Genomic DNA, 65,203 nt, shown 5'->3' with positions numbered 1-65,203 from the left:
CACTTCTTGAATATTTAATCTTATCCTTGTCATGTCCAAGAAGCGGGGCTGATCAGGTTGTCTCGTGTCTATGTTGTCTCGTGATTTCCTGTTTTATTTTGAAAAATAACCTTCCTCTCGTTTCAGGCTCCTTCCCCTGTGTTCCGGTCCGATTGTCTGCCCTGCCTCTGATTGTTTCCACCTGTGCCCTTCCCCTGTGTGTATATATTGTCTGTGTGTCCCTTTGTCCTGTGCCAGTTCGTCTTGTCCCTTGTTGAAAAATAACTTACTATAGTTTTTTGTACTTTGTTTAGTATAGTTTTTGTCTTCCTCTTATGAGAGCGACTTTGAGTTTTTGCCTTTTGTAAATTAACTTTGATTTTGAGCCTTGCCCAGGAGTCCTCCATTTGGGTTCAGGGCCATTGTCCAGTTGTGATGATGCTGCTTTAACCGTTCCACTTCACTACATTCCTGATGGAGTATTTTCATTTTTAATTTCACTGGTGTTATTAGTTACTGTTTGCTTATTAAGAATTTGAGTTTGACAATGTTATGCGATATGATGCCTTACAGAATGACAACCCACTTTTAAGAATCCATGGGCCATAAAGAGACACAAACCAACCAGGAAGAGATTAAAAACGACAAAGAGACCTGAACAACAAAAAGAGACACAAAGAGACACTGAGCTGCTACAAAGAGACGCATTAACGGGCATGGAGAAACATACGACATCTAGACAGAGAAACGTAACAACTATGAAAAGATTAAAAAAGGACAACAAAAAGAAAACTGCTCAAATTATACTTAAACGGATCCAGGAAACACATATTACAGTGCTGTAACTATCTGTTGGTGATAGTAAACAGTTGCAGTATTGCAATAATAGCAATGGTATTATTTAGATGTGATGTAGTAGTGTTATTGGTGGTACTCACAGTACACGTTCATCAATAATATCATAATATCAATGATACCTATAGCAGCAGCAGTAACACAGGAAATATTAATTACAGATGTGGCAGCAGTAAAACTACAGCAACAAGTTGGTTCAACCCACACATTCAAGCATCCACCTGAGTTCTCCATCTTTGGAGTGCTGCATCATTGAGCTGGTCTGCGCACAGCTACAGGGACATCTAGTGGCGGATGTTAAACTAACGCGGGCCGGCTTCAAGTACAAGTGTTATATAGCTGTGGTTTTGGGGTCTTACCAACTCTTGAGAAATACTGTATATCTGTCTCTTTATCAGAATATGTTCTGGGGGTGGGCATCCAACAGTGTGCTTCTGGTGATTCAGCCAACCACATACGCATGGGTGTCTTAAAAAGATTAACCAAGTTAATAGCTACGCCATTTGATTAATATAAACACTCTAAAATGGAAAAATCATCCCGATCATTTTACTTTTTTGGGAAATTTCTCTGTAGCAATCTATAATACAAATATATGCACTTTCTATGTATACAATAAAAACTATTAATAGACAAAGGAAAAACATTGTTTTTCTTTGCCTTTATTTGTATATACCGACCTGAAACGGTGATTGCTGGGTAAAATGTTAAATAATACTGTCAAATGTCAAGCACATATTTGATCACATAACAATAATAAGTTCTGGCGCAAAATCTGTCAAGATTAGCGAGATGAGCGATCTCCAAGCCGAGAGGTCAGTCGTACCTTTCAACACAAGAAGTAAGAAGAAAGAAACGAGATCTTTATAACAAGTAACTAACGAGCAGACATACCTTAAGCAACTGGAATGCTTTCTGAATTGCAAAATCAATCAGAACTTAATCTTCTACTCATCAATCGGTCCGGTTAATGGATGGGGGATTTACTTTTAAACACCATCCCCAAAGCCTTGATACCGGCAGGACCAGTGACTTGTATTTAACACTCCACTAAGTGCCTTCATAATCAAATTTAGAAAATGAAAAGTATTAACCTGCTAATGTGCTGTGGGGTCGGCTGTTACAGAGATGGACTGTGAGGTTTATTAAATATCGTCCATGAATTATTCAGACGGGCAGCCTTTGGAGCAGGAACTCATTTGAATCTGCTGCTCTGGCATTGACCCCAGACAGCAGAGCTTTTCCCAAGGACTCAACATGGTAGTACCTTAAAACCTACTTTTTTTCAGTTTTTCAGTCAGAATCAAACTCCAATCGCATTCAAACTAAGGTCTACTTCCCTCATTTTGGTCAATAGGGTCATGTTTAAACTGGGCCCTGAATCCTCAATTCATGTGTGGGTGCCGCTCAAGCCCCTGGCCCTCCCATCTCAAATGAGAGCCCAAATCTGAGGGACCAACGTCCCATCTGAGTCGTAGTGTAGCTGCTGACTACGGAGTCCGGCTCTATACAGTCAGGCTCCATCCCCTTAACTCTGAGCCTTGTTCCAGAGGGGGCTTTGCTAGGGGGATTTTGGGCCCACGATCACGTCCAACCATGTGCTCCAAGGTCCTACATGTGTGAGTCAGAATCATTGTTATGTCAACAGGAAGTCCCAAATTCTTGTCAGTTCAGGTCCAAGTCTCCAGACTGACTTCAATAAATGCCCACACAATGCAACACATGTAAACCCACAAAAACAAAAGAGCCCATACTGAAAGATAGATATGTTGGCTGCAGTATGATCTGTACACATGGACTGAAATGAGAACAGTAGAAATTATAATTAGCACAGTTACTACCAGCTTGGCAGAGTAGCGATTTTAAATGCAGTCATCTCGAGGGGCGCTGACTCGGTTGTTGGAAGCGCTAAAGAACATAACAAAAGCATGGATGTACAATAGGAAATAGTATGATCAAATATCTCCAGAGTGAAGAGAAAACAAGCTCATTCCTCTATAGCTAATGTATCAAACTTATCAAAGTGTGTGGGGAGATTAATGAGTTTGGACATCACTATAACAAATGGACCCTGGAGGCAGGCTCAGACTCAAGAGCAGAGATCTCAGCGTTTCTTGAGGACGACAGGTAACAGTCGAATCCAGGGACAAATCAATACGGGAAATCCAGGGACAGGCAGTAGTTCGGAGACACAGGAGGCAAAAGAGGGATCTGGTCCAGGGGATAGGCAGGTTCGTAGTCGGGAGAAGGCGGAAGGTCGATGCACGGCGATTCACTGGTTCTACGGGAATTCGGGGGCAGGGAAACCAAGGGTTCAGTGAAACACCGGGTTCAGCAGAGAAGCACACTTGCTCACAACTCGCCCGCTGCGTCGGGCTGTTCTTATAGGGTTCTCTCTCTCTCTCGCAGGTGTTCTGAATTCTAGTGATTGGCTCCGGAGGACGCGTCCTTCGGCGCCCCCTTGCGGCCTCCTGCCATCACGCTGGGGTTGAGGCCTCACAATAACTACACAGTTGCCTCATTATATGATAAATATTGATTTAAATATAAAGATACCTGCACCAGTCCATCAAGCTCTTGAAGGCCCAGCAGAGTTTGGTCTTCCTGAGGCAGCTGAAGAAATTCAACCTGCCACAGACGATGATGGTGCACTTCTACACGGGCATCATCGAGTCCATCCTCTGCTCCTCCATCACCGTGTGGTACGCTGCAGCCACAGCCAAGGACAAGGGCAGGCTGCAGCGTGTCATCCGCTCTGCAGAGAGGGTGATTGGCTGCAATCTGCCGTCTCTCCAGGACTCTGAAGCAAGCTAGAAAGTTTGTTGCCAACCCCTCTCACCCCGGACATAAACTAATTGTGCCCCTTCCATCTGATGACCATCAGGACCAAGACCTCCTGCCACACTAACAATTTCTTCCCGTCGGCAGTCGGGTCCCCCACTGAATGACTCTCACTCCCTTTACACTTCACATGCACGTACACCTGTCACTTGTCACGTTCACATACACTCACAAAACAGTGGAGTAGAGTATGTTTGTCTGTTCGCTGGTGCACTTTATGGTGTTAGTTATTTTTAACTTTTTATTTTTAACTTTAATTTTAAATTTAAATTTAAATTGAACATGCCATTTTCTTGCACTATGTTGTCTAATCTGTCCATTGTCTTACTGTCTGATGTAATGCACCAACCGCCAAGTCAAATTCCTTGTATGTCTAACATATTCTGGTAATAAATGTGTCCTCATTCCTGATCCTGATCTTATGCAGTACTAGCGTACATCCCAAAATATCTCAGTTCTTCTCCTCTTTCCGTATGCAGAGATGTCAAACCCAATGAATGACTTTGTGAGGCATTAACTCCGTTTGACGGTCAGACGTCTCTCTTGCTGTGTCAGTGTGCAGTGTTGTTTTTCATCCAACACAAACGACACAAAGTGTGACTCGTTGGCGTTGGTGCTATCGCTATTGCTAAGATGTTAAATGTTCACAATAACTTGATAGAAAATACCAATTTTCTTGCCAATGGTCTTGTCTTGATTTTGTACGTCAGGGGTGTGAAACTCATTTTAGCTAAGGGGCCACATACTGCCCACTTTAAACTCCTGTGGGTCAGACTAGTAAAATCATAGGCGGTGGTCAGGCCAAGTCATGGTGATATACCCCCCCCCCCCATCCACATCACTATTGAGCACGACCAAGTTTTCCGTTAGTTCCTGCGGTCGACCACACATGCGTCGAGACCTGACCTTTTTCTTTTTCCGATAGCATGCTCTCACTCAGAGTGGACCCCCAGTGGACTGATTAGAAATAGCAAATTCTTCTATAGAAGTGCAATTTATGTCTTTCTCACCCCCTGGTGGACATTACAGAGGCAGCAGTAGTAAATTTAGACTTTACGAGGTGTAGGCAGACACAATACCAGCGGCCTGACAAACCATATGCTGAGAGAGGCTAGAAGCTCTGAGGGGAACTGTAGAGTAGGCAAAAATAATCACAGCTAGCACAATCATTTGGCACATTGTTATTTGATTCAATGTCAATATTCAAATATTTTAAATAGCAGAATTAATAAATATTTAAAAATGAGAATGTGACAGATGACTTTCATATAGCAAGAGTTTTTATTCCTGGCAGGAAGTTCCCACTCCCGCTGTGATACACTGTGATACAGCTCGAAAAGGGCAGACGTTTTCATGTTGGATCCTGTTTGTTCCACTATGTCAATGTGTGTCTGCGTGTTTATGTTCATTCTACACTGGCTTCTCCAAATGTTAGTTTGGCCTCCTCCTCCTGCCCGACACGCTGCTGTAATCACATTATGAATAAAAAACAATATCAGCTCTGATCAATTCCCTCTCTACAGTAGTTCAGGTTTAAAGTTTGGGTGGGTGGTTGTGTTTTAGGCGAGATTTTAGCTTAGTTGTGTGGCCTCTTTTCGGATCCAGTAGAGCAGCTATGAAAAGTACTGAGTAAAAATAGGGCTTCTGCGACTTCTTTTTTTAAACATTGACTTATACGATTTACACGTCTCTTAATGATACTTTTAATTGTATGTACATTTTTAGCATTAACATTATAATAATCGAGTACCATCAGAATTGTACTTTAGTACAGTATTAGTTTAGTTTTTTCCATCCCGGTGTGTGGGACGATTTGAATCAAATCCGTTTAGGTGGATATTGTATTCTATCATTATCCTGACAACATTGGCCATTCATGAAACAACGTCCTGCTTGCAGGCAGCAGTACACTCCACCTAACACAGACACAAGAAGCACTGCGTAACAAAGGAACATTTCCTGCTTTTGAGTCTGACTCCACTAACGATCACATGGTTTTCTATCCTCTGGGCCCTCTTCTGATGGAACCTGGGCAGCAGGTCACAGGTCAGGCTCAGCAGGACGACATAGGGCAGTCAGAGGCAGCGCGGTAAGCCGGCGCTCTTTAGCCCCTCCAAGGGGCCACCGACCACCTGGGCCTGACCAGGAGGGTGAGGTAGGGAGTGGAGATCCTCACTGGGCGGCCTGGAGAGAGGGATGGTGTCTGCTCATACTCATACAGGGCCTTTGTGGAATGCCATGTGCTGGCTGACCTGCTGAGGCATTGCTCTCTATCTCCGGGTATGCCCAGGTAATGAGGCCTGTCTCAACTCCTCCCAGTCTCTATTATCTTAGAGGTGGCGTAGGCCATCGAGCTGGGATTGTTTTTGCACACCACACCTTTTTTGATTTGTTACCTTCCCCTTTTCAACCTCCAGCAATTTTTCTAAGAGTCCCGAACATCATTTTTCCGCAATAGGAACCCCCTGATGTTGTTTTTGTTAAAACTGGAAACCCCCATCTGTGTGAACGAAAGTAAAAAAACATGATCAAAAATTGGAAGCCCGGTTGGGGACGTCTGGAAGAATTCAGTCAAACGACTTCTCTCGTTCTGGTAGATTTATTTGTCAGATCACAGGTCAAGTAACAGCGCTGCGTTTGCAAAGACAGGACAACAACAACTGACTAAAATCAGGAAGAACAACTGACTAACATCTGCAAGAACAACTGACTAACACCAGGAAGAACATTATGTTTTAGAATTCTTGTTAGATACAAAAGGAAAGATTTCTATTGGCCCTAAACTGGCGCTGAGGAGGAACAGGTCCTCCTGCTGAAACACAAGATCCAATCACATACAATATGTGGTCTCCTAACATTCATGCAAACATAACAAAGCATGAGTGTTGTATGCTGCCTGGTGCGTCTCTAACACATCCTTATCAGATCAGTGTCTGCCTGCTTGGCACTTTCTGCTTTGCCCTCTGACCTTGCACTCTTCAACCAGGACAAGACAGTGACTCCCTCAATGAGCACTATGAAAGAGCTTTTGATTATCATGTGGGCGGTGAGAAGAGGACGGGAGAGGACAGGAGTCAGGAGAAGAAATGGTGGAGAGGAAAGGACAATTAATCCATTAATATGGTAATCATGTGAGTCTCATTGTCCGGATTATCGGCAACAGTTAGCGGGGGTCCTCTTCCACTCAGGGAGGCTGGATGCATGCGGAGGAAACTCATCGCCAGAGAAGCTATGAGTCGGACAGCTCAGTAAAGACTCCGCTCATCTGTGTGAAAACATTAAGGCACCTGTTCACATTGTCCTATGATAAGGTCATAAGAGAAATACAAATTACTTAGTGGTAGTTAACTTTAACACATCACTGACGTCATAGTGGATTAATATATACGAATGCAGGCTGCACTTTTAAGTGTGTTGCCCTCTGCAGACTGCTGTTGTTTTGAGACGTGTGTGCGATGGCATGTCCACGTTGCTTTGTTGCTGATTTATTGCTTTGTGGCTGAACAGCATTAGCATGTATATTGAAAATGAGCACCATGCATACAATGCGTTACTTATACAGCTCCTTCTGGTGTAACAAGTTTCTAACGCTGAAAATGAGGGTAAAGCGTGAATGTTGAATGAATGTTTGTGATCCGTTTTCTAAAAATAACTCACGTCATTGATTGAGTAAATTACTCAAATAAACTTTCAGTGGATATTTTATTGTTCTATGAGGCACTTCAGAAGGTAGACGAGGTGCATTCCAGTGCAGCCACGAATGTAGGAATTATAAGATATATACAGATAGACCTAAAAACAAGGATCTGTTCGTAAACAATTAACACGTTCTGAATGTACCAATTATTTTGTTTTTAAGTGTACTGATACTTTATTTGGCTTTCAATTTCCTTGATTGCAAAAAAACTAACCCAGTCACAAATAAATTTGTTTCTACTGCTGAGTTCACTTTCAACCTCCTAGGTAGGAGCTTGCAAGAGGTCCGCGAACGCGGCACGGTACTCTACCGGCGAGCAGCGGTAGCGCAGCCACGGTTACGCGCTGGGACTGGTCCCTTCGCAGCCATTTTCTGTCCAACCAAACAGCCGTCTCAGGAAGGTAACCAACCAGGGCTTCATTGCAGGTTTGTGCCTGGCTCCGGCCAATGATTGCTAACCGATTTCTCGTTAGCTCGAATGGAAATGTCCGTCTCTGTCTGATTTTTTATTTGTTGTCGGAGTGAATGAGGGCTGCTCATCAGGAAGTATCCAGCGGTGAAACTTAATAAACGACTATTTGACTTTTGGGCCTGGCCACGTCTCGCTCAGATCTGTACGACAAAGAACAGGCCAACAGGCGCGATTTGCAGTGGGCGTACAATGAAAACGTTTTCAATGGGCGCTATGTACCGGACTAGGTTAACTACACCAGGTAGAGAGCCTTTCTTCATTTTCATTCAAACCTCAAACCAGCTAGCGTTACCTGTCTTAAGAGCGGGAAACTGGCTAGTTTAATTCGCCTGGTAGTAGCAAACGTTAGCTAACGACGCGAGGCAGACACCGGGCTAGTTAGCACACGAAAGCTAAACACAGACCTGGATATGTAGCGTTAGCGTGTTACACACGTAAACTAACCTCACTGCGTGTTACGGCCGTGCCCTCGCACGGTTCCCCGTATAAGCAACGCAAACGACGGTAACGTTAACCTAGGGTCCCGATGTCGTGCCAATTTAATTTCACAATTTACTCACACGAGCCGGCAAACACATTTCATCATTTTACAATAGCGCGTAACGTGAAGGGGGAGGGGCGGAGCTACAGCAACCTCCTTTCGACATCTAAGACCACATCTGTCCTTTAAAACGAATCGGTTACACGTCAAACGTTAGTCGTAGCCTTTAAAATGAAAGGGCATAACGTTAACCTGAATGTAACATCTGGCATTATTCCAGACAAGTGAGCGAGTTGTGAATATGCGATCATCTGCGAGGGTTCACTCCGAGACAAAGCCACGCGCCGAGACAAAGCGAAACACGCATTGGGGGATTTTTCATGCATGGCTTTCACGATGTGTTCGATATATAAGAACTATTGTCTGTTTCATGTCGTATTGGTCTTACTATAAATAATCAATTAACCTAGAGCAAACATACAAAGATAAATGCAGTGCATGTCTCATGCACTCTGTGCCTTTAGTAACTGCAAACCTATAAACCAATGAAACATTAAGATATATTAAAGTCATTGTGTGAATATGAAAGAAAATACTCACATTTGATGCTAAACACTAATGAGAACAGGATACTGCATAAACAACAAGATGCATCGCCAAATTAAACTCGCCGTTGCATTTTGTTTTTGTGGTGTTTTATCTGTGCAGGAATAATTGTTCCCCACATCTGGGTTGTTACTTTCAGCATTTTATTAAGTTCTTTCACTTTGCACAGTGTTCAATCCTCAGCGCAGCTACAGAGCAAAACCTTTAATAAAAGAGCAGATCATCTGCGCTTTGATGACTTAGCATTGGTGCCGTGGAGATAATTATATGGGCATCGCTCCTAATGTGACCTTTCTGTTTGTGCCACAGATGGACGGAGACAGCTCGACCACCGACGCCTCCCAGCTGGGCATCAGCGGAGAGTTTGTGACATCCGGTCAATACGTCTTCCAGTCCCAAGACGGTGAGGAGCCGGCACAGAGTGTGGCCCGCCAGAGAGCTGGGGTCACAGGCGGCTCATTCTAACCCCCGTGTTGTGTTTGTTTCGCCCCAGATGACGGAGAGGAGAATCTGAATGACCACGACGATGGTGGCATCAAGGAAAACTTCAGGGAGCAGGACATCTATCTCCCCATTGCCAACGTGGCTCGCATCATGAAGAACGCTGTTCCTCAAACCGGAAAGGTGTGTGTGTGTGTGTGGGGGGGGGGGGGGGGGGCGATAAATATGAAAACATCAGCCTCTCAAATGAGTAGCAAAGGTAGTGTAAAAGAAGTATGTAGAAATTAACGCTGGGCGGTATGGCCAAAAATTTATTACACTTGTATGTTTCTGGCGGTATTACTAAATATCACAGTATTTTATATTTTGGAGTAAACACGTTGGCCAACTTTCTCTCCCCTTACTGCGAGTTAGCACGTTAGCTGCTGTGGCTCATAGTGTTGCCACCAGAGGCAATACCAGCTGCTCGACAAACTTGCAATAAATTGTTATGTTGGATTTTTCAAACCCACACAGCACACAGCTCCTCTCTTGGGCACAAGTTGTGTTGGTGCACCTCTGGTCTCTTGTTGTTTCTCCTGTGCCCTTAGTGATAAGCAGTGAACAGTATATTTTGCTGCCTGCCGAAGAGTGACAACAAATTTAAAACTGGCATAACCGGTACACCGTCCATAGAACTCCTATAAGAAGAGCATTATGACAAAGAAATAGGGAAAATAACAGTTAGTCACTGATGATTATCAAGTCTGTTTTGTGCAGCTAATGTGAGCACTTCTCAGAACACAGCTGGCCTCGTTGAGTCCCTATCAGGCTTAATGTGGTCCGTCAGTGTAGCTCTTCGGGCGCCTGAAGTGGTCGTGTTTCCACGGAGACTCAGACCCATGTCAGGTGTGATTAAAGACCACAAATTGGCAATTTGAAGACGTATTCAATCTACCACTCAAGCGCACACTTACTTACTTACTGAGAGGTTAAGTTTGTTTTGGCAAAATGGAAGCACTCCGTACAAGCACCAGACACTGCAGGGAAACTGACTGTATTACTAACAAATCCTTTATTGACAAAGGCCCGATCTGTTCTTCCTGAGTGACAGAAGTTGGTCCTCAGTTTGAAGAAAATGTTTTAAACTGTGTTCCCGTTTCCCACAGATTGCGAAAGATGCCAAGGAGTGCGTGCAGGAGTGCGTGAGCGAGTTCATCAGCTTCATCACGTCGGAGGCGAGTGAGCGATGCCACCAGGAGAAGAGGAAGACCATCAACGGGGAGGACATCCTGTTCGCCATGTCCACGCTGGGCTTCGACATGTACGTGGAGCCGCTGAAACTCTACCTGCAAAAGTTCAGAGAGGTAAGACACAAAGAGAGAAGAATCCGGCCCGTGTGCACTGCCATGGTCCAACCAGTGACCTTATGTTGTCTCGAGCGCTTCGGTAGCGTAGCTAGGGTTGGGTATCCGAGGATCGATTGGAATCGGAACTAGCTTTGCGATTTACCCGGTATTGTTCAAAAGTTTAAAATTCGATTCCTAGTTTCGATTCTCAGTCCGCCGGCGCCGACCGGAAATAGAAACCGCTGAACACCAACGAAGAAGCGTCCACCGGAAGTGTTGGCGCAACAGCGCGATCGAACATGTATAGCTGTGTCGGCGGTCCAAAGTGTGGTTACACAGCTGAAAACAGCCCTGTTAGAAATTCATAGTAAAGTTAATAAAAAGTTCATAGAATTAACATTGATGATTTAAAATATCTCAAACTTTTTGGACCCTGCCTCTTAAAAGAATCGGAATCGAGAATCACTGGGAACCGGAATTGAAACAAGGAATCGGAATCGTTCAAATTCAAACGATACCCAACCCTAAGCGTAGCTGAATCCGCGCTCATGCTAGTGAGCGAAGAGCAGGATCGGCAATACAAGCAGCACAAATGAGCCGTCTCCAGGTTGCTAGAGAGAGGGACGTCTGGAAAATCTAATCTAATGCCTGCCTGGCAGCAGGCAGGCATTAGATGAAGCTGTTATTCTCTTTACTTATTGAACCGTTTGTGTTCTGGTTCACGGCTCAGGTTATCTACTCCACATTGTGACAGAATCACTACCATCAATCAGATTGTTCCCAGTAGGATTAAACACATCGTTTCTGGTTCTGGTCTAATAAATGCTCAAAACGCCCCCGTTTTGAAACCAAATCTTAAGAGAAAATGATTACATGAAATGAACTAATAATATAAATCTAGACAAGCACAACTGTTCCATCTACACACTAATTTTCTTTTCCCATTGTGAATAAAAGCAGCCCAGCTGCTAACAGACAAAGCACCGAGCAGCTGGGTTGCCACATGTGTCACATCTTGTGTTGAACTGTCTAGAATACAATCCGTTGGATTATCTTGAATCAGACGAGGACATTGAAAGCTTTGACTCATCATAACACACCGTTTGGAATTTCCTGTATTTTATCATTACCGTTTTTTACCTTTTTCCTTTTGAAAGTTCCTACATGGGACCGCAGCAGCCTGAAATTGGAATCGGCTCATTTATTTGTCCAAACAATGCTCTTGTTTGGTTCCAGATGTCGCCGTGCTCACATCTGTAATGTCTTCTGCTTCTCTTGCGTTTGTTCCAGGCCATGAAGGGGGAGAAGGGGATTGCAGGAGTGCCGGGGGGAGATGGCCTGGGAGATGAGCTCACGGACGATAACTTCAGTAAGGTTATTTCATAATTTATCTCCACGTTGGACTTTCTTTAATCTCCTGACATGAATTTCTTTCCTCAAGTTATTAGATTGGAGTAAACAATAATAGCCGTGTCATAAGAGAACTGGCCCCCATGTTGTTATATACCAGGCATTAAGTACGAGCTTGTTTAAGTATTTTGGCGTGATCTCACATGAAAGATTTCACGTAATCTCTCATTCAATGTTATAAATTAAACGCAATGTATCTAAATCCATTTTTTTTAGTCTTTAGTCGAAAAATGTCATTTAAATTGAATATATAAGTAAACCTGAAGTGTTTTTAATACTTTCTCATAGACCAATCCCATTTCATAATACCACTCAGTATTCAGATGAGTCCTAAAGAATCACCTGCATCAAAGGGCAAAATCTAACAGATAAACTATTTAGAGACATTATCAATAATCCATATGGCCCAGTCCTAGTGTGTCCTGTTCTTCATGTCCTAAAGTCCCCTCTTCAAAGTACACCTTTCTGCCCTCATCAGCAAACCCACTGCCAGCTGGCATCATCACAGCGGATGGTCAGCAGCAGAACGTCATGGTGTACACCACCGCATATCAACAGGTACAGCCCACCCACACGCTGATCCAAACCAGGTGATCATTTTTGCTCCAATGCCCACCTAAACATTTGCGTCTGTGTTTCAGATCCCCACCGTGCAGCAGATCCAGTTTTCATGACGAGGCCTTACCCCTTAACACGGCCAGATGACCTACGACCTCGCCACAAGGCAATGGTCATCAGAGGGACAGAGAGGAAGGGGGGAGGAGGGGGGAGTCACAGAAACCCCCATGTACAGAAACATCAGAAAGTGTAGTTCCTAGTTGTGAGATACCAAATGTTTTGGAGTGCATCCAAACCAACTTGGAAGAATCAAGGCTTTATTTTAAAGGCTAGTCTTATTAGTGGTCAAATAGGTTGTTATTTTTCTGTGCGTGTGTTGATGTGTTTGCTTTTATGCATTTCTTTCTTTTGGGGTAGGGGGGTAGTAATGGGAAGTGTTGTACTGGATGTTTATTTTGGAACACACTCTGTTTTGAACGGAGAGCAGACCCATTGCTGTCAGATCATGCAGCTCTTTTGTAAGTTAACACAATGTACCATGTGCTTTAATGTTATGTAAATCCTTTGAATAAAAATTCAACAGTGATGTTTAAAATGTCCCATTTACACTCACCGGCCACTTTAATAGGTACACCTTGCTAGTCAATTTCTTATTCTCACTTCTACAAGACCAGGGGAGTGGCCCACTACGGGTCAGACGAGTGAATTGTAGGGAAGTAAAACCTCTGCATTGCCTTCACTTTCAGAAGGAAGAGTGGGTCTCTTTTTCAATTCAATATAGGTCAACACTGCACGTGACATAAAAACGGCCCGCAGCTGACTTCTTTAATGACTAAAGAGAAGATTGGATTCTTCTTCCTATCCGTGGCACTGTTCAGTGGAAAGCAGGTTGTTTTGTTGCCCACTCTGACCCTGCAGCAGCCCACCAGCCTCACAGGGGTCATCCACCTCTCCACATAACACCACGCCGCCTCACAGCACATTGCGCTCTCCAATCACATCATTAGTCGGTCAAACTCTGGTTTTGGAAAGCTGAAATAAAGTGTGTTCTGTCATTAACACAAATACACACAAGATGTAGAATCTGTCTGGTATGCTTTGAAAACTGGTTTGGACTTGCGGAATAATATTTTCGTCTGGCAATTGTTTATGCTTATTGCAGTCAGTCGGTCTTGACATGTACATGTAATGCAAATGTAAAATGGCACATTTCCTGAGGGTGCCCCCACCTTGGGGCCCCCGAGCTAGAAATAGTTTCCGTCGGGCCCACGCCCACGCTGCTCATTTCCTCCTATAGAATCCCTACGCCTTTTTCCCCGGGAAGCTCCCTTTCCTCCTCCTGGCTGTTTCCTGAGACGCCCCCCCCCCCCCCCCCCCCCCAATGAATAAACCGCCGCACTCCTGTGTCCCACGTCCCTCGGCGGGACAGGCGCAGACGCCCGCTCTCCCATCAGACTGGAAGTAGATCGATCTGCATTGCGGCCTCCTCCCTGTCCCTTTCCTCCCGGTCTACGTTCATACCCATTTGTCTGTTCATTGTTCACCCCCCCCATGCAGCCCTCGTAGGACTGAAACTTAAGCTGTTGTCAGAGAACCAAAAGTCTCAGTCATATTGATACATTTGGTGTTAAAGTCTGAAGTTTGTCTTGCAAGTAAAAAGACCTTCAGCATGGCTTCATTTTTCAGACATAGAGCATGGTGAGAGGGCCGTTGTCAGTATTTGAGCCTCACGCTTCACGTCAAAGAAGGCTCATTGCTTTATTTAGCAAAAGTAACAGATGTGACCCTGATCGGACGAGTTACAGGGAGAAAGTTCCTCGGACAAAAGTCAATTCACCTGTTCAAAAGCAAGCGTCGCTGACGTTGGCCAGAGAAAAGGGTTGGAGGGGACCTCGGAGAGGTCACGTTTGTCGGCTGGGCATCTGCGGTGGATCTCTCTGACAGTTTGCGCTGTCAGTCAGAGATGAAGCCACATAGCAGCGCCTGCAGATAAGTCCGTGCTCGCTGGGTCCTATCCCTGGCAGATAATGCTGTCTGTGCCTGGCCGACCCCTGCTGTCGCCGACTGCCCACAGGTTTCAATATCTCTTTGCGTCTGGAGAATGTTCCTCTAGGGCACACACACGCACCCACACACACACACACACACAATCCACCATCCTTCCACTCCTTTCTTGGGCCATCCCACTTCAGCTCCTTCTTCCCTTTTGACCTTTGACCCTCGTCCTCCCCGTCCATCGCGGTGCATGTCAGCCCGAAGGAAACCTTTGACAGTCAAAGCAGAGGAAAGAGCAGCACCTCCTCACAAAAACACACACTCACATACTGTTCGCCAGATGCAGTTCCACTTGGTACCAGGCTTCTGATAATAAGGTGTGGAGTGTTCTGCGTCCTATCGTTACTCTCATGTCAGGCCTCTCCTCCCACACTGGAGAGTGGAGCGCATCAGTAGACCCTTCTTCTGATGAGGGATTTGAAGTTCTCACTTCAGCCGTTGGCCTGTTAGCAGTCGCACAGAGCAGCAGGGAGACAAGCGTGGGCCAAGCGCTCTGTGTTCACACAACAAGGGAGACCCACTATGCTTATTAGTCATTAAAAGCCTTGGTGGATTGCAACCTGTCTGCACGTCTCAGCTGGGCTGGGGCCGCCCCCAAAAGAGGCAGGTCTAAGAAGCAGCTCAGCCAATTACTGATTAAAGATGAATGAGGGACATATAATTTCAGGGCTGGCCCCATGCTGGGCTTGTCCCACGAGAGGCACCGTAGTAACAACATGGCAATGGCGTAGCCTTCCAAGAAGATCCAACCCAACAAGTTAATATCACATTTGATATATACTGTTACATATATATGTATATATATACATATATAATGGATAAATATTTATTTATTTATTTTGACCAAACCAGACCTGGTGAGTGACCGGGTTTGGTAAGGGGGCTTAAAGTAAGTTGTACGGCGCAATCGATTGAATATTTTGTCAATGTTCTGTATATGTAGTAATTTACAGTATACCTCTTTTTAATCATTTCAGTGGCAAGAATACACTTGTGATCTGTGGAGGAGAAATGCTCTCTGGACTCAAAAGTCTTTCACTCATGTGCCAGACCGTCAACCACAGTAACTCCACTCTGAGCTGATAAAAAGAAATGCACTAAATAATGGGGGGGGGGGGGATAGAATCTTATCTCTGTGTGATTGGTACCACGTCTCAAGGGAATTTCAGAAAGATGAGATGGTCTGGGAGAGAAGCAGAAAGGAGCCCCGAGGTGGGAGGTTTGAGCCTGGAGGGGAACCACATGGGGGAGAGACATGAGATGTGTGAGGGAATGCCATGTGGAGGAGTGTCTGTGACGGGGTTCCTGGAGACCAAGAAGGTGCCAAGGAGGTTACCAGTGAGGAGTTGGGGGGGGTACAAGGAAGAATGCACTCTCACATTCTTGTAATGCCCGCCTCATTGTGGAGGGCTAATGAGGCAGGGGGGGGGAGTAATGGCGGCCGCGGGCCACAGACTGGACAAAACCACCAAGCTGAGCTCGGGGGGAGAGGAATTCCTAACGCCAGACATGAGAGGGCCTGGCTCGGTGCCAACAAAAAAGGTATGAAAATATACATATTTATAGTGAGGGGCATCAAGTCAACATCAAAGGAGAAAAAGAGCATCCTTTCTAAGAACAATGACAAAGAAACAAATACCCTCACATTCAGGAAGCGCCGTGGCACATCCATCCTGCCCCCCCCCCCCCCACACACACACACACACACACACACACCAGACACGCTCCCTGTCTGTCACTATCTCACTGATCTTGTACTTAACTGGCCTGATGAGTCGTCCAGGCCACACAGAAGTAATGGAGGGTGAAATCTAGAGTCCTCCTGCTCTGTAAGGCGCTAGAGCATGTGTGTTCATCACTGTGAGTGCAAACTGTGCACAATCAGGCAACTTCAGTTCTTGCGCTCATAAAAAGAAAGTGATGGTGATACACAGAAATAAAGGGTTGGAGTAGGTGAGGGCACCAACACCTTTAACTTGTCTTGTTTGTCGGCCGGTCGCAGCTTTAAACATGTGGAGTGGATTCAAACACTAGTTTAGGTTAGGCTGGTTTCCAATGTGTTTGCTTATTATCAAGTTACGTATCCAAGTTGACTTCACCCTGTTCTCACACACTGCTTTTAGCAGAAGGAAGTAATACACTAACATACGTCTGCTAGCAAGTGCTGGAGGTCCCCGCTCACATGTCCGAGTATTGAACTATTCCTATTCATTTGCCATTTAAAGTTATACTCTGTCATGTCGGCCATACGCAGTATTACATGAGCAAAAAAACTCACACAATCCATGCACACACTCGTACTCATACTTATCATGAACAATCCTAATCAACGTGTACACACACAGTTCACAGCAACAACCCTTAGAGCTGTTTTCGGAGATCTACTGATGTCTCTAAAGCAAGTTATTAATGACTCCCAACTTTTCCAGTGGCAGGAAACACCAGAGAAAACCTCCACACCCCTGATCGTATCTTTATTTATTTCCCAGACTTCCCATCAGCATTTTACCGGAGCTTGCATGACGTCCCCAAGCTCTCACTGGGTTTCTCCTAAAAAAATTGTTTGTTTTTGGTTCCTTTACCATTCAGAGAATCCACCCCGTCAATCAGTGGAGATCTGGAGCAAAATGAAAGGAGGCTAAGTAGAAGAGCCCTGAAAAGCCATTCCTGGGACGTTTGTGAATATCCGTTGTCATGGCTACAAGCAACTGAGTCAACTCTGTGGTTCCTGCAGCGCAGCAATCTGAACGGAGGTCCGGACTTTAATCCAAAAGTAACAGACAGTGCCAGCTGGAGCAGTGTGCCCATTTCTGAAGTAAATTAAACTGTCATTGTGGGTTAATGGAGAAGAAATACATTGTTATTCATGCCAGCAACAGAGGAGGGACAACTTGGAATGGTTCTGTTAACGTATCCATTGCATCCCTTTTTGAATAAGGAAAACTTCACCCCTAGAATCACCACGTCACTATGAATTATTCTGGTTCTTTGACGCATGGCTCCCTGGTGAAAGAAGATCAAATAAATCTTGATTAATTGAAATAAATGGAGGCAAGTGTTCTACACAATTAATCATTTCTTCACGAGACCTACACTCTCGTCCAGTATTTTTGTTGTCCAATAAAAATAATATATATATATATATATGTTTATGAGGGCCTCAAGCAGACATCCTCTTATCTGCAACCATTCCTCCACACTAAAACACATCTGGAAAAAAAAACACCACTGGACCACGGCTACATCTTTTCTTTCTGGTCCTTGTGCTTGTGAGATTACTACATGTCATGATGAGCCTGTGAGGGCCCACGGGACGTAAACACCATCATTAGAGGGGTTCCTCCTACTGGAAATGTGACCGCTGAGGCCCAACCCTCAACAGGAGGCTTTGAAGTCCATTTGGCGTAGTGGCCAAATGGAGGAAGCAAATCCTACGGATCCTTCATTTGATGCTGTTGGGCCCAAAAATACTTTCCCCCATAGACTTACATTGGGAAAGAGGCGTCTGTATGTCAGCGGATACATTTCTTTCTTTTAATCAATTTTCCCTCTCAAACAATGTAATCACCCTTGTTTAAATCATTAGAACAAATGCACTTTATTACAATTATACTGTATCTCTTAATGCACATCATAATCCAGTGGAATGCGAGGTTAAAGGTTACGCTAGTGCCTCCTCGCTATGGGCCCATAGATGTGAATCATCCAAGTTATATTTATTTCAGAAAACAAACTTCATAGCTCACACAATTATATACTTAAGCAAGTTTTTCTCCTATCATCCGTGTTCTGGACTCATCCGCCCGCCTGTGTTTGGAGCAACGCATCCTCCACGTCAGCACGAATAGAACCACTGTGCATGCATACGAGTATAGCTGAGGGTTTACTTTGTGTTTTTCATTGTGACAGAAGTCCAACCTCGGGGTTTTAGGTCTGAAGACATATGTCGCACTGTAACCTGTGGGGAACAAGTTCAGGCGGAGACACGCTGACTCTGTGAATGTCAGCAGGCCTTTTTACCGAGATCAAACAACATTAGTGCCGATGGTGACTTCACCCCCGTGTCCTTGAGTCATGGACCGTTTTAGAAAATGAATCAAAACCAAGGAGGGCGGGGGGGGGGGGGGGGGGGGCGGCATTGTCTCGCGGCTTCCTTTGTTATTCAAAAATGTCCTGGCTGCAGCGAGTCCTGGGCTCTGGGATTGGACCGGACTGGCTCTGCCCCTGGTTCCTCATGATAAGGGGAGGCAGGGCTCCGGGGGCCGCTGCCTACTGCTAACAGCAGAACACTTTGGCTGAGCACAGCACAGCATCAAGGCACTGTGGGAGACAAGACAGAGCGAGAGAGAGAGAGAGAGAGAGAGATAGAGGGACACTGAGCTCCAACACTAAAGCCAAGGAGACCGCGGAAACACTCCCCCCCGCCCCATCACTCCCCCCCACCCCAAATCCTCAAAGTGCACAGCGAGGAAAGAAAGAAGCAGCGGAGACAAACAAAAGCATTCTTGGCTTTCAGTTTAAGAGAAGAAGCAGGAAGGAAAAAAAGTGAATAATAAGTTGGGCGAGCTGGTTAACTTGACAGAAAGAGAAGGAGAAAAGGCGTGACGGGACGGACTCAAGCTCATCATCACTGTCTGCCTCCAGATACCAAGGAACCGGTGGTTGTGCGCTGCATGAAGGATCAGAAGCAGGACCAAACAGGATGAGAGCGACTCAGAGGATCACATCGTTGCTGCTGTCAGTCAGTGAGTACAATTGGACTTAAATCTACAGCTGGGATGGATGGTTCTGTGGCTGCTACGACGAACCTGAACCCGTACCTGTGTCTCTGTGATAGTAAAGTGTGTGAGAAGCAGTGGCAGCATGGTTTACACGCTGCAGAGCGATGCAGGGAGTTTAAAACAAGTCAACAGGGACCAATGACTGAATGAGATAAAGTATGGCGTATTAATGTGGAATCAGTCCAAAATCTAAACTCAAGGAACTAATAGTTAACATAAAAAGACATCATAATATCTTTGCCTACTATTTGAAGTTAAAATTCCATTCTGTACACCTTTCATACACAATGTGTGTAAAAAGTACCTTTCTAATGTAGTAGAAGTATTAAGCTATTAAGCATAACATGGAAATAGTCAAGTAAAGTACACGCATGAAAAGCAGAATTAAAGCGCATTTAAAGTGTTTTACAACTCAACTACGCAAACCATTTTGTTGCCCTTTATTACCTCAGCAGCACTGATTGAATGTACAATATAGGGTTATATTTTACTCCCCTATAAACAACATTATTCTTTTTTTTTAACATGTAGCCCTTTTGATACCAAAGATGAAATTGTGTATCAAAATGTAGACTTTGACATGAAGCATTTACCACATAAAGGTTAGTATGTGTTACTTCACATCATATGAGGGGAACACTGCTAGCGGCGTGAGACAGCCTCCACCCTTTGAACGGTTTGTGGACGCGTTCGGTCTCTAAGAAGCAAAGAACACAGAATCCTATTGGCGTAACACTGAAACACGGCCAAACTTGCTGCAAACCAGGGTTGTTGCCAATAACGCGCCTTTTTGTCTTGGTTTTCTTTGTGGCTTCATTTGTGCACAAATTGAGCTGCATTGAACAGCAGACCCTTTACTTTTTTCCCTCCCCTGCGCTACGTCGTTCTGTTCGGGAAGCAGACTATTGCTGGACTGTATGGAATCTGAAGAAAAGTGGTAATCACACGTTAGGAGTCCGAAACATCTGCCCCTCCATCTCCCACCGTCCCATCGTTAAGGGCTCCCATCGGAGCCCCCCTCCCTCCTTCCACCACACACACACAATCAAAAGAAGTCCTCAAATAGCTGTGGACACAAGGAGCCTGAATAATGAAGCGCACCCCTGACCTCCCTCCCTGACTGGGAGGCCTGGAAAGTGTTTTTCTTTAATTACAGACCCTGCTTCTCCCGCCAATACAGTAGGTGGGTTCAGATGGGAGGCCGTTGGTTTATTTATATATTTTCTTAAGTGTGAAGTCACATGCGCAGAAATCTAAAGGCTTGTCAGCACCTTTTTCAACAAAAAAAAAAGCCTGACATGTTTTTCTTTACATGTTAACGCGCATCTGGGTCTGTGTGTTTAACGTCCTGTGATCACAAGAAGTGCTTGAAATACTGGACATACACTCAGTTGTTCACCATGTTTTAGGAAAAGAGAAACTTTGTAATTGAAGGTTGGCTGAGCAGTGCTCCCTTACAATGGAGCTCTCACTGTACCCAACTAATTCATTCACTAGAAGTACCTGACAAAGGTTTCTAGGACTGGCGTTTGAAGGACATGTCCAGAAGGAAAACAGTTAACAAATATAAAGATAGAAGCTAGAGCTGCAGATTACAGTTTCAGAGAGAACCACCATGTGACCTTGTGACAATGAGATTCAGGAATACTGTTCCTTTGAATGGTCATTTAACAAATACCGTGTATCCACTGTACACAGTACTGTCCTCATCAGTTCATTGTCCCTGTGCAGGAGGAAATTAATCAATGACCTAAAAATGGTGATTACATAAAAAACTAAAACAGATGAAGAGCTGATGAGGCAGCAAGTAGAGTGTGATTAAGAAATGAATAAATGAAACCATAATGGTCTAAACAAAATCCCAAACCAAGGGTCATTCCGTGATGATTTTTCACCAAGCACACTATCATTCAGAAATGAATCCCACCTTTTAGAACGCCAAAAAGCAGCTGAAGTGACTCCAGAAGCCTCCATCTTTGAAGGTGCCATGTCCAGCTCTCCTAATTAGGGCCCTCAATGTGGCCGACTCCTTCTCGGCTGGGTGTAGTTACTTCCTGAAGGTTCAGCTGATTGTCACAGTGACGACGAGACTTCAGGAAGTTTCTGAGCCCAGCCAAGAAAAAGTCCTGCACATATTTGCGTGTTTTTCCGGACAGATATGAGATTGCTATCAATCTTCTCATAACTCTTGGCAAGAAAGCAAACAGCCAACATGTTGATTTCATTCAATGCGATGCTGTTGTTTCAAAACGTGTTTGTTAGCCTAAGTCCCCAAGTTCTGGGGACAAACTGGTCCAGAAAGGGCGTGTTTGAAGTCATCACAATGACTGTTGAACTTGGTCCAATGCTTCCGACACATAGAATTGGCATGTATTTCTACTTCTGTCTCTTCATAAACACTAGGTTTTAAGTGAAAATGCCATTTCACTTTCCCAATTTAAGCCTCTAAAGCTCCAAGAATGTTCCTGCTAACTGCAGCTACTTGAACCTGAAAGTAAAAAATACACGACGGGGGTCCGATAAGGTATCTAGATCCTGAACTAGGCCGTATCGTGAACTATCAGGCCTCTCCAGGACTTCCCAACCCCTACGCAGACCGTCTTTCTCATGCATTGGTGGGTTCATGACTTGTTCATTTCCTACAAGATAACATGCAGCCGTCTGCACGCCAGTGGGCCGGAGAGACGCTGCCCGCTTGGCACACTCTGCTGGTGTCGGCTGGCGCACATGGAAGAGGGAGGAGAACAATAGATGGGAATAAAACATTCCCAACATCCCAAATTCTAAAGGAGGGCGTGGTGTACGGTGACGTCCTCTCCCACTCGGGAGGCTTTCATTGCACTCTTCAATACCCCAGGCTTCATTTAATAACATTAAAAACAATGGGCAGAGACATTATTTTGTGTAAAGAAGGTTTATGAGTTATTTTTAGTGACGCAAGGGATTCAAAAAGGGGGGGACAAAGTCAAGTCAAGTCAGGAGTCAGAGTCACGGACTGGATCACAGAAATAAAAGGGAGCACATATAACGTTTAGAGGTCCCTGATCATGTTTTTATTCTTTTTGCCGATAATTGATGATCGATATTGTTCTTTCATTATAGCAGCTGGATTATAAGGTTCCAGAACATTTATTTTTGCCAACATCCCAAATTTAATTTCAACGGCTCTGAAGTCAGTTAACCATTATAAATTCAAATATTATCCTTCATTTCGTTATGGTCATTTGTAATGTTTATCTTGGTGATTCAAATAATACGGAAAGAAATATATGTGTTCATTAATTAAAACAAATTTAGTTTAGCGTTATATCTCTTAATATAGCTATACCTTAACTCGAGTACCACTCATAGTTACTTTTTAACTAGCACCTGGAGCTTTCTGTTTAATTTGGCAATGTTTCATCGACCATTTTTTTTTCTGCAGCCAATGATCTAATGTTTGGATGTCAACTCGTTCCTGAACACCCATTAAATCAATTCTTGCTCACAAAAAAATAAATGCACTGTTTATTGTAACAGATAAACTATCTTGAGAAAAACACGGCGTAATCTTTATCTTTTAAAGTAGAATTGATGCTATGAAGATTGACGCAAAGACTAACACCTGCAGAGTTATTTTCATGAAGGCAGTTCTTGTTTTGACTTGGACATTACACTCACAGTCCTGGCCTCCCTGGAAGACTCCTGAAGGTCCTCGGCAGCCTTTTTTAGGAGCCGTGTGGGTACGGATCAGGACCCGGAGGCACTGGGTCCTGCTTTAGAGGCCAGGCGGGGATGGCATGTGGAAGTTTCCTTCTTGGAGGAATCTCGGCTCTCTGTAAAGCTGAGCATTTCATCACTGTCAGAAGCTGCAGATAAAGGGCTGCTCGCCTTCACCTCTATTCCAACCTCGCACTCCCTTCCCTCTACCCAGCATGCCGCGCTGCACACCCAGGTGTCCATTAATCAGGCTCGCGGCTGGTACCGTGGCGGACCTTCGCTCACCCTCCTCCTCTCCGTCAAGAAGCCTCCTCATTCCTCTCCTCCCTGCTCTGTACTTTCTCAGCAGTCTTTTTAATCCGCCCCATCCCTTCGTGTCAACTCCCCTCACTTCTCAGGTTTTAGGAAAACACAAAACGGCTGCTGCATTGGCAAAGTGTGTGTGTGTGTGTGTGTGTGTGTGTGTGTGTGTGTGTGTGTGTGTGTAATGAAACATGCCTTCACGCTGAGCTTCTCCTTTAGGATTGTTCATCAAAAAGCAAATTTCATTTTAATTTATCTTCTATGTTATCTAGACTTGGAGCTTTTTCCATTGCTCTTATCTTAAAGGCATGTTCCAACACAAATCGTATGATTCAAAGCGTCAAAAAAAGAATATGTAATAATGTTGATGGCCCCTCGATGTAAAACTGAAAAATGTAAATCTAAACAAAAAAACTAAATGAATAAAATCTATTTAGCTCATTGTTTAAAATGTTTTACATTTAATTTAAATTTCTAAAAAGAGTTTCAGTCAACAGACATGCATTAGACACTGTGAAGCCGCACATCGTCACGTCTCTATTTCATGTATAAAAGTTACACAAAAACATGCGATGGATGGATTACATTCATTTTTCAATCAATAGACGCCACACTGTTCATCATTTACAATCATTTATCTGTATGGATCAACATGGCACTTATTATTAATCTCAGTGGAGGGGTGTGGGTGCACGTGGAGGGTTGTTACAAAGACATGAACTTTTAGCACGGGTTAACCCCACAGTTGGTGTAAACACACATAGCAGTCTGCTCTCCAAGGACAGGGAGTGTGTTGTTTATGGATGATGTGTGCAAGGGTGCCAGTGTGTGTGTGTGTGTGTGTGTATTTGTGTGTGTGTGGTCAGTCATTTCCATGTGGCAGTTAGATTTACGGCGTCTTGAAACCCCCCTCTCCACTTTCTCCCTCCCCCCTCCGACTCCCCTCCCTTTCTCTTGTCTCTCCTTTATTCCCACCGAGTGTTTTTACATTCACTGCTCCTCACCTCGCTTCACAGGAGCGCACAATGTGAAGCGAGGACCCCTCCCTTCCCCCATTCCCAGTCTCCCAGAGAGCTGAATTACCTCTCTCAATGGGACGACGGTGGGGGCAGCCGAAAGCTTGAACATGTCCCGGCTGCAGCGGGTGGGGGTGGGAGAAGTCCGTTGTTGCATGGCCGCACGTGGGGCAGTGGGGGCCTTTGTGTGCGCCGTCACCAAGCTAACGGGGCAGCTTTGTCCCGCCAGAGCTTTAGAGCGACAGCTACATTTATTTATATACTCTCATCCATTTGTTCACGTCACACGCACATAAATCCAAGAGTTACACTCAGGGTGGCTGGCAAGGTGGAAGGAGAGCTGGCACACACACGTACCCACTGCACACACACTTAGTAGCTCACATCCCCTCACATAAGATCATGCAATCCTATGATAATTATCTCTCAGTTTGCTGCTGTTGTGTTACATGTTCAGGTGTTCCTGTTTTTTTGTCCATCCCATGTGTTTTTTTAAGGTGTGACATATCAATATTTTTGGTGGCACTATCCTGGTGTTACGAAATAAATATTGATATCATGTTAATAACACACATTAAATGATAACTGTAATCAAGCGTCAAAGAAAAATAATTGAATATGCACAGCATATAAAGACAATATACAAACTGAATTATAGGTTGGACCGTATCATTACTTTTAAACTCTATTTTAAGTACAGCTGTAAATTTCTTACTGGTGTCTTTGTTCGTTTTTATTCATTTAGTCTGTAATATTCAATAGTTTTTTGTTATATAAATCTCTGGCCCAAGAATTTCCCTTAATCTTGACTAACCTCCATCCCATCCTGCACCACGCAGAACACGCGAGCCGGGCTACGTCGCCTCCACTGGTGTTGACCTCACTGACCACGGATATAACTACTGAACACAGAGCTATAAAACAGTCTCCTCTGTCGCTCTGTGTCTCCCATCTTTTCACCTCCATGTTTATTGCATTTGTGGGACCTTGTTCCAGCATGGGGGGGCATTTATTTACAACATGGCAGACAGGGGAAGGGAGAACAATGTAACCAGTCTCAAACGTCTGGCCACGCTGTCAGACGGTTCTCACCCACTGTGCAACCCCTCTGACCTCCTCTGGACATCCACTGCTCAGGGAATCCAGGATCAACACTGATTTGTGTCTGGCTTTAAAGATCATTCCTTACTACGGCATAATCTACTAATAACTTGATTTAGTTTGTAACGATCATTTCTAAGGTTGAATGCTGCAGAACAACTTCCCACCAACGCTGTCGTGTATCTAAACAAAAGTGAGAACAATAGAGACAACTGGCAGAAGACCAGAGGCAGTCCCTGACACTTGTTACATAGAATCAAAAGAAGTGCTTCCTATCACTGACGTGAGCCCAGGAGTGTAAGGAAGAGCCAGGGAAAGCACAACAGGTCCGTTCCCACACGATCACACGGGTCACACCATGCCACTACGACAGAGACTACAGGTGTAGCCAAGCAGGAATGAGTTACGCACACTGTGACAGTTGGGGTCACAGGGGTCACGCAGGTCACAGGCTTCAGGGCCAGGAGATGACGTTCACAAAGCATGGATAGAAAGCAGACCACTTCTCTTTCGACTCTGGGAGTAATGGGCAGTGTAAATCTTGCTTTCAGAGTATGAGTAATGACTTCTTAAGTATGTACTTACTCTAGTTTAGTGATGTGATTTTATTAGGAGGCAGTTTCTTTCATTTTGTTGTTTGATGGGGGCGATGGTGGCGCATGGAGAGTAGTGTGGTGCACTGGGAGCCCCAAGGTTGGTGGTTTGAATCCCGGCTGCCCCATGTGTCATGTCGAAGCGTCCCTGAGCAAGACACCTAACCCCTAATTGCTCCCCAGGCAAAATGTAATGCATGGGTTATAATGTAATGTAAGTCGCTGTGGATAAAAGCATCAGCTAAATGACATGTAATGTAATGTCAAAAAACAGCATATGGGTAAGAAAAACATAAAAAAAGAGTACAACCTTTCAGCTTCAGCCCATTGGGTTTTCTCATGTGTCTGAAGTTGAGTATGCCTTTGGAAAGAAAAGACACATTCATATATTTGTTCGTAATACTTAAAGTAATTTGTTGTCCACAATATAACACTGTGCTAATAATAAAATAATGTCAAAGTAATTCTGAGTCATTAAAGAAAACCTCATTAGACGAAAACAAGAAGGCAGAGTGTGTGTGTGTGTGTGTGTGTGTGTGTGTGTGTGTGTGTGTGTGTGTGTGTGTGTGTGTGTGTGTGTGTGTGTGTGTGTGTGTGTGAGGAATGAGTGGGCGATGTAAAAACAGCCGTTGGCACTGGTAGCAGCCGCTGTCGCCCGCTGAGAAATGGACGTATCACAGATAGCTCGGGGTTAAAACATGACGCCACACCTGGAGGAGGGAGAGCTGGAGATGAGAAACAGCAGGCTGGAATGAGACCATGAACCAACAACATCTCACCAAAAAACTCCTGGCATTTTAGATTAAGTACAGTTAGCATACTTGGCAAATCAATGTTTCTGATTCTGAAAAATAATTTTTATTTAAATAAATATTTTAAAAAAGGTTTTTCCCATATGCAAAAAATGAAAAATGCTCATCGCTATCCTACTTTTCTCCATGACAACTTGAAGGATATTAGACTGTAGCTGCATGCACTTCAGAGTCAGCGATCAGTCTTTTCTATGGAAACAGAAGGTGTCTGATGCCATGTTCCTTTGGCCGATCCAGTCGCTGCGTGGCCAATGCAACTGGAGACATTTCAATATGACTACTCATTTGTTGTATATGTACAGCCGAAGTTCATGTTTTGTGGGGTAGAACATTTTCTTCCCAAAGATTACACTCAAAAACCCAGCAAGCAGGTGGATTTCTTACACTTTCATTTTGATTTTCAGTGGCAGCCTACACACATCTCAAATATATGTGATTAGAAATAGATTTAAAAAAAAAAAAAGTTTCTACAAGATGTTCAGGTCCCTTAGGATGTCTACGTGTGACCCCCATGTCACCGCACTTATCCAGTAAGTGTGTGTGTATTACTTCAGCTGTGTGCAGGTCAGAAAGTGGGGGGTGGGGGGGGGGGGGGTAGGGCCATTGTTTTCTGGCCCTGGAGCCAGGCGAGGATAGATCTCGGGGCACCGCAGGCGGGGCCGTGGTTCAGGGTGTGGTACTTCCAAGTGTATTGTGTGCCTCATCCTGTCCTGCGTGCTATAAATAGAGCAACAGAAGAAGAAGGAGCGCTGTGGACGAAGCTTACAGCTGTTCAGAAACAGACCTCAAAGGCCTCCGCCAGACTGTAAATTTCAAAAAAAGAAAGAAAAGAAGCTGCTCCAATCTGTGTTCTTTATAAATCCCAATTAGTATTTAGCACATAATGTTTCTCCGAAGTCAGTGGGGAACCAAACAGAGCAATAAACATCATACTTGTTTTCCCCTCGTGGACAAACACATTTGACTGTTCTCAGGTCTGCTGGATGTGTCAGTAGTCAACATATTCATCACTACTTGAGGCCATATAAGGCAATATTGTGTTTTTTAGCTTGCTCTGTCCATGAGCGGCAACAACATCTGTCAATACAGGTTTAGACTATTTCATTTAGCAGCTGGCTGTACATAATAACTGCGTTTTTATCACTCCTTAGGCTTCCTAATATTCAGTGTCAGGCTTTCCAATGCGGACACCACCCAGAATGTTGTCACATCCAAGCAGTCATCAGAGTTTGCAAACGAGACTGAGAACGTCAACTTCAGTGTCCAAACCACATTGACACAGAATGTGACAACTGATCCAAAGAACCATACGACGCCATCTATGGGGACAACTAATGCGACGACAACGTCTGCTGCGTCTGCCACAGTAAAGTCTGCCACAAACACTACAGGGGATGATACCACTACTGCTACTGCTACCGCGTCAAACAGCCCACCAAACACTAGTGTCCCTGTTACAACAACAGCTACAACAACTGCAACAGCCACAACAACAGCAACAACAACAACTGCAACAACAGCTACAACAACTGCAACAATAGCTGAAAAAACAGCTACAGCAACGGCAACAACAACAGCTACAATAACAGCAACAGCTGCAACAACTGCAACAGCTACATCAACAGCTACAACAACAGCTACAATAACAGCAACAGCTGCAACAACTGCAACAGCCACAACAACAGCAACAGCTGCCAACAGCACTGGGTCAACTGGAGCCCCCAAATACATCGTTGCCCCCAAAACAAAGGCAACCTCTGTACCCGTAACAACAGCCGGGACACAAGCGGACACCAACCTGTCTGGCCACGTGGGGACAAGCGAGACCACAAAGGGTTCGACGGGGGCCCTTTCGACGGTGCAACAATCAGTGGCTCACACCACCATCCCCACCCAGACGAGCCAGGAGAGCCAAGCAGGTCAGTGCCTCTGATGCCCACCTGAGAACGGCCCACCTCCCCCATCCGAAGCTCTCTAATCTTAGACAGACTTCAATCAGTCAATGTATTTGATCTGGTGGAACATTTGAGATGATTATTTCAGTTCTTCTTTAAGATGACACTAAGGAGACAATAAGCTGTTAAGCCGCTGAAAAGTGAGTCATTCCTTTGATGACTATAAACTAAAACTAGGACCTTAACGCCAATGCCTCGTGAGTTGCCTTAAACTTCGGTCTGTTGACTTGAAAATGCTTGAAAGGCCCATATTTCATAGTTATTTCATTTTATGTGTACCACCATATATTATTCTCCTGTATCAAGTAACATTAGCGCCATTCCTCCAGTAAGTCCACACTTAGTTCCCCGGGTGCACTTTGTCTACATTGAAGTCTGTTCCTTGGTTCCCACCTCAGGGCGTCGCTGTCAGGGAACACTATTTTTACCGCGTGTCACTGTGTCTGGTTGAAGGTGCCGTGAAAGCGACTGTGGCGTCTAAAGTGACCACGGTCACATGGAGAGCCGACAACGCGGTGACCACTGGCTACCCCTCCACCCCGGCGGAGAAGGGGCCTTCTACCTCACAGCCTCTTGTTACCAAAGCTGGGACCCCGTCCCCACCACCCCCCTCCGTTGTGACCCAAATCACCACCAGCCACGCCGCAGCAGCTCAGCCAAAGCAGTATGCGGTAAGTCCCGCACTGCGGACGGTGTATCGACATATTTCTGAATGCTTCGCCCTCACGCACTGTGTTTTTATTCTTCTCTTTTGCAGTATTCTCTAAACCACGGGGACGAGGTAAGATTAGGCTTTGTTTTGAGTATTGTGTGTCTTTGAATCCATCGAGCCAAACAATGCTTGTGACAACAAACACAGTGTGTGGTGTGACTCCTCGGGTCCCTGCTCCATAGGAAGCGCGGCACCACCCTCAGCCCTCCGTTCTCCGTCATGCAGCATCCTGCAGGAGGGAAAAGAACACAAACTGTGTTCATTTATATTCTACATTGGGTCCGTTTTAGTGCTTTAACTCTCACATCAGTCGCCCATGCGTCCTATATGGTGTTATTCTTAAGGCTAGACAAATTAAATGATCACATATTCGCCATAATGCTTCACAAAGCAATTTACAGGCTTGGTGTATTATTAATTGCAAATATGCGCCCACCTTTCACTGCAGTTTCACTGCAATAAAGCTAAAAAAAATTAATTCTAAAAATTAATTCTACAAAGTGTGTGGACACTTCTTACAGTATTCAACAATATTTCCAGTAGTCAGTGATGTAATAGCATTATGAGGTCTTTACACATGGCAGATGGTAATAGAAACCCTTAAATATTTCCCACCACTGAGGGAGGATCTGGGTGGATCCATCAACAGGAAACAGTGAAGCTCACTATAAAAAAAGAATTCCAATCACTGGGTGGAAAAAGTGTCTTCAGTGGGAACCCTTCCTGCCTTTCACTAGCTTCCTTCGTTCCCACACATCTTACATGGGGTCACCTTCTCCACGTGAAGGCCTAAGCAGCTGGGGCCGCTCCACATCTCGGTGTCTGCTCAGTCATTCATGGGAAAGTAAAACAATGGGATGGATTTTGCTTGCGAGACAGAAATGTTTTTTTTTTTTTTTGTTACCGTCAGAAAGAGGAGGAGAAAGACCTGGCGGAGGTGTGCAAGCGGCTGATGGTCAATCTACAAGACGGCAACTGCACCCTAACGTGGCAGCACCGCAACGACAAAATACAGTTTGACCGTGTGGAGATCAACGGAAAAGGTGAAGCACTGTCCCCCCCCTTTGTGTCAGGTTAACTTAGAGGTGAACTGAATGTTCCAATTGCTAACAAACACACCTGAATGCATCTCACAGTGAAAACCAGCCTCGCAAACCAGTACTATGAAGAAATCACCAAGGTAAGAGCTCCCATAAAGACGACATATCGTCACTCACCACGGCTTACACAAGCCATCCTCTGATTGAGTTCTCTGCTTAAAGAAACCCACCGATAGCAAAACCCTGATCGCCATCCTGGCCTCCAGTGGAGCTCTGCTGATCATGATCGTCATCCTCGCCGTCTGTGCCTCGCACCACCGCAGGCCGTACAATGAGAACCAGGTAGGTGGAGCGCCTCCATCCACACAGAGCGTCTTCCAACCCCACATGAGGGCTTTTCTATGGTGGTGCAACATCGTGGGCAGAGAAAAAAAACAGCAGTACAACAGTACTCAAAAGTACACACATGCCACGACAAACTCCCCCCCTTGATTAGCAGATTTATGAATGAAAATATGAAAAATGTAGCTGTAAAGCCTGTGTGGGCTTAAACTTATTTTCTAACTTGGAACCTTTTTTCAATGTGTTTGTGTGCTAAGTTACAAATGGAGTCAACCATAAAGGCTGCAATGTTATTCCTAACAGTCAATGTACGTCTGTAAAGTGTCCATACAACTGTACAAAAAGGACCTTGATAACCGTTTTCATAATGTTATCAAACTGTCTCCGCCTGTCAGTGAGGTAAACAAGCACTTTGAGTGGACTGACTTTCTTGTGTTTGTGGCACTCGGACACAAAGGACATGTGAAAGTAGTGAGGATGGAAAATAGGGTCAACGTGAAATAAGCAGTATCCACCACAAGGACAGCTTTTAGAAACGTTGTCCCTTTAAATCCCTGCAGCAGCACCTGACGGAGGAGCTGCACACAGTGGAGAATGGTTACCACGACAACCCGACGCTTGAGGTGATGGAGGTGCAGCCAGAGATGCAGGAGAAGAAGACGGCGCTGAACGGAGAGTTCAACGACAGCTGGATCGTCCCCATGGACAACCTGCTGAAGGAGGACGTGGCGAGCGAGGAGGACACACACCTGTAGAGACGAGCGGGGGGAGGAGGAGTTGATTTGTACACTACCACCTGTAAATAAGTACTTTTTAAGTTGTTTTCTGCGAGCGTGGAAGAGTCAGGTGACGTTCAGTAACAAAGACAATGTCCACAAAGACGCTTCTTTAGGTTGATAGAAAGACGATAGAAAGTGAAAGCTTTTAAATCCCAGGGTGAGATTTGCTTTTGTCTAGAAGTCGTCACAGGATACAGACGACGGAAAAGGCCTCCAGCTTTCTTTCTAAAAATAGGACTTCTGCGCTTCTCTGATGTAACCATGACTTATGACAAGATATCTTAAAAATACACATCACGCCTAGTTATACTTCAAACACATTCAAAATAAAATTGAATTATTCATGTTTTTTAGGGACTACCACTGAAACAGTTTCTCTTTCCACACTGTTGTTGCTGTTGTGTCTTGTGACATTTTAAACTGTCTGATTTGATATTAAAACCAGGGCACATCACTGAGTCGGTTCAGTTTGAATAACTGCATTCCTTTTAAACCATTAAGTTAATATATATGCGAACCTATATACAAGTCAATCACCATCTTGGGCACTCCAATAATCTTTAATTGCTTTTTTTGTCTAAAGTTTCACTTTTATTTTAGCTGTCACCAAAGTATGTTACTATTTGTTATGTATTTATGTATTGTTTGCTGCAGAAGGCAAACAACAGGGGTCTGACACACTGGAAGCTGCAAATGGTCAATGGCCTCGGCTCATGTTCTTCTACCTGCTCACATTTGAAAATAAAAGGCAGTGTTTTTTTTCCACTTTGGTCCCTCAGTTGTCTTTTTCTGTACTGATCCAATACTCGCGTCCACTAGGGGGCAGAAACAGCACGGACACAGGAATTAGGAAAACCTGAACAAAATACAATCTTTATTCCTTATATACATTACATACAATGCAACACTACAGGCCTTTCTACCCATTCTCTGTATCCACAATACCGCTCAGTGATCTGAGAGTACCAGCCTTAAAACTCCTGAGTCCCACGCAGGGGTTAAGAGAAGGGCAAGATGGAAATAAAACATGATAAGAAATGATCAAAATACCATTCCATCCATCACAGACCAGTAAAATAGCAAAAAGCTAAAGTAATATTTGGCATTGTGTTTTTACTTCTTTTTTTTAAACAAAAGGTGCTTTCAATTAGTCTTTTTAAATACAGTTTTCTTCTGGCACAAAATGAAAAACAAAGACTTCGGCAAGCAAGATGAGCCCCAAAGACATAAATTAATTGCTCACATTGCATCATCATTTCATCAAAAACAGGGATTCTTGTTTTGTCTTCTCTTCCATCAGCGATATGTTGAACAGTCGCGATGTAAAGCTGTACCCAAGCGGCCTCTACCTCGGTTCTACTTCCCTCCACCGATGACTTTAGGGATGTTTGTGTCAGAAAATAACTTCTCAAGTCTGGTGTGAAAACACGCCGGCGGGATGGAGAAATGCACAGCGACGCGCCGTGGAAATAACCACCTCCTGTATTCCAAAGCAGGACACATCAAGCGACCAGAGGGGGCCTCCTGGATTCACCAGGTAGAAATTCCTCATGAAGTGCATCCAACGCAAAAGCATCAACACATTCATTCCAAGCTCGTTGATCACTGCCACAGGTTTTCTTTTTGCCAACAGTAATTAAAAAGAAGTAGTTGGGTTGGTATTGAAAAATGTGCTTTCTTGCTGAGGATCAGGCTGGAAGATCAACACCAAACAGCTAGCTTTGCATAGAGAGCGGAAACAGCCAGCATGGGTTGGTCCAAATGGAACAACATCCACACCCAAAGCTCCCCAGTGAACACGTTGGTGTTACATTCAGTGTACAGACACGAGTGGTGTCCATCTCCTCAGATAAATCTCGGGTATCTTTGGAAAATGGTCAGTAGTCATTTTGGCGCCGTAGCCTCGACAGTGTCCTCTGCCTTCCATGGTTTTAGTCCACTTCTTCAAACAGTCATTTAGACAAAAAGAAGATGACGTGTTGAATGGGATGGACAAATTAGAGGCTGGCAGCATACTGAAATAAGCACAACGCAAAAGAAGCTAACAGCAAGGAACTACACTTAAAAGACAATTGAGCCCAACATCTAAATATTTTGTCTCACCTGTAGTGCTTCATGGATTTGGAAATTTGGGCTGAACTGTTCCTTTAACGAAACACACCCTGCCTGCAGCAGTATCAGACTGTCTACTGGGACTCTGTACGTAAGGAAAGCTGTTATCAATTAGCCTCTCTTTGTTTACATTAAACTTGGGTCAATAACTTGCATTATTGTGTTGTAATGGATGACCCTGGTTCTGCTTAAAGGGACAATAGAGATGTTTAGAAGTGGTTTGTCTAAGGTGCTTCTCCATAGTGAGTGGATTACTGAAGACACCGGACTCCTTTGATGATGATGATGATGATGATAAAAAATGTGTTTGTCAATGGAGTCCGGTGGCTTTGACAAGAGTATTATCTAGAAATGTACCAACAACCACACTTCCAAACATCAAAACCATCCCATGCAACTCGGCTGCAAGATCTGTTGCGGCACACTCATCTCTTGAAGACAAGAAGGAAAATATCCCCAATTATTTCATCACACTGAAGCAATTAAAGCCGGAAGGTTGGACTTTCATATGAAGAGCAAAAAAAGGAAGAACATGATCCACCACGGAATCGGTTCAACCCCCCCACAAAAAACTTAAATAACAAAATGAATCCCTATATGTATATTTACATATTCTGTACACCATTTAGAATTAAGTTGATTAACTATTGTGGGGAAAAAAAGCTACTTTTACAACCCAAACCAATATATAAAAGGTATATTTAGATATATATTAAGCTTTATCTTATAGAATAGTTCCGCTATTGTTACTGCAACACTATTCCATTGTTTTGGCCTAATGAATAGAGCTGAACAAGTTGCAGAGAAGCAAGCGAACCAAAATGAAAGTGTACATTAGGATTTAAATGTTACTAACAGCACAAATCTTACTGAACTTTCGCAACAATTGGCCAGAACCATGTTACATGTTTTACACGTGGAGGGAGGGAGGCCTGTACGGGTCTTGTGGGGGACATTTGAATGGACACAAACTCAAACCAGAAAAAAAAGATTGAAAACAAATGTGCGCATGTCATTTTCCCAAAGGAAAATAAAGAAATCCAAGTGAAAATGAAAAAACACCAGCAATGTTTAAAGGGGTTTCCAGAAACCTCTGCAAAAAAACAAAGGCTTCCTTGGAAAAAGGGAAATGAGTTTCACACATATCCAAATACCGTGTGTATGTGTGTGTGTGTTGTTAGTTGTGTCCGAGGCCGTCTGGAGTTCCAGATGTCAGCGTAATCCCACTAGATGAGTTCAGGAGTAGAAAAATAACTTGTCTCCGTCCCGACCGGGTGCCTATGGATGGGTGGGCGCTCAGACACTTTGCGGTGGGGAAGGGAAAGGTGTTAAAGGTGGGGGGGTGGGACTAAAGCGTGATGAGGTCGACCAAGTTTCCCTTGGGCGGCGTCATGCTGTCTGGGAAGAAGTTGACGAGTGTGTCAAAGAGCTGCGTCCGCTGAGCATACGTCTGGTCCACGTCTGAGAAACCTGAAGAAAAAACATCTGGTTTCAGGGGGAGCACGATGCTGCAGGACGCTACGGAACAGATGGAGGGCTTTCATCGGGTTTGTGTTGGGAGGCCTAGTGTCACGCTGTGTTCATGCATACACCAGTCGCATCTTCCCCACAGATTTAAACACAATGCGGTAAACTGTAAATGGACCCAGCGATGCATTACCAGGGCCGACCTTTAGCTTTTAACAGGCACAACAAGAACACGACTGGATGACTAAATGCATTGCTCTGCTTTTTTGTTGCAGTTTATATAGTTTGGATTTGAATCAAGGCATTTATTCTGTTCTATTTGTTTTATGTTTTTTTTTTATGTTGTTCATTCTGACCTTAAGTGCTCACTCTGTTTATACGGCCAATATATTGATGATTTAACAGTGTGGACACTCTGTTACTAAATAAAGTACTAACTAATATAGTGAACAAATGCAGTGAAGATGTAGTGCGCAACACACCCTCCTTACCCAGAGGGATGAAGTCAGAGCTGGACTTGAAGAGAGCCGAGGGCAGCAGCTGGAACTGAAGCAAGACAGTAAACATGAGGTGGTGTGGTGGACAAACAACCCCCCCCCCCCCCCCCCCCCCCAGCAGATGGCGCTGTTGCTGCTGCTTTAGCAGGTCTCTGTAACATTCAGCACACAAATAAGAGCTCTACATTTATATTTCCTTTTGGTTCATTTTCTCTCACATTTAAGCTCTTGGCCCCCTCTCCATACCAAGAAAACACCTACACAGAAGACCACTAACACAAAGAGAACCTGGTACCTCTTTGGTCTCTACGGGGTCAGCGTGGTCCACCGTCAGTGACAGGTCGTTCTGCAGGTATTTGAGCGCGCTCAGTGGCTCTGACTGGGCCTTCTCTTCGAACCTGGCCAATCAAAAACAGATGGGAACAAAACATGACCTCATGAAGTTGTTGTCACTCAGAGTTGAGCTGAGAGATGAGATGAGTCGGAGATGAGCGCGGAGCAAAAAAAAAAAAAAAAAAAAGAGCCAAGTCGACGTCGACGAAAGAGCAGCCAGCAGCGCCGGTAGTTGTTGTGAGTCACATGACGCAGGCAAAGACGTGCGCGAATACTGAATAAACTAAAAAAGTGTGTCAATGGCAAAATATGCAAAGTGTAATATGGCCCTGCTGCTGCTGCTGCTGCTGTTTACTCGTTATCCAGCTGATCGAGCTAGCGTTAGCTCTATCAGTAAAAACACATTTTCATTTTCCCGCCTTTGTATCGGACCAATCTGTTGTCTCGTATATATTTTGTGCTTTGTTCCATTTTGGTTATTGTTGACTAATACATTTTTTAATGTGTTGTACTCTTTAATGCTGTTGGTAGTGTAGTGCGCATATACTGTGGGTTGTACGGTAGTTGATGCTATGCCTGTAAAGGGAGACACACGGTGATCCATTAAACCAGCCCAGCTTACAAATGCCATTTTAAATTCATCTCATAGCTCTTGGTTATTTTTTTGCTGTATTTAGATGTGGCGTATACATTTACTTAACTTGCACTACAATTAGTGCCACCAAACCCTATTCATAACATCAGTATTGACTCTCGTAACAGAAGAGCGAACAATCAAAGACAGCCCATGACTGTGGCTGCTGAAATGCAAAGAAAAGTCTCGACCTGACCTGTATTTCCTGATGAGGTATTTGCAGTGGCGCAGCAGGTACTCCTTGGAGGGCCGACACAGTTTAAGGGACCAGAAGTCGTCCAGGCGCATCTTGGGAGAACATGACTTCCCAGGATTTCCCCCAAACAAGTAATGCACCTGGACACACACAGGAATACTACAGTTATAATGCACACTGGGTGCTACGTGACGTGTATTATGCTACCAATCGGTCTTCAAAATTAATCAGATGCCTCCATCTCCTCACATTGTTCTGTAAGTGCTAAAATAAGGGGTCATTTTCACCCTCTGACCGGTTTAGTGCGTTTTTTTGTTTTAGCTCCTGTAACATGTGTCTCTCCAGCAGCTCACGACGATACATCTTAACCTGATGCTTTGTGATCCAAAAGCTTTGAGGCGGACCCCTGAGATTGAGTGTGACAGTTTGCGTGTGGTACCTTATGCATCTCATCGTAGACCAGCTGGTGTGCAAAGCGAGGACACGGCTCCTCCTCTTGCAGAGCCTTGCTTGGGTTTTCTTTCACTGTCTGGTCGTTCTTGTACACACACGACCTGAAACAGACAAACGCATGTACACAAATAAATAGCAGGAAGCAGGTTTACTCAACACTTCCTGAAGCCTTTGAGGAAAAGCTGCTCAACAAATAGCTTGTTACATGTGCGCGCCCTTGCAGAGAGAAACAAGCGCACGTCTTTTTTCACCAGACATTGAGCACGGGAAAAGCTACTTAAATCAATGTAATGGAACAGCCTGTTCTTTCCGTGAGCACGCATGCTGAATATCTCAGCTACAAAGAGACGCTGAGTGTGATTAAGTGCGCGTGTCTTTCATTGACTCTCCTACCAGTTGTTGCGGGCAATGTCGTAGATCCAGAAGGAGTTTCGGACGTTCTCCTCGCGCTTGTCCTTGTCCTTGCTGAGGCCCGACAGCACGTGGATCTCGTTGAGCTCGGGGTCGATGGTGGCTCTCTGAGTGAAGCCCGTCATCGGCACTGTGGCGACAACGGCAAACATGAATGGACGTAGGGTTCAGCTCGGAGAAACGTAGTGGGACGGGTTTGATGAGCACCATTAATAATACGACTTTCTATTCCACTTAACAAAAAGTCAAGTTTAAGGAAGGAAAGAAAGCTACTCTATAACACAGCAACCGGGTGCCATGGCAACGGACTGAAGCAGAGAGGCTGACCGGCATGCAAATTCAACCTAATTCGTGCAGGGATTCATTTCCTCAACACCTGAGAGAATTTCAGCAACCGAAAGCCTAAATCTAATATGCGTTCGGCAATATTCCCATTTATTCTTTTATTGTCCGTCAACGGCAGCTTATTGCGATGGAATCATATATTGTTAGTGTTTCCCCGACCATTATATAGTGTGGGGGGGGTGGGGACGCACACGTGTGTGTGTGTATATGTATATATATATATATGTATATGCACACACACACACACACACCTGATTTCAGGCACATAGTTCAGCCCTATTACGTTATAGGTCAGACAGCGATTGTTTTCTCCGATATTGCTGAATTGGTGTGTCAGAAATCTGTTAAATTATAAACCACACACCATCTAACCAGAGCCAGTCAACAATACACATTTGTACAAACCGAATACTGGAGCTAGTCCAGCCTCATCTATGTCCATTAAATATGTCACAAAGCTGGGTTCAACAGACTTACATTTAAAGTCTGTGCCTAATTCGGAGGTGTTTGGTATCTCCAACCAGTTTTCTACTCTTTGTAGAGCAGGGAGAAGACGCACAACTGAGCCGAGTTAGGCCGGTTGTTTCCGTAGAGGCAACAGACTAGATTTTAAATGTCATTGCGGGGAAAACAAATTGAACTCATGAAGGGGATATCATCTATATGAGCTTAATCTGATCACACCTCCCAGCTCGGGCTGCGGGTCGACATGTCCAGAGAGACGCTGCCGCCAGACCACTGCACACGTCAACATCAGAGACCGATATGGCCCGAGAGAACAGTTTGTGCTTCCTTCCTGCCAAAACACATTCTGTTCTTTTTTGCTTCGTTTCACCCTTGCACACATTGGAATTGGTCAATGTCTTCCCCCCCCCCCCCCCCCCCCCTACCCGCCTCTGGCTGCTCCGGGACAGGGAGGTGAGCGGTCAGCAAACATAGGATCTGAGGTGGCCACATCTCAATCAGCAATGCGTTAACGTGCCCTTGAATGTATGTATAGCACACACACACTTAACTGAAGTAACATAATTTAAATAAATGTTAAAATGTTATCATGAAACAAATTCCCTTCGAAAATGTGCCCCATTTCAGTTGATACTTTGTGCAGCCTCCCTTGGCCAAGATAACCGCTCTGAGTCTTCTCTTGTGATGAGGTTGGTGAACACATGGCACTGGATCTGAGACCGTTCCTTCATGCATAATCTCTCCAGATCCTTTGGATTCCCAGGTTGATGCTTGTGGGTTCTCTTCTTTAGCTCCTCCCACAGAAAGGGTTTAGGTTGGGGGACTTTGATGACCATGTCAAAAGCTTTATTCTTTGGTCCGTGTGGAAGTGTTCTTCGGACTGTTATCCTGGCTGTCAGGTTTTCATTAATTATCTGCTAATATTTGATAATTAACAAGATGTTCGGGGCTTTTGGAAGAAAACCAGCCCCACCCCATTAAAGATCCAACACCATACTTCACAGTGGGTAGGAGGTGCTTCTCCGTATGACTATTTTTCTTTTTACGCCACATCCACCCCTGATGTTTCTTGGCAAAAAGCTCTAGTTTGGTCCCATCTGAATTCATTCACAGTCCATGTAACGTTTAGCAAACTGTAGGTGCTTTGGTTTGTTGTTGATTGACAGCAGAGGCTTTTTCCTGGCAACCCTCCCAAACAGCTTGTGTTGATGTAGGTGGGATCTGATGGTAGTTTTGGAAACTTTCTAACAAACCGTTGCAATTATTAATGCAATTTTTCACTGATCCAATTCGGATGGAATTCCTATTTTATCAAGTACCATGGTGCTGCTTGAGAATATCTAAACCAAAATTAGCTCACATACTGTAGCCAGTTGCGAGGCAGCAGCTGAGTCTCTCATCTTTGAGTGTAAAGCAATTCCTCTCATCACATTACACTGCTGCCAAAAGTTAGCGAGCACGTTCAAATAAGTGTAATTTTGCATGACCGGTGACGCACAAATGTGAATAATGGTGTGACGTGCGTCTAGCTGTTCACAGTGACAGTGTGTGCATAGAAAATAATGAAACAATTTTTTTTTTATAAGATTGATTGAAGTAAGACTTGCTAAATATAAACTGTGTGCTTACCCATGCCTGAGTCCTTCTTGGTGCCATCAGATATGATCTCTACATGGTCCCCGTCCACATCATAGCTGAAGAAATCATTGAGGTATGTCTTTGACCTCTGACCTCCAAACACATACAGACAGCGGTTTCTCTGTGGGAAACAGAAGAGACAAAACAGAATTACCATCCACGCTAACTGCGTTATAGTTGATTTGAACAGCAATAGAAAAGAGCCTCACGGTGTGGAAGAGCATGCAGTGGCCGATGCGGGACTGGACGTCCTCTGGCCCAGCGTTGCACGAGTCTTCCCGCAGGAGGCTCCACGTCCCAGCGTGACAGTGGTAGGCGTAAAGGCCGCTGAACTGAGGCTCTGACGTCCGACTGTCCTCCACGCTGCCGTTACACGTCAAGATGCGGCCGCCAAATGTGTAGATCATGTGCTTCTCCGAGTCCATGCACATCTGTCGGCGATAGGAGCCGGAGGGAACAAGTTCATCAAAGAATACTTATTACAAAAGTTCTGTCTTGAAGAAAACCAAAAAAAGTTGAGGCAAGTTGTTGCTTTGAAACAAGAACAGATTCTGTTCTTTCCAGACTTTGTTAAAGTTTAAGCTAGAGCTTCGCAATGAGATCTTAGTGTACTTTTCTCTGTTCAACACGTTGCTACAGAGACAGTGTGTGAAGCTCTGAGCTCTAACAACCTGCACTCAACACTGAGAGCGCCTAATGAGTGAGTCTTGTTGCTCTGCTAATACGCTGTCCCAGACACATACACGTTATCTACTACTCTATTAACTGTTAAACCGCTGAACGGCATGCTGGGTACAGCATCCATTGAATTGGATGTGTAAATTAAATATTACAAGCAGCTACCTGGTGGTCAAACACCAGCTTGGGGCCTCCATCAGCGGACGTGTCCTCGCTGAGTAGCGTCCAGGTGTTGGCGTCGATGTCGTAGCGGTAGAAGTCGCTCTTCAGGGACTTGCTGTTCCTCACGCTGGAGTCTAGGTACCGGCCCAAAGTGTAGATCTGACGCCGCTGAGAGTCGATGCACATCTTGTGGCACGAGCGGGCACTGGGACCGCTCTGATTGGTAAGGGCCAAAACAAAGCTCAATAACCACTTGTGTATTATTATTATTTTTCTTTCTTAGACAACACGTTTTGTGACTCAACTCACCTCTTTTTCTGTGTCTCTGGAGATGCAGGACCACTGGTTCTCCTGAACACTGTAAGCCCAGAAGTCAGCCAGGTCCTGTGTGCCGTCCCAGCCCCCAAACAGGTAAACAGTCTCTGTAGGAATAGAGCAAGTGGACAAACATTAGAACTCCCCTTCTGGATCTCCATTGTGCTTTGGAAAGCTTCGCCTGCAGCCAGCTGAACTCCAGCTCTGCATCAAGGGAGAAGAGAATGCAGTGTAGTGTGTGTAACTGAATGACGCAGCATTTCAACTTTAGATCATAATCATTATTAACTCAATACTAGGAAATTATTACTAAAGATCAGGATCAGGTTGATGTTCTGTCTTACAGCCACATTTTCTTTTACTAGCTCCACGACTATGGAGCCAAATCCATGTAAAAAATTCTGTTCATTCTAAAAAGAAATGTGAACCTGAAAGTTGAATCAAGTTGTGATTCATCATATTCACTTTGAAGCGAAATGCCCTCAGGCCCGTTGTTTTTGGAGGAGACCGTTCTCAAGGTGGATGGGACAGGGAGGGAGGGTAGGATGATTTCATTAGGCTTTAATGGAGTCTGAGTAGGAGGATATGAGTCATAGCCTCGGGCTAAACAGCCAAGTCGTAACACTGGCTTCATGGGTCTCACCGGTCTGGACGTCAATCACCATTTGATGGCCTCCCCTCATCCCAGGTCTGTTGTCGTCCCCGTCACCTGAGAAGAAGAGACGGGTGAGGAGACAGAGTGGCAGGTGAGTGTGGAAGATGAGAGAGATGAAGTGAGAAAAGGGATTGTGGGAAATCGTGCGATGGGACGAGCAGAGGGAAGCATGGCTTTAGCTTTGTGGCAGCAAAGCTTTTACAGTCTATTGAGTGTTTGATCGACAAATTGGGGAAAAACTCCCACTTAAAGAAATGTTCTCACTGTTTAGGTCGTCTCGGTTGACTTCTTGGGGGCCTGAGCCTTTGTTGCATTTCGGGATGATCTGACTCCACCGGGGCTTATACTCCTGCTGGCTTATATACTGGTTAAATAAACCATCTAGTGAGGAGAGAAGAGGACGGAATATGGCAAAAGATCATCACACAGGCAGAACTAAAAAAGGATTAAAATGGTACCATTGCAACTTCTAATTGTTTTTAGCAGGGCGAGCACCGTACCTCTTACAGCTTTGTCTATGAGCTCCTCGCATGCGTCAAAGTCTCCTTGCAGCACCAGCCGGTCGTGCAGGTGGGTGAGCATTGGGTGCTCCAGCGCTATCCGGGTCTTCTTCTGCAACGACTCAAAGGCCTCTGTGTAGTTATGTTGTCGGAAGTGCTTGAGGCAGAGACGGATGGCTTCCTGTTCTCTGTACTGTTAGGGAACAATGGAGAGGAAAAAGTTGAAGGCAGATTAATGGAACAGCGATAGGCTGAAATCTCCAGGTAGCCACGACCAGTCTGGAGCTGTTCATGTAAACCTATTAACACAAAAAAGCGTGGTTCTACAGGCTTATTTATCCTTTAAGATGGCACTAAATTCCAAATACAGAACTTTCCTAGAAGTTATTAAAGTTCCACTTTGGGTGTTGTTAGACGTACCAAAACAGTGTGCGTTTTTATAAACTATATAATTAATACAAAATAAAACGTCTTGTTTGGCGGTTCCGGGGTGTGCCAACGTCTGCAGACAAAGTGAGTCTCTCTTACATCGCCTTGACCCTCCCTCAACCACATCGCCTCCAAAACAGTTACACACAATTCCCTACATCATGTCCCAGGCTTAGAAGGCACAAGAACAAATCACAGTGTTACCACCACCCAGCCCCACTAAAGTTTTGAGATTCCCACTGGTTTGTTAAAAGAACAGCGTTCCCCTAGGTTCACAACTTCAGACGCGCAGGGAGGTGTAGTCGAGTCGGACAGAAGGGTCGGCTGATGGGTCGGCTGATGGGTCGCTGTCACCTGGCGGGCCGTACGCACTCCGGCGGGCCGGATGTATGTCCGCTGATGTTTTGTAGCGGAATCGCCGTGCGTATTCAACACTTTTTCAGGGGGGCGGGGACCCCGCTGTTATAATGGAAGTTCATACACATTTCAAGAAACTGCTTGTGGGTCGTGCTTAAGAACATCTGTTTTAAAGAGACGGAGACTCCTGCCGGCTGATTTATCCATCATGCTAGAGAATCAGGCCAGCTGGAGTGGTTAGTCGTTTTTAGTCCTTTACCCCAGCTTCTTACCTTGCTGTACCAGTTAAGGCAGGGCTGCACTACATCGGGATCTTCGATACCGTGCAGCTCAATATACCAGATGCTGAAATTGAAACTAGGACCCCAAGACATCAGAGGGACTGCAACACAGAGCAAGACACGATCGATGAATAAAAATAGGAGACAAACATGCTACATATCTTTTTACATATCTCATATCTTCCAACCAAGACCACCAACGTCGCCATAATTTGTTTATCAGATTAACATAGCACAAAAAGAAAATTTGTTGTTAGGGTGTTGTTTCTAATGCTTCTTGACAATACCTCTTATAGTAGGGCTGCACAATTATGGCCAAAATCAAAATCACACACATCGCACACATCTTTGCATTAGACCGGTACTTATCATGGTGCACCATGTAGAAGGAAACTATAAATAAAATAGTATCAACACTTTTTACCCAAAATTAAATCAACAGAGCACCGCTTTCACTTCCATATTGTGTTACATTCCAGGTAATGTCCACGTCTTCGCATCAAAATAAAACTTAAACAGTTCTTATTTACCTGAAGTAAAATTTATATTTCATATATATATATGGTCTCTGGCCTAATGAAATGTGATTGCAGACAGAACTTTCTTTGGGGCTGCCGCTGCCACAGCATGCATTTTAAACCTGAATATTGCTGATGATCGTTGTTTGGTGGATAGGATGATTCAAGAAACAAGGCATATTGGCAATTTATAAATTATACAATATATTAAATTAACAAGCAGGAGCAGCGGCGGAGTTTGAAAGAACCATACACAGCCACAACAGCCTGACACAGCCTGACTCTTCATGCTGATCACACGCTGCAGAGGGATGGCATCCAATTCTTCAAAAAGCATTTGTTCCAAGTCACCAATGTGGTTGTGGTTCTCCTCCTGGGACTGACTTGCATAATCTCATCCTGATATATATATATATATATATATATATATCTTCTTTGAGATTGCCTACAATGATGACAATTCATCTTCTTCACACTTTGGACCCATGACCCAACAGCTGTAGGCAGAATCTGGTCTTGTTGTTGAACATAGCGTTCCTCCACATGTTCAGGTTCCGGTGCACATGATGCCGAGAGCAAACAGGCATGACGGTGAAGGCCCGTTAAGACAGCCTGATACCAGAGAAGATTTGATACATTTTTCATGGCCGCAACCCAAATACTAAGCGCTGCTGTTCATCCCACAAATGCATTATTCTTACAAATGCAACACCATCTGAAAAGGGAAATAAACAGGGCTTCCAAAAGTATCAAATGTACCACCGTACTACTCTAAAGCTGGCTATGACAATGATTATGAGTCAGTTCCCAGACAAGTAGTCATTGCAAAATGATATCACTAAAACCACAATGGTTGCATGACCAGCACCAAGGACAGCACCACACATTAATAAAACATGACGCAGACGGATCAGCACCATGGACAGCTCTGTCTACACAACACATGGAGCTGAATTTCATTGTGAGCTCTTGTATTGTAACTCCATACGGGCCAACATAGCTTTATGATTTCACTACCTGGAGCTGGAAGACAATTCAGGAAAACAACTTAACTCATATGATAAAAATAATCGTTTACCTAAATTACACACAAAGGGAAAATTATGCTGTCAAGGTAAAATGGGAGCAGCTTGTTTAAAACTGGTTCTTTAAAAGTTTTTAATTCACGCAGGCTTATTCATCTGAATTAATTTATTAAATTCCTTTTGCCAAGGCGTATTTCCCTTCAAATCGTCCAGAGCCCCGGGGCACAGAGTAATACGGAGGCTTATGTATCAACCACAGACACGTGACAAACCACACAGCTCACCTATTTTGACAAATCTGCAGGGAAACATCTGCTCATCGATCTTGTGCTTTAAGGTAAACGTTTCCTTGTTGTAGTCATTCTTAAGGCCACTGGAATAGAGAGAAAAAGGTAAAAATGGGCAGAGATAAAGCAGCTGTTTAAAAAAATTGCAATAATCGCTGAGATGCCGACCACATACAGATGCCGGTACAGTTGGGATAGTTGTCTAAAGATGGCTGTAACTTATTTCGGCAGTTATTTGTTATATTATTTTTCAGTTACCACCAGAGCTGGCAGATGATTGAAAAAAAAAATTCCTTTTTCCCCACAATAAAGTTTTTCCAAAAATTGTGTGACTTTAAGTTTCACGAGAATACAATTCAACATCGAGGTATTCTGCCCAAATCCCATAAATGATTTAATGATGCACTGAATGGCAAACTACTTTCTCAAAATTATTCATGCTTAAGTCATTGCACCCCAATGCCGAGAATTGATCACCAATGGTAATAAGTCAATATTTCGGGGTAATGCGGTGTCGTCAACGGGCAGACGTGCAGGAATGCAACTGATAGAGGAAACACTGGATATTATGATGTAATGTACTTTATTCAGCTGTGAGAGTATATTGACGTTCTAATGATTACTACTAACCCAACCTACAACAAACCCAACCGTCATCCAACCCCAAAGTTTCAAGTCGTAAAGTGGAAACATGAACATGTGGTTTGTTGTTGGAGTTTTTAAAGGAAATGTGCGCTGGTTTGGAGTTCTTTCTCTGATTTATGGGGCATTCTAGTGAATTTTTCCCACCACGTTAATACAGCGCATACGGCCAATGAACGAAAGTGAAACAGAATTAGAATATCTGACCAGTACAGGTTTATTACAGAAATTAAATCTTAATGGTACAGAGAGTGGTGGACCAAAGTGGCCTACTTTAACCAGTGACATTATAGCAATTGGTAACAGCCGTCTATCACTGCCCAAAAGCTTCAAACAATCCTCTCAAAAGATAAGAAAAAAAAGACAACATTTAGCATACTAATTTGACACTGAAACTGCAATAATCAAAACCAAATACATGGACTGGCTTCATATCTTACCTGGACAAAAGCTCTGTCATGTTTTCTTCACTCATCCCACCAAAGACTTTAAACTTCTTGAGGTTGCATACGTGAGTCTTCTCATACTTTCCGAAGGTGATGCTCTGAACAATTGCCGGCCTTTCCAATTTCAAGATTAGAAACTGAAAAGAGATGAAGACAGCAGTGAGGAAATAGACTGAAGGAAAAGGGCAAAGTTATGATTCCGCAGTTACGCTGCATTCACAAGTCACTGGTGCTCTGACAAGACAGGAAACCTACTGACACATCACCAGTCAACTGACAACAGGCCAGAACATGGAAACAACATCCCGTATCCCATAAACTAAATATGTGCATGGTTCTCAACCATTAAACCAACCAACCAAGACATTAACATGGAATGTTTTGAGAGTGGCTTGCACAACCTGGTAAATGGTTAACCTTTGTTTTGTGTTGTTTTATGTCCTCTAGGTATAACAGACTCTGGTTTAATCAATAATTTAAATCGATAATCAAGATACACAATGAGAAACAACTTGCTGCATGTTCCCTCTGAATGTATACTCTGTCAGACTTTATGTTCCCTGAGCCCATAAAAGGGTTCATACACATTTCAACCAATGGATTTCCATGACTTTTAACAAAATTTCCATGACCAAAAATGATGTAAAATCTCAGTGTTTGCTTTGGAGAATTCCAAAGTGTTCCCCCTACCATTCAATTAGGCCACAAGAAAGTATTTTTTTCTTTTTTTAAACAAACCAACAAACATATGATAAAAAAATGTTTACGTGTATGTAGGTGTGCGTGTCAGAACCCTTTTGAGATGGAAAACATAAGGGGGGCAAATGAAATAACAGATATATATGTCTGTGTGTATGTAACCGTAGGGTTACATTTGTTTCCTTGCAAAAGTTTTTTTTTTTTTAGAACAAACAAGTGAACAAATAAGATAATTTTCAATATGATTGGCTAGTGTGATGTCTGAAAAAACGTAATAAAAGATGACCAGATGGAGTGGTGGTATGTGTAAGTTGCGGGTCGAGGTAGATTTCATATTGAGAGGTGATCCTAAATCAAGTTTTTCCACTGTGCGATATGTATATTGTTCCTTGAGTTCCAGTTCATGAGGATAGTTTTCTTCATGATAGGTATGGCCACCAGGGGTAATCGCTGGTTTATTTTGCACAGGTTTGTTGTTAAAATGTCTCCTAGGGCAGGAGATAATGGGACAAGTCAGCTCAGGAAAAAAGTTTTCAACTGATGTGCAGCACCAAGTCGCATGAATGTAGCTATCCGGGCTATTTTGAGTGCAGTGTGCACAGATGTCTGACCTGAATCCCATCCCATCAACAATTTTTGCCTAGTGTAAGGAATTCTGTGATGAATTTTATACTGTATTAATTGCAAATTGACATTACTAGTCATGAACTAGATCCAGGTTTTTTTCTATGACTATACAATTCCTGCCCTATGTTCACTCAGATGTTCTCACAGCCCCTACGCTCCCCAAGCCCATGGGTTCACTCAGACTGTATGTATCTCCAAGCAGTATTCATTATCATAGTTCATACACCTACGGTATAAACAAACAAAACAAGCCTCCCATAAATGCAGTAAATGCACGCTGACAATTCCACTGTGCGGCTCCATCTGGAGCAGTGAGGTCAAGGGAAGGGACAGTTTGCTGAAAAGGCACTGGGCCTACCTGTGGAGGGTAGTTGCTTTCAGAAGACCACCTGGACGACTGATCATTGGGTTTGTCCACCAAGATATTCCTAAAAAAACACCCACAAAGAAACAGTAGAGTCAATTTGGAGCACAAAACTGGAGACAGTCGACCATGTTTTTTTCTAAGCTAGGATCCAGTAACCAGAGTTTACTTTGGGAGCAGAATAGACGTATGTAAAGTATGTGTATATGGGTAACGTTATGTAGGTTAGAGCTACTAGTATACAGGCGATAAATTAACCATGTAGCAATTAAACCTTTGCTTATGCAGGCCAACTAGAGTGTGCAAGAAGATCAACCAGGTTCATTAAATTAATGTAATGTTAGTACAGTAGGGTTCATTTAAGCTAGCAGACAGTTATTGATAGTTAACCTTAGCTATTATTGGTATCAGCTATAGCTAACTTAACCTGTGCGAGGCTGAACTAGCAGAATGCTCTGAAACTATGCGTGACTTCACTTGTAAATTGTAACATTGGAAGGGGTTTTGTGCATGCCATTCCCTAACCATTTGTTTTTTAAACACATATTCCAGATGGCCGGTGGATAAGGCGGTTTGCTATTGCTGCTAAAGCGGAGGTCTTTAGTTAGCCAACAGCAGCTAAGTTAGTTACTTTAGCTCTGGGAGAAAATGCAGCTGACGGGGACGTTCGTTTCTTACAAACGAGGGTGCCGGAGGGACCTGCTGAATCAGACTCGGATAATGAGGTTGTGATTTGAGGGGTTATTTGCTCAGGATTGTAACGAATTGAACGAAGTGTCAGTTCAAAGTAATGGAGGCTGCTGATCAAAAACCTTACCTCGCACACCGTTATTTAATAGAGCAGTGCACAAGCTGCTGATTGTTATCTGTTGAATAATCTAAACGACTTGAAAATAACTAACGTCACACGTCCTCAACGAGACATCATATTGTCGCCCCATTAAACGCTTTGAAAGATCAGCACCACCATCACCATAGGGCGACAACGTATCAACACCCAACGCCCCTACCGCCACTAACGAAGCTAACGCTAGTTAGCTGCGGCGGGTCGCAGAGGAGCTAGGCCAGTCGGGCCGGCTGGGACAAACACTGGTGCATTGAAGCGATGAAAGACCACTTGTGTCTACACAACCTAATGCTTAGGGCGGACCAACTAACGTGTGCATTACTCACTCGGGTAAATATGTAGAGGAGTAAGAGCTCCATTTAAAAATGCTGAAAGTGAGGACTCCGCTCTCAGGAACGACAGCCATCTTGTTGCACAAAATAACAAGCAGCGGGAGGCCAGCGAGGAAGGAGCGGTGACAGCCCTTAAAGAGACAGTACAACGTGTTCGCTTCTGTTGCAATGAGGAAGACTAGAGGACAACACTACAGCACAGTAATGCCATATTTCCCATAGTCCTGATAATATCAGCTATCAAATATGTTTTTTACTTTTATAAACTGTAGTTTAAGAGCAAGTCGGTTTCCAAAAAAATGAATAATAATGAAACATAACTACTCAAGTGCATCGAATAACAATTTAGGAATGTTGTGGTACACACAGTTTTGACAAAAACATAATGTATTTTAAAAACGGAACAGTTCTCTTTCCAAAAACGCCAATCATTCATAGAAGTTGCTGTAACTTTGTTGCCTGATTAATTTCCCTGGAGGCCAAGAATGAGCTGTTGTATGATAAAAATGCTTTTACAACGGTTGGAAACTTGACAGGTGATCTTCAAGACACCCTCAAATTCAAGTAAAAAAGCAGTACCACGTTAAAGCTTTTGACATGTCAGCTAATAGCCTGATCAACTGAATAGGGGACTAAATTGCCAAAACGTTTCCCAGGGTTTTTAAGGGCCCTGTTGAATTTGTATGCGCAGCTTGGTTGGTAATATGGTTCATTTGTTGCAAATGATTTATAACTGGAAAGAACATATTGGTATTATTGGTATAATATATCTGAATATATTGCAGATAAAGTCCACAGCAATAACATACTTGTGACCTTTAATGTATTTCTCTTAACATTCTATTCATTAAAATCTATTGAAAATAAAATCTCCAAAGGTTATTACTTTAAAGCATGTGGCCAAATTACCCATTGCCGGACTGTACTTGTGTCTCTTTTCTAGTCTTCCAACCAATCATTGCGCTTTAACATGCCATCATTCACCCATTCACACCATTCATAGATTGTTTGCTCACCTTGTTCTGTTTTTTGCCCTAGTGTTCCGGGATCCTCACCTTCCAACTTGCTCTCTGATGTCATTACCCCCACCAGACTCAGCCCTGCCCTGCACCTTTTTTTTGTGTGAATAAATCTGTTATTTCCCAGAAAACCTCACCTGCGAGTCATGTATGGTGCGCTTGGGTCCATGTCCATTTACCTGGTCATAACACAAAGGGGCCCCTACCATAATTTGTTTTAGTCCTACCTGATGCCCCTGGTGTGTTTCCAATTAAGAGCAAATGGTCAACAAGAAAAAAAAATTGATATACTGCATACTTTACTCCCTGATGTGTCTGTCTGACTGTATCTGTCATGAGATCATCTGTTTCCCCACAATGTTAGTCACCCAATGAGATCACACACTGCATGAGCTCATTTTGAAAGAATGAAATAGCCTACATGTGATCAACCTGATCGCATACACCGAAAGTTATCAATATTGATATCATCATCTTCAACACATAAATTACGGTTATCTTCATCCTCATCCTTTTCAATATCCCCATACCACCACTGGCCTCAAAACATCAACATCAACTCAACTTCATCTCCACTTCAATAACAGTCCTCATTTTGAGAATCCTTCCCGTATGAACCCACTAAAACCAGCCTGGGAGGTCCACGGTCCATTGCTTTACTTCTATGAGCGGCGCAACGTCTTATTTCCCCGGGACGCGCATAGCCCGTCGTGAGCGCGCACGAAGAGCAATCACGTGGGAGGTCCCTTTAAGTTTCCACTGACAGCGGCCTGAGCGTGTCACAGCAAAATGATATAATGAAAGGGCTGGATCGCAGAGGCAGACCTCTGATGGAGACGGGGCCCAAAACTGCGCAGCCCTGTGCCGACAGCCAGCAGCCCGATGCGGGAGGAGGAACACTCGGCCCGAGCCGAGCGGAACCGATCCAAGCAGGGCCGGACCAAGTCGGACCCGCCGCGCCTCATCGGACGGGACCTGACTAGCAGTTGCACGTGCCAGCTATGACACACACTACGAAAGAGGAGGAAAATGTCCCCTGGCAGTGTCCTTGTTTCGTCTGGGTCCCGCAGCAGAGGAGGAGCGCCCTTTCAGCGTGAGTGAAGTTATTTCTAATAGCTCGTGCTCATGTGGGATCGGCTGCGTGTTCCTTCTGCAGGTGCGTTTGCGTTGCGCGCGCGATGGTTTGATGAATTACGGTATTGGGACCCCCCGGCATCTCCCGCAGCGTTTGCAAAAGTGTGTTTAGAGAGAGGAGAGCGCACCAATGCCGCAGGGGAGATTCCTCACGATCTTGTGCCATGTGCGTACTCTCTCCGACCGTGTGTGCGCCAGTGTCCGCATTCCGGGTGGTGTTGCGCACATAGAAATTGAAGTTGAAGTAAACAAGTGGGAGTAAGGCCCCGCTCCGGAGCTCGAATGCAAGTGTTTTGAGGTCCGGCAGGAAACATCCCACCTCTCTTTAAAAAAAGCCACAACCCGAAACTGAGTATGACACGTGACGTTGTTTATGATTTTGTATGACATTCACAGAAAGTTTACAATGAATATACACTATTTTCAAATGTATGATGAGTCACTATATAAATGAATGGGAAGTGATGGCGCAAAGTGGGATGAAACGTCTGTAGACAGTGTCATCAGAAGAACGTGATTCACGAGTGGGACGCTTTCAAACGCCCCTTTTAACGAAGACAGCCAATAATCCTGCGGGAGATTGGGAAACGTGTCGCGAGGATCCACCGGAGCTTCAATATTTTATAATTACCAGTAGGGACAAACGACCCCCCCGCGTGCTTCTTGCCCTAATTGGCGCGTGCATGCACCGACACACCGGTCAACATTTCTGCTGATTTATATAGAGCGGTCACATCTTTGCGCAGAAAGTTCAGACAGCCTCTGATTTTGGACGCAGTTTGAGTCACAAGCAGGGACAGGGGAATAACCCGCTATGTCGACGCGGGTGTCTCTTCCGGAGATGCTTCCCCAGCGGCACATTCTCATCTGCCAGGCTTTTACATCAACTGCTGCTTCCTCTTGGTCTGAGACTCTGAGATGTAAAAACCTGGCAGGTCAAAATGTGGATGAGCAGCAGGCACCGGTTGGACAGGAAATGCTTTCGACTGGGACACAGAAGAGAGTCTTGTCCCAACATCCTTCAACTGCGTATTTGTATGCAGTATGATACGGATGCAGTGGTAGTATTTTACCAATCAACCATATGAAAGCATTTTCAAAGTTTTTTAAGGTAACGTTTTAATTAGCCTATGAAACTTCCTTAGCTATCTGATGTCAGGTAACAAACATACTTATATCAAGTTATTTTTATAACTTTTATAACCAAGTAAAACAAATCTACATTTGGATTTTATTTTGAAAATACACCATGCATGCAACAAGCAGAAACTTAAACCTATTTGGAAAAGATTCAATACATGAAAATAGCATGAATTACACGACATCGGAGAGATTCCTAGAGCGCCCTCATGTGAAGCAAGGGAGCACTGACCATGCATAGGTTAAACGCTCAACTGGGAGTTAGAATGTGCTATAGAAAAAAGATGAATTATTATTACTTCAAATGGCTGAACTGATGAGTTAGCTGTCCTCCAGTACTTACATGATAATTACATTCTCAATAACCCTGCAGCCTTAGTCGTTAACAAGCATTAATCCTGCCTCGTTTGGCCTTATTAGCCGAGCAACAAATCCATCAGCCTTTAGAAGTCAACTTTTCGAAAGTGGTTATCATGACCTTGTTGCAGGTTGTCTCTGTGGGTGCATGCATGCGCTTGCTGAAGACAGACCTTCCCCATCTGCATCACATGCTGTGTGTGATGTCTGTCAGACCTTTGTGCTTGCCCTTTCTCCAACAAGAATCTGTTAAACTCAAATACAAATGAGCACAGGCTATTTTTCCCTTCCCTGCGTGTGTAAATGTCCAGCATCAATTTTTCCTCAATTTATGCAGCTAATCCCTCCTCCGTCCACGCTGTCTGTCTCACACCTTACTTTTTAAAAAGTTTTGTGGGCTAATCAAAAAAAACAAACAAACAGCCTTTTACTTTTATTTTAGTATTATTTCCTTTGGAGTGTATTTGCTGAACAAAAGTATACATTTTTTTTCTTAATTATTTCCCTCGATGTGAGCCCAGCTTATACAGCCAGCTGTGAAAGTTGTTTTCCGCTGGGTGTGTGTGGTTGTAATTAGCAGCTCCCATGTGACTGGGTGTGTGTGTGTGTGTGTGTGTGTGTGTATTTGTGCGGTTACGCTCAAGCTTGTATGTGAGAACACGACAGCGAGCTGGCGTGTGCTTGTGTTGACATGACAGCCGACCAAGGAGGGGAAGTGACGCAGAAGGCAGAGGAGGAGCGAGAGCTGCAGACATCACCCCGTGCTGCAGAGAGGGGGCACAGGAAAACCACAGACGGAGAAATCAGAGTGAGACAGGAACAATGAAACTAATGGCTGATCGCCTTCCGCCGTCGACTGCAGGATCGTCACCCTGCCTCCGCCCTGCCGGATCCGCCGAAAAAACAAACAGGCAGTAAAAATGAGTCAGTGTCCGCGTAGGCTGGGCGAGTGCGCATTTGATTATGAAACGTGTTTACCTTCCGCTCACTATAAAACTAGTGACACAGGCTTTTGTTTGTCCAGAGCTCTGCCTGTTCTAGCTCTGGGCCAACCTCCCCGGTTGCTACAGTCGTCATCTCCCTGGCTGGCTGCCCTCTCAGACCGGAGCAGACTCAAGCTTTCCTGTTAATAAGTCTTTTGGAACTGCTTGGGTAATGGACACTGCTCAAACATTTCCTCAGCTAACACGGGGCTTCCGTAGGGGATGGGAAGGGACCTGGGAGGATGGTTCTCAAAGCAGCTCTCGAAAGGCCCAACGAGGCAACCGACAGAATGCAATATTCAGCATGAATGTGCTGCCTAAATGCATCTGCCTTTTCACCGTGGCCTGTGGCACCACAGTAAAGCATAACATTAAGAGTCAGAAATGACAACTGTTCAGCCTCTGGGGAGCAAGTTATTCCAAAACCGACTGTCTTTAGATATCGCGTGTCTGTTTTTGACAAGGTTTGCCAAAAAACACAATTCCTTTTGTGTCCAAAAATACCTTTGTCCTTGGATCATTGTGCATTCTGAGGTACTCAGGTGACGTACTATAAAGAGTGACAATGCCAGGGAGGACGTCAGGTAGATGGGCAGTTCAAACAAAAACATGGCCTTCCCCGAGGAGGCCGACGTTGGTGTCGCGTGTGTAACAGATTGTATGAATGGACTGACCATAGACCCCACCCCTAGCGTACTGGGTAATAGCAGGAGATCATGGACTACACCTGTTTAATTAACCGCTACGTTACTGTATTTGCCCTCCAATGTTAAACATCCGGGACGGAGGGGAAACCTCAGCAGGATTCAGGTCCTGGAGGGAAAAAAAAGTCTGAGGTCTTTATTAGAGTAGAGACGAGGGAGGATGGACCTAAGGTGTTGGTGTGGCTGAGCTGTTCAGCTGTAGGAACATCAGGTCTGGCTTTAACAACGTTGCAACATTTTCTGGCAACATATGCCTGCTGGTCATGGTAATTAAACTACAACGTGTAGAAGAAAAAATACCATAAACACGGAAATACAAAGAGTCTGAGAACAAAGAAGCTTAGCCGGGGGGGTAGACTGCAAGCACTTGTTTGTTTTTACACACACACACACACACACACACACACACACACACACACACACACACACACACACACACACACACAGGCACTCCTTCCTTCTTGGCTTTGCTCGGCATTTAGAACGAGATGTTCACATTGCAGGGCATGACCGACAGCTCTGCCGCCAGGAGGTGTTCATAGTAGGAGAACTTAGAGCTGAAGAGGAGATTCTTTGTGATTTAGGGGGTTAATTGGTGCTTAAAATGGGCTTTGCAGGAGTAACATTTCTAAAGGATTTAGATTTTGGCAAAAGTCGAGGAAATGTATAAATAGGTTTGAGAGTAGTTTAAAAAGATAACCTACTCGAAGATATTCTATGGGTTATTCCACAGAAACAGTTGCAGTGGAGTTTCTGTGTTTTTGTCACTCATGGCCAACATTACTAAGAAACGGTGAAAGCAGAAGTGCGGTTTACATCGCGTTTCACTGTGTATTTAGCGGCTGCTTTACCGAGGCAGCACCTCATTAAGCTGTCAGCGATGGGACTAAACCCGGAGCTGCCCTCCAGACGCTCTCTGCCAGTGAAGAACAGCTCACAGGTGGCAAGAGTTTGCGACGTGCTTATGTTGATTACAAAGCAGCTTCTTAAACCTGCTCTACCTTTTGAAAAACTGATGAGAGCACATTTAAAATATTTAAAACAAATGATGCATTTATACGCTTAAAGTTTATACTCTTGAGCTTTTAAACCGGACATGAAAGAGATTCAGTTTATTACAAATGCCTCTGTTCGAAGTACATGATCAAATCAGACCGTCAGCAGATTGCTTCCTGATTCGAACATCTGCCCCCAGAACATCTGATTGGTTCCATGCCCGGCAGAATCAGCTGCTCCTGTGCGCAGGTGCTCCAGAGGCCCCTGTTAGCGGTCAGGCAACGGATCTTTCATGTGATCCGTGATACAACGATCACAAAACAATGCAGGGGTTGCTCATGGAAGCACTACCGCTTTGGTCTCAAGGGGCTGCAAAAATGATGCCAATTAAACAATACGGCGGTACTTTGAAGTGTTGGCTGGGGAACGCGCTGTTGAGGCGCGTGAGTGGCGGTGGCTGGGCTGCGACGTAGACTCTCGGGCACAGGAAAAGTACCCAGCACAAGAAAATACTCAAGTCTATAAGAGACATAAATCGAGATTCTGACCACCGATGAGCTAACGAAACCATTGTCCAGCTCCAGGTAAGCAGCATGGTTACTCTAGCTGTAACATGATATATGAACTATCACCATTTCTTTTTTTTACTTCTTCACAGTACAAATATTTCACCATTAGTTCGTCACAAACTTTAAATAGACAATGCCGACTCAGTGCTGACTTTATGCCTCTAAAAGTATATAACTGATTAACAAGATGGATACTCAACAGTTAAAGAGACATTTGGGTGACAGCTTAGTTGGTATTAAAAACTAAGAGGAAAGGTGAGAGGAAACCTGAAATTTTGACAGCAGACTGAATTGGGATTTTTTTGGTGAGGAAATGTATTTTTAAGTAAAGGTGCTATATACTAAATAGGCTAGAAACCCACATGAACCAACGCTGCTATGCAAGCCATTCTCTAATATTCTGTTCAGTCACAGATGGGAGGAGGAACACGCAGAGAGAGAGAGCTTGGTGTGCGTCATTTATCCCATTCTGTTCGATGTCAGTGCATGACACCCAAAACCACTCTGTGGAAAAAAGGGAAGAGCTTGTTTCCATCAGTACAGAGATCACATCAACTAAAAGACTGTGGTTTGAAAACGTCCTGACTAAATGTGAGGAGATTGTTGGTACTTTGTTGTACAAACACAGCCAGGAAATTATGGCACAAGGACAGCAGGAAGGGTCTCTAGTTCAACATGTTGGACACCATGGAACTCTGCCTCCAAGATTATCAAATGTGTGTAGTTTTGTGTTTAAATTCCCTCACTCCCTACTTGAAGGATTTAGTCATAGAAGAAGACCATTCATTAAAAACAACATTGTAACAACAACATTCATTAATGAATTTCAAAATGTGAAATCCATCCATCTTCAGAACTGCTTATCCTGCACACAGGGGGCTGGAGTCCATCGAGGCGAGGGACTGGGTACACCCTGGATCGGTCGCCAGCCAATCGCAGGGCAACACAGAGACATACAACCATTCACACTCACATCAACACACCTACTGGCACTTTAGAGTTCCCAATCAACCTAATCCCCAGAGCAGGTCTTTGGACTGTGGGAGGAAGCCGGAGAACCCACACAGACACAGGGAGAACATGCAGACTCCACAAAAAGGACATTGGGCGGAGTCAAACCCAGGAGCTTCATGCTGTGAGGTAACAGTGCTAAGCACCACACCACCGTGCCGCCCAAAATGTGGGTTCAATTAGTTAAACTTTTTAATCTATTGTCAGCCCTAATAATAACACAAGATCTGGGCCTGTGACATGGCAAGGACAGCCTACAGAAGGCAGCCTACGGGCTTCCATTTCCCTGCCTGTTGAAGACCTGGTGCCGGGTGTTATTCACATTTTACAACCATCTACACATAAACACTGAGGTGTGCTTGCCCCCCGTCCACAGCGTCCACCTTCACGCGTCGATGCTGCGGCTCTCCTATTCCTCACTGGCTACTGCATCAGAGGGACTGGCCTAGATTGTTTAAAGTGGACCTGGAACACTTACCGTTTATAGCCCCCCCCCCCCCGCCGCGTGCCTCTCGCCGATGTAACAGCCGAGCATGACTTTCCCACAAGTACAAAGTGCCGCTGCCCTTAGCCAGGTGCAGAGAAATAGCCATGAGACAGACTGCTCCTACAGGCTAGACCAGTTCTTTTTACATCGTTATGGATATTATTACACTGTTGCTGTTTTTAACTCGTGAGAGTGTGTCTGTGTGTGTGTGTGTGTGTGTGTGTGTTATCATGCGGAATTGTGTTCTTGGAGAAATCTACCATGTACTGTGACATCTCGTCGATTCGTCTCCTCTTTATATGCACACGGTCTTTTCAAAATCAATTTCCGTCTTCTTTAATAATACGATTGGTCAATAGGCAATGTGACTTTGGGCTATATAAAATGAAATAAATTGCAATGGAATATGTCAATTATTAGGACAAAACACTGAATAATTGGATTACATACTTGTATTTTTCAGCTGTAGTATCTGTTTTGAGAGAGCTAAAAAGGAACAAAAAGCATCAGATTTTCCAGAGAGGAGCATATTTTAATGAAGAAATAAATAATAAAAACATTTTTTAAACTCTGGCTTTCACTGGTTTAAATGATCGCTGGTAGTTCACATGATCAGTCACTATATAATGTTTAAGTTACATTTGGCGCTGTGCAGAAACCGTTTCTCTGTTCCGCCAAAGATTATTTCTATTCTCTGCCACACGAGTGCTACGTCCTTCGTCTAGCGGACCGTGTGACTTAAATATGAAATAATCCGTTCAAATCAATAATTTAACATCATCCACTGTCTAGTTTTAAACAAGGCCTTTCATATTTAGATCAAGATCAGGGGTTAATTGAATGCAGTCATACATAAATAGCAAGCATTTCCTAAACTACTGCTGGTTCTGTGGTTTTACCTCTTCAAACCCGATGCCCGCAGTGCGCCAGGGCGGCATCAACTGACGCGCAGCAAAACGGACGTGTTGGTTATCGCTTTCAGTGTGTTCAGGCATTGAGGGTGAACCCATACATTAAAGCTGCTCGCAGGGAAAAAAACAGACAACGAGGTAGAAAATGCTCAGTAGAGCTGCAGGGAAACTGCAGAGTGGTGATTATTTTCTGTGGGTTTAGCATGACGAGCAACGGCAACACACATCACATTAAATGCATTGTGCCGCCTTCTGAAAATAAATGTTTGTTTGCTGCATCTGACGGCTGGTCAGCTTCTATGTACGTAGGAGACCGATTTAGCCGAGAATGATCCCCTCAAACCAGTGATGAGCATGAAGCACGCAGCCTGTGGGTTTCTAGAAGGTGCTCACTTTTTTACCCAAACCACACAACGTATCCTATTATTGATTTAGTGCTTCCACTCTGCGCCTCACTCTCTCTCTCTCTCTCTCTCTTTCTGTCTGTCTGGCCCTGCCCCCCCACCTCGCCCTCCCGGCCCCCGTTCCCACAGCAACACGTGGATATTGGTTACATAACAGCGGTGCTTGTGGCGTCTGTGTGTGTGTGTGTCGCTGTGGACTCCCCCGGGGCTTGGGAAATCACCGTGCAAGTAACAGAAAACAAAACAAAACAGGTGTGTGTTTGTCACAGGTCATTACATCAGATGAGACATTTAGACGACTGATGCATGATGGGAAGAGTACAGGCCGCTCTTTTCCCCCCTATTTAACACTTCCCTCTCCTACAATGGAAGTGTGTGTGTTTAGTTCAGAACGTGTCCTGGCTGTCTTTGCAGGTGTAAATGTTGATTGTCGCGTGTTTAAATAAGTGAGGAGCATGGGTCAGATGAACCACACAGACACACTTCCACGCACATGGAGTCAGAGTGAGATCACCTCTAATGGCATTAGGCAGGCCCTCGGCAGGGGAGGCCACGCTGCTGTTGATTTCAATTAGAGCCGAGTCAAGGAGCGAGCCCATGCAGCGCGCTCGCCCTGACGACCTCATTACATATGCATGAGGGACAGAACAATAAACACTCACTTAAGAAGGTGAAGATGCGTCATTCCATACTGGATGTTCAGTCTGTGTTTGTGAATCCGTCTTTGGCAGCTGGAAAGGGTAAGAAGATTTATTTTTCTTGCTTTGGCTGGTGAAGTGTTTTCTTGTGAAATCAGGGTCATGAAATATAAATAAAATAGGTGACAGTAGAAAATTGTCATATAGCTATTCAGTGGTTATATGTGTTTGCCAAAAGACATGTACTTTGGACACTGTTCATTAGGCATATTAAAGCCATTATAAGTAACAAAATAGTAATAATAATAATAATGAATTCACAACATTATACTTTTTGGCGGGCAGGAAGCTTGGTGTTTCAGATTCTGTCACAGAAAAACTCAAATAATGACTTTTTAAATCATGATTTTAGCATGCATTTTTAACATGCAAAATTAGTTAATGAATCGATGTACAGTAGTTCATTTTGGCGTGACACCTTTTTTGTCCAAGGCAAGGTGAGACTGAGATCTATTTGTACTTGTTTCACTTCCTTATTGTAGAGGGTTTAGATATGGTCATGACTTGTGAGCTGTATCAAGCTGAGTCATGGTGAGTCAGGGAGGCTTGAGAGGAGGTGGAGACAAAACACACACAACAAAAAGAGTTATTAAAAAGAAAAAGTCAAATAGTTATATCAGCACATAACCTAAATGTTATTAGTCAAATGACAGCACAAATTGTGACGCGTTAATCTCCAGATCATCCTCCAGATTTGGCCCCACGATTGGCTCTCTGGATCCGCTTTCAGTCCTCCTGGCAGCCTCTGATTGGCCTAGATTTACAGGTTTCTCTCAACATCTCAGTCTAAGAGAGGCAAAAGCACTGCCTCTTAAGGTATGTTTCCACAGCAACTGGACGGGGCGGCGGCGGGGGGGCGAAGGTGTCAGGCGCCGCTGGAACGCATAGGAGCCATTTCCTAATAAACTGGGTTTTATTGTCTCTGTTCGTTTTCTCCTGTGTGAAATGCAAACTTGCCTAGAGAAAGAAAGGAGACAGAAGAGGAAGCATGTTTGAGGGGATGGAGGGTTTATAACCACTCTCCTTTTGTCTTCCACACGTGTTGCATTCACCCTCCTGGAGCTTTATGAGAGTTGCTCTGTCCGTGACCCCTCCATCCTCAGACATTGTATGCATGCTAAATGACAGTAAATTGCACATTTTTGTACAAGCTGACTACGAGAACAAAGTGGCAATCAAAGCTGAATTTATGTTTTTAAACTTACAATTGCAATAGACTTGTTGGCCACTACGGGAGTAAAATAAGTTTTGAACACAACACTGACTTATTTTCAGCTCTTCTATTTTGAAGTGGAAAACTTGTTCCAGCAGTTACGGAGCAACATTAGCATTCATATGGAGTTGTTTTGGTCCATCTCAGGAATGTAAGTCCAATATGTTCTTTCTAACTCCTGAGGGAAACTTCCAGCTCTTTAAGTGCTAAATGCTTCAGTATGATCAGTAACTAGTCATTAATGTCATTTTGTTTTGTGCTGGTTAGGTAGTGCAATTAGTTGGCATTGGGTTACCAATAAGTTAAAGCATTTATACAATTAACGTTGCAAATTTACAACAACAGCAACGTTATTCAGTAAAAGCTTAAATAGATTATTCAACAGAGAAGACTACTGTAACGGACTGTCTCATCGAGCCGAGCAAACTCAGTAGTGCACACTCACAGTGAAAGGGTACAAAAGGTACAGAGGGTACACAGGGTTACAGAGTTACAGAGGTTACGGAGGGTAGAGAAGGTACAGAGGTTACACAGGGTTACAGAGGTTACTGAGGGTAGAGGAGGTACAGAGGGTACACTGGGTTAAGAGTTACAGAGGTTACTGAGGGTAGAGGAGGTACAGAGGGTACACTGAGTTAAGAGTTACAGAGGTTACTGAGGGTAGAGGAGGTACAGAGGGTACACTGAGTAAAGAGTTACAGAGGTTACGGAGGGTAGAGGAGGTACAGAGGGTTACAGAGGTTACAGATGGTAGAGAAGGTACAAGTGTACAAAAGGTACAGAGGGTACACAGGGTTACTGAGGTTACTGAGGGTAGAGGAGGTACAGAGGGTACAAATGTACAGAGGGTACACTGAGTAAAGAGTTACAGAGGTACAGAGGATACAAATGTACAGAGGGTACACTGAGTAAAGAGTTACAGAGGTACAGAGGATACAAATGTACAGAGGGTACACTGAGTAAAGAGTTACAGAGGTACAGAGGATACAAATGTACAGAGGGTACACTGAGTAAAGAGTTACAGAGGTACAGAGGGTACAAATGTACAGAGGGTACACTGAGTAAAGAGTTACAGAGGTTACAGAGGGTAGAGATGGTGGTGCATGGAGTAGTGTGATGCGCTGGGAGCCGCAAAGTTGGTAGTACGAATCCTGGCTGTGTCCCTGAGCAAGACAACCCCTAATTGCTCCCCAGCCAAAATGTAATGCATGGGTTATAATGCAATGTAAGTCGCTTTGGATTAAAGCGTCAGCTAAATGACATGTAATGTAGAGAAGGTACAGAATGTCCAAAGGTACAGTGGGTTTCAGAGATTCCACAGGGTTACACAGAGGTTATAGAGAATCCACAGGTTACAGAGGGTGAGAGCTAGAGCTAATTCTCTATGGGTATTTTTGTTTTGGACAATGGTCATGTTTTTTTGTTTGTTTCTCTCCCAAAGAGAGTAGTTTTGGATTGTCAGGCAATTTACTTTCAGTTGGACTTCTGTTAGAGCAATGTTGGTTTTTAGTCCAAATAGAAAATCCTATATAATACCCTGTAAAACTTTAATTGTAATTTCTGGCCCTGGATGTCAAGTGGTTGATTGGAAATGGAGCGAAATGCATCACTGATATGAAAAAAACAGACACCGCAGTTCCTTTTGCCCATGCGATCCGGTAAGCAACTCATATTTTCTCATTTTGCGCTACAGTCACTTGGTCGGTAATCATCTGGATGGTTTTACACATCAGGCGGGAAACCCCCCCACAAAAATACTCACCTGAGAATATGTCCAGAGATGTTATCGTAAAGGGTAAGAACAGAAGCAGTCTGGTCAGCTCTGCCTTTGACAAGGTTCACATGACTAATACATTTTCCCGTATGGTTTCAAATGACTAATCCATTTCCCCGTATGGGTTCAGACTAGACAATGAAAAAAACTAGAAAAGTAGGTGTTAACACTCTCTGTCCATCTGTCCAATGGTCCTATAGAAGTCTATGACAAAATGGCTATACTTTTCTTGTGATTTATTCCCTGAGTGAAGATTGTAAATATGAGTTTACTGTCTCAATCACTAGTTAAAAGTCTTCTTCAATACAGCATTTAGATTTTAAATTATTGTCCATCCAGTGTCAAATAAACCTTCAAATGGAGTGCGTTTCAGGGGTACCTTGTGATTGACAGGATGCCACCGCAACCAGAGCCAGGTCTATACGTCACTCCTCCACAGTCTGAAAAGGCAAAGGGAGAAAGACAATATAATGGAAGAGCAATAACTAAATGAATGAAACCTGTGAACCAATACATTTTAAACACAGAACACAGCTTCAATCAAAAATGCAGGGTATAGTTAATTTAAGTACTGATCATCCATCAGGCGGTGTAGTGGCTAAAGTTCCCTTTTTTACGTAAGTCAGATGTTTCTTTTCATTTAACCACTTCACAACGGAAAGAACGAGTCTACGCGTGTTTATGGGTTGAACAACGGTAGAAAACGGTGTGTTCGCTCCGTTTGCTTTACTGAAAAGATCTGGCCAGCATAACGTTACACAGGGTTTCTTACGTCATAAAAGGTGCGCGCACTCGCGCAGCTCCAATGTATCAAAACAAAGCATGCACACCACACATGCATCAACCAACATGCATATTCATATCCATTTTTTGTATTCATACTTATAATGTAATAAATCATCATAGAACATAAATCAAAATGATCATAATTTAAACCTAAATTATAACGTGGAAAATGGCACTAACAGGCGGGTTTGAGAGCATCGTGGAGATGTCAGGAGAGGAGAGACCTCTTGACATTGTAATAATGATTTATTCAACAGACATAAATATTTAGAGTGCAACGTTGTTTTGGGCTTCGACCCCATCCTGCCATCGGACAGATCCGAGGCTGGGGCGCCGAGGTGAGACGATTTAGGAGTCAAGAAACTGGTGGTGGTGGCAAATAAGTTGCTCCGATCCTCTGACATGCCGGGTTGTCCTGCTGATTGGAGGTGCCAGGGCTGGTAGAGGGTTGCCTCTGGTTCTTGCTGAAATGACAACTGACAGCAACAGAGAGGAGAACAGCTTTTAACGTTACACAGCAACAAACCATTGGTTCACGGAAACGGTGCACCTGTCTGGTTGACTTACTACGTACTAAATGAGCCCACGCCCCAATCAGCTGGCAGGGGACCCATAGGGAGAGAGGAGGCCACCAGGGAACGGCACAGCTTGTGCAGTCTTCCTGACTGAATATACGCCTAAGCTTCATTTAGCTGATCAGAGTGCTCTGTCTTTGTTTGCACCTTTCTCATTGAATTGATGCACAACTCTGTCCTGTCGTGGTCCTGTTGTGTCCTCGGAACACTTCTAACGGTTGACCGAGCTCACCTTCACCTCATGTAAGTGTTAATAAGTGGTTGAACCACACCAGTGGAGAAGATGTGCTCGCACAAACATAAAGTACCTGACAGGACGATGAAAAACCACCTGTTTCTTTCACTCTCTCACTGTGTCATCGGCCTCTATATATGTATGTAAAAGGAAATATGTTTGTGATTCAGAAGGTGGTTTCAGGAAGGTTTTATTTCACTCAGCAAGTGTCACGTTGGTGTATTTAGAATCTGGTAAAGCAACACACACAGCATGGTGCACCTTGGGGGATGGACTACTTCTGTCCCTAGAAGGTTTTTCAAGTGATGAATTATTTTGGTTGTAGTTTTAAAAAGTTCAACAAGCATCTATATCTGGAAATGATAGAAGTTGCTTTTATCGGAGTCACTCCTTGGGGGGAGATACATATTTTCTGCTGGCTCGCTGATAATGGACTAATGCAATAATAATAAAACATGTATAATTTACACATATGGCCTGTATCTGAGTGACAAGAGAGGACAGAAATGGCCTGACAAGCACCCGGGGAGCTGATCAGCAGTAAAAAAGTAGCAGGCAGAGATATGATTCAAGAGGGAGGAACTTTGAAACCTCAAAGCGTTTCCTGTTAGCGCATCGGTTTTTCAAAGAACTGAT

The 65,203-nt window shown here is 44.1% G+C and overlaps 3 protein-coding genes across 4 annotated transcripts; 2 read left to right on the top strand and 1 right to left on the bottom strand.

Moving 5' to 3' along the window:
• The first annotated feature begins 7,691 nt into the window (after nt 1–7,691).
• On the top strand, nt 7,692–13,254 carry nfyba (nuclear transcription factor Y, beta a). Of its 2 annotated transcripts, none has more exons than XM_037462465.2 (7): nt 7,692–7,798; nt 9,241–9,334; nt 9,425–9,555; nt 10,521–10,718; nt 11,991–12,069; nt 12,589–12,668; nt 12,752–13,254. In XM_037462465.2, the coding sequence occupies exons 2-7, from the start codon at nt 9,241–9,243 to the stop codon at nt 12,782–12,784; spliced, it is 615 nt and encodes a 204-aa protein (XP_037318362.1). In that variant the 5' UTR covers nt 7,692–7,798; the 3' UTR covers nt 12,785–13,254. The 2 variants fall into 2 exon arrangements, with proteins under 2 accessions (XP_037318362.1, XP_037318363.1); XM_037462466.2 differs by lacking the exon at nt 7,692–7,798 and adding an exon at nt 7,951–8,085.
• Nucleotides 13,255–19,031: 5,777 nt separating this feature from the next.
• Nucleotides 19,032–32,618, top strand: podxl (podocalyxin-like). The gene is made up of 8 exons (XM_037462559.2): nt 19,032–19,468; nt 28,180–28,947; nt 29,437–29,654; nt 29,741–29,764; nt 30,606–30,738; nt 30,832–30,875; nt 30,958–31,077; nt 31,638–32,618. Exons 1-8 carry the CDS (start codon nt 19,426–19,428, stop codon nt 31,830–31,832), a joined length of 1,545 nt encoding a protein of 514 aa, XP_037318456.2. The 5' UTR covers nt 19,032–19,425; the 3' UTR covers nt 31,833–32,618.
• Nucleotides 32,619–32,709: 91 nt separating this feature from the next.
• On the bottom strand, nt 32,710–49,712 carry mkln1 (muskelin 1, intracellular mediator containing kelch motifs). Its single transcript, XM_037462556.2, has 18 exons — nt 49,566–49,712; nt 48,387–48,456; nt 46,697–46,839; nt 45,612–45,700; nt 43,776–43,885; nt 42,718–42,910; nt 42,482–42,598; nt 42,206–42,271; nt 41,557–41,669; nt 41,251–41,463; nt 40,617–40,838; nt 40,399–40,528; nt 37,942–38,089; nt 37,535–37,649; nt 37,096–37,235; nt 36,228–36,330; nt 35,927–35,981; nt 32,710–35,438 (listed from the first exon to the last, which is right to left on the bottom strand). The coding sequence occupies exons 1-18, from the start codon at nt 49,643–49,645 to the stop codon at nt 35,317–35,319; spliced, it is 2,229 nt and encodes a 742-aa protein (XP_037318453.2). The 5' UTR covers nt 49,646–49,712; the 3' UTR covers nt 32,710–35,316.
• Between the last annotated feature and the right edge of the window lie 15,491 nt (nt 49,713–65,203).

This window comes from Pungitius pungitius, chromosome 2 (assembly GCF_949316345.1).
Source record: "Pungitius pungitius chromosome 2, fPunPun2.1, whole genome shotgun sequence".
NCBI classification, from domain to species: Eukaryota; Metazoa; Chordata; class Actinopteri; order Perciformes; family Gasterosteidae; genus Pungitius; species Pungitius pungitius.
Note: the sequence above shows the minus strand (reverse complement) of the source record. Positions and strands in the feature narration are given on the sequence as shown.

Bases quoted from the DNA above. Each gene is read 5' to 3' on its own strand.
- nfyba (XM_037462465.2), top strand. From the start codon at position 9,241: ATGGACGGAGACAGCTCGACCACCGACGCCTCCCAGCTGGGCATCAGC. The intron at 9,335-9,424 runs GTGAGGAGCCGG...GTTTCGCCCCAG, and splicing joins CGTCTTCCAGTCCCAAGACG to ATGACGGAGAGGAGAATCTG. The intron at 9,556-10,520 runs GTGTGTGTGTGT...CGTTTCCCACAG, and splicing joins CTGTTCCTCAAACCGGAAAG to ATTGCGAAAGATGCCAAGGA.
- podxl (XM_037462559.2), top strand. From the start codon at position 19,426: ATGAGAGCGACTCAGAGGATCACATCGTTGCTGCTGTCAGTCA. The intron at 29,765-30,605 runs GTAAGATTAGGC...TGTTACCGTCAG, and splicing joins CTCTAAACCACGGGGACGAG to AAAGAGGAGGAGAAAGACCT. The intron at 30,739-30,831 runs GTGAAGCACTGT...TGCATCTCACAG, and splicing joins TGTGGAGATCAACGGAAAAG to TGAAAACCAGCCTCGCAAAC.
- mkln1 (XM_037462556.2), bottom strand. From the start codon at position 49,645: ATGGCTGTCGTTCCTGAGAGCGGAGTCCTCACTTTCAGCATTTTTAAA. The intron at 46,840-48,386 runs GTAGGCCCAGTG...ATCTCTTTTCAG, and splicing joins AAAGCAACTACCCTCCACAG to TTTCTAATCTTGAAATTGGA. The intron at 37,650-37,941 runs GTAGGAGAGTCA...TGTCTGTTTCAG, and splicing joins GACATTGCCCGCAACAACTG to GTCGTGTGTGTACAAGAACG.